This window comes from Carassius carassius, chromosome 11, assembly GCF_963082965.1.
Source record: "Carassius carassius chromosome 11, fCarCar2.1, whole genome shotgun sequence".
Taxonomy (NCBI): Eukaryota; Metazoa; Chordata; class Actinopteri; order Cypriniformes; family Cyprinidae; genus Carassius; species Carassius carassius.
The window spans coordinates 24,437,012-24,509,100 of record NC_081765.1 but is presented as its reverse complement, the minus strand read 5'-3'; the positions used below and the strand labels follow the sequence as shown (position 1 = coordinate 24,509,100).

Here is a 72,089-nt window from a genome sequence, read left to right as displayed (position 1 = left end):
ATGTAACGTGAGACGTCTTGGGAGATGGATGGCCACCAGTACCGTTGAAGGAGGAGCGAGAGGGTATGCCTACTACCTGGATGTCCAGAGCCCAGGGTAGAGTGTGCTGAGTCCAGAAGGCTGGTACGGACTTGAGGTGGTACGAAGATGAGGCCTTCTGGACCTCCCGGCGGAGCAGGTTGAAGATTGTTAGCTTGGGCGATTTGGTCATCATTGTCCCATAAGATGGGGTTGAGGAAGATGGCTGGAGGGAGGATAGGTTCAGGAGGGTTTTCGTCAGAGGATGCTTGATGAATACGAGATAATGCGTCAGCCTTGGAATTCTTGCTACCGGGACGATAGGTGACCCGGAAATCGAATCGGGTGAAGAAGAGTGCCCAACGGGCCTGACGAGGGTTCAACCTTCTAGCTTCTCTCAGATATTCCAGATTTCTATGGTCGGTTATGACTTCGAATTGATGATTAGCTCCCTCCAGCCAGTGTCTCCATTCTTCCAGTGCTAACTTGATAGCCAGAAGTTCCCGGTTACCGACATCATAGTTCCGCTCCGCCGGGGACAGTTTTTGGAGAAGAAGGCACATGGATGGAGTTTAGGAGGCTCACCCTGCCGCTGAGATAATACAGCACCAACTCCAGTGGATGAAGCGTCGACTTCAACGATAAATGGAAGATCGGGGTTGGGATGTACCAGTACAGGGGCTGTGGCGAACGCATCTTTGAGGTCGTGGAATGCTTGGATGGCCTCAGATGACAAGGACAGAGACTTCGGCCGGCCTTTCAGAGAGGAAGTTAATGGATTAGTGATGAGACTGAAACCCTTGATGAATCTCCGGTAGAAATTGGCAAATCCTAAAAACCGCTGAAGTTCTTTTACCGAAGTGGGCTGAGGCCAGTTGTGAAGGGTTTCCACCTTCCTCTGGTCCATTTGTACTCCGTGTTGGTCAATGATGTTGCCCAAGAACTGTACGGATGGAATATGGAACTCACACTTCTCCAGCTTCAGATACAGTTGGTGTTCTCTCAGTTTTTCTAGGACTTGGATGACATGTTTGCGGTGTTCAGAGAGTGAAGAGGAGTAGATTAGAATGTCATCAATATATACTATGACGAACCTGTTGAGGTAGTTCCTGAAGACCTCGTTCATGTATCCCTGGAAGACTGCTGGGGCCTTGGATAGTCCGAAGGGCATGACGAGGTACTCATAATGACCGGAGGGGGTGACGAACGCGGTCTTCCATTCGTCACCCCGCCTAATGCGAATGAGGTTGTAGGCTGAACGAAGGTCTAACTTGGTGAAGATTTGAGCTCCACGCAGCTGTTCCAAGGCTGCTGGAACCAGAGGAAGGGGGTAGCTGTACTTGATGGTTTGAGAATTGAGATGTCTGTAGTCGATGCACGGCCGCAAGCCTCCGTCCTTTTTACCCACGAAGAAAAAGCTTGAAGCGGCAGGGGAGGTTGAGGTCCGAATGAACTGTTGACTGAGGGCTTCCTCCACATACTCCTCCATGGCCTTCTGCTCCGGGATGGACAGAGGGTAAACGCGTCCTTTAGGTAAGGTGGCTCCAGGTAGTAGGTCGATAGCACAGTCCCATGGCCGATGAGGTGGTAGTTTGGTTGCAAGTTGCTTGCTGAATACATCCTGGAACGCCCCATACTCAGAGGGAATCACTACAGACTGTTGAGTTTCGGGACTCTCGACGGTGGTTGAACTAACTCGGAACGAGCGCTCAATCTTAGATGAAGAGGGAGGTGAAGGTTTCATAATTGAAGACAAGCAGTTGGAAAAGCAATATTCACCCCAGCATAAGATCTCTCCGGACCTCCAGTTGATGGTGGGTTGATGTTGAACTATCCAGGGGCGTCCCAGGATGAGCTCAGCAGTTGACTCCTCCAGCACCATAAACGAGATCCTTTCAGTATGAAGACATCCAATCTGAAGAGTGATAGTTGGGGAAAAGTGACGAATCCTTCCTCGACCCAGGGGTTTGCCTTGGATGGTTTTTACTCGGAGATCTTGGTGAGTTTTGAGTTTTCGAAGGTTCAATTTTTCGAGTAGTTGAGAGGAGATGAAGTTCCCTTCGGCACCGGAGTCGAGTAGGGCTTGCGCTGAGACACAAAGACGAAGAGTTAGGAGTAAGACTGAGAGTTTCAATTTTAGGAGGGACTTGAATGGTGCTTACCGCAGTGCGCGGAGGACGCACAGGACAGCCACTGAGGAGATGTTGATCAGAAGCGCAATATAAGCACAGATGATTCTGAATCCTTCTTTGCCGTTCAACGGTGGAGAGATGATAGGAGTCTACTTGCATGGGCTCTGGTGCTGGAGGAGTGAGAGAGGGTGCTGGGAGCAGAGAACTGGCAGCGGCTGATGGTGTATGACCACAGGCTGTGAGACGTTCAGAGACTTGGATAGTTTTTTTGATGAGATTCTCGAGACCCATAGCGTCATCATAAACAACCACTAATTGCCAGATTTTCTCATTTAAGCCGTGTCGAAACACTGTCATTAAAGCGGTCTCATTCCAGCCACTAGAGGCCGCCAGGGTGCGGAATCGGAGAGCATAGTCACATACCGAAGATGATCCTTGTTGAAGATTGAAGAGCTGGTTATGAATGGAGAGTTCTTCAGCAGACACACCGAAAACCCCTTTGAAATGTTGAAGGAAGCTGGAAAGAGACTGGGTTATGGGTGAGTTAGCGTTCCATATAGATTCGGCCCATTGAAGAGCGCGGCCAGATAACAGAGATATAATGAAAGCAATACGGGCAGAGTCATTATGAAACTGATGCGGTTGCATCTCGAAATATAGAGAAACCTGGAGTAGGAAGCCGCTGCAGTTCTCCGCCTTGCCTGAGTATGTCGCTGGTCGGGCCATGGGACTAGCAGAGGCAGCTACCGAAGCAGCGGGTGTTTGCGGAAGTGAAGGTGAGTGAGGATCTTGGCGGTCAGTAGCGATGACAGGAGGATTTTTTAGTATGGCTTGACTGACGGCTTGAAGCAGTTCAGCAAATGTGTCCCGCTGCGGCGGATCCTCAGGTTCTGATGCAGCTTGCATTGTGATCGGTCTGGCCTTCTGTCAGGTAATCACAAGAGGCAGACAGGTGGTGAGTTGAAATGAGATTTATTTTTACAAGTGCAGCAGAACCGGGATGCAAAGGTGAGTAATGAAGTAGATGATAACGTTCACTGTGACTTAACTGAGAGGTAACCCAAGTCTCTGGTTTAGGAGCTGGAGGAAGAGTGCGGGAAGGTTCTCAGAAGGAGGACGGTAGGCTGACAGCTGACGAACGGGAATGAAGGCTTCTGAAGGTAAGTGGTTTTCTCTTGAGGTGAGTAGCGCGGGTGAGTCTGTTGTCAGTGGTATTGACGAGGCCAGACGATGACTGGTGAGTGAGAGTGGTTTATAAAGGGTATGAGATGATGAGATGGCCAGGTGAGGGTGATTAGAATTCAGGGGAGAGTGAACGAGAGGGTGGAGCGAGTGAAGATGATGGCGTGGCTGTGACAACAGCATTTGTTGTGTTATATCTTGCGCATCATTTACATTTAGCATTTGATGTTGATTTGACTGAAAACATTATAGTTGTTACTTATTATTGGCAGCATTGTACAGATTGAGAATTCATTGCACTGATTTTAAACTCAGTTGAGGTATCTGACATAATATGTCATAACACTGATATTTTATATGCAGTCTCTTAAAGGAACACTACACTATTTTCTAAATCCCTTAGAGTTAAACAGTTTCTAATTGCTACTGATACTTTCTGCTCCACTCTTACATCTTGTTTAGACACTGTTTGTCCCTTATCTTCCAGGCCAGCCTGTAACACCCCTTCTGCCCCTTGGTTATTTGATGTTCTACACGAACACCGTTCTAAGCTTAGAGCTGCTGAAAGGGTGTGGCGCAAATCCAAAAATACTACTGACCTTAATGTGTATCAGTCACTCCTATCTTCCTTCTCTGCTAATGTCTCCACTGCTAAAATGACATACTACCATAACAAAATTAACAATTCGTCTAACTCTCGCATGCTTTTAAAAACATTTTCCTCACTTCTTTGTCCTCCTCCTCCACCTCCTGCCTCATCTCTAATAGCTGACGACTTTGCAACGTTTTTCATTAATAAAATTAAACACATTAGTGCACAATTTTCCACACCACAATCAGTCAAGCTCATATCACCAGCAAACATACACTCATTTACATCCTTCTCTTCACTCTCTGAGGCAGAAGTCTCAAAACTCATCCTTTCTAATCACTCTACTACTTGCCCGCTTGATCCTATTCCATCTCATCTCCTTCAAGCCATTTCTCCTGCAGTTGTACCTGCACTCACTCACATCATCAACACATCCCTCCACACTGTTGTTTTCCCCTCATCATTTAGACAGGCACGTATAACTCCACTACTTAAGAAACCCAACCTCAACCCATCTCTTTTAGAGAACTACAGACCAGTTTCCCTTTTTCCTTTCATTGCAAAAACACTTGAACGAGCTGTGTTCAACCAAGTCTCTACATTTCTCACAAACAACAACCTCCTTGACAGCAACCAATCTGGCTTCAGAAGTGGACATTCAACTGAGACGGCCTTGCTCTCAGTTGTTGAAGCTCTAAGACTGGCAAGAGCAGAATCCAAATCTTCAGTACTTATCCTGCTTGATCTGTCCGCTGCTTTTGACACGGTTAACCACCAGATCCTCCTATCAACCTTACTGGCAAAAGGCATCTCAGGGACCACACTTCAATGGTTTGAGTCTTACCTATCAGATAGGTCCTTCAAAGTATCTTGGAGAGGTGAGGTGTCCAAGTCACAACATCTAACTACTGGGGTGCCTCAGGGCTCAGTTCTTGGACCACTTCTCTTTTCTGACTACATGGCATCATTAGGTTCTGTCATTCAGAAACATGGCTTTTCATACCACTGCTATGCTGATGACACTCAACTCTACCTCTCATTCCATCCTGATGATCCCACAGTTGCTATTCGCATCTCAGCTTGTCTAACAGACATTTTTTCCTGGATGATGGACCATCACCTTCAACTCAACCTTGCCAAGACAGAACTGCTTGTGATTCCAGCAAACCCATCGTTTCATCACAATTTCACCATTAAGTTAGGCACATTAACCATAACTCCTTCAAAAACAGCTAGAAGCCTTGGAGTTATGATTGATGATCAGCTGACTTTCTCAGACCACATTGCTAAAACTGTCCGATCCTGCAGATTTGCTTTATTCAACATCAAGAAGATCAAGCCCTTTCTTTCGAAACATGCTGCACAACTCCTTGTTCGAGCTCTTGTTCTGTCCAGGCTGGACTATTGCAATGCCCTCTTGGCAGGTCTTCCAGCCAATTCTATCAAACCTTTACAATTAATTCAGAATGCAGCAGCAAGATTAATTTTTAATGAGCCAAAAAGAATACACGTCACACCTCTGTTTATCAATTTGCACTGGCTTCCAATAGCTGCTCGCATAAAATTCAAGGCATTAATGTTTGCCAACAAAACTACCACTGGCTCTGCACCCATTTACCTAAGTTTGTTACTTCAGAATTATGTGCCCTCTAGAAGCTTGCGTTCTGCAAGTGAACGTCGCTTGATTGTGCCATCCCAAAGAAGCACAAAGCCTCTTTTTTTATTCTATCGGTTTTCTTTTTTTTCTTTTTATTTATTCATTTTTTTTATATTTTTTTAATTTATTTTTTATCATATTATTTAAAATCCCATGCTACGTATACTGTGTTAACCTAACTGAGACTTGTTATAGCACTTATATATCATTGCTCTTTTTGTTGTTTTTGATTGCTTCCACTGTCCTCATCTGTAAGTCGCTTTGGATAAAAGCGTCTGCTAAATGAATAAATGTAAATGTAATCCATTTAGCCGATCTTCGGGTCTGCCAGTAGCACTTTTAGCTTAGCTTCGCATAAATCATTGAATCTGATTAAACCGTAAGTATCTCGCTCAAAAATGACCAGAGAGTTTCGATATTTTTCCTGTTTAAAACTTGACTCTTCTGTAGTGACATCATGTACTGAGACCGATGGAAAATGAAAAGTTGCGATTTTCTAGGCCGGCTGGGAACTCTACTCTCATTCCGATGATATGATATTACACAGCACCTAAAAATAGTCCCCGGCAACTTGGCAACTACACAAACTAGCTGGGGACTATTTTTAGGCGCAGCATAATATCATTGAACCTGCGTAATATCATTCCGCCATGGTATGGCAGCAAAGTTTCTTGATTATTATGCCGGAATGAGAGTATATTGTGGTATACTGAGTAATTGTGGCATCTCTAATATATATATATATATATGAAGAGTTCAGATGCAAAAGCCCCTAAGTGCCATCTGAAATTTTCATCTAAAATTAGGATTTTTTTTCAGGCTCCTATATTTATGTTCAGCTATTTCACTTTAATAGCCTGGAAAAGCATCTGCACATTGCAATTAAAGTAAAATGACTCAACCTAAGCATATGACCTCGATAAAAATCCTAATTTTAGATGAAAATTTCAGATGGCACTTAGAGGCTTTTGCATCTGAACTCTTCATATATATATATATATATATATATATATATATATATATATATATATATATATATATATATATATATATATATATATATATACATACATATTTGGTTTGAATACATTGTTTATTTTATTAATTATTAATATTATATTTTATTAATTAATAAAGCATCTTTAAATGGTTGAAAATAGACATTTCTGTCTATAATAATAGCTATAGAATTTTTCAGGCAAAATCTATGCCTATAACACGACATAAGACTTGGGCAACAGATTTCTTAGCAGCCTGCCAAACAAATTAGAGCTTGCCATTAGAGTTTGTAATTTTTATGCTCAATAAACATGACTGTGGGTGGTGAGCACAAGGTGTAAAGCACAATAAAAACACCTATGATTCAAGTCGATAGGTATTTTCATGGGATTCATGAGAAGAGAATAAATAGGTGTTTAGGTACATTTAGCTCAGCGTTCATCCTGTTGTGTCTCTCTGTTCTTCGGAGCACCCAGGCTTGAGTTCAGGAAAATTCTATGGACTTACAGCAAGAGTGTTCAATTCACACACCCAGCATTCAATTCAAAGACTTTTCTTGAATGCTCAAAGGAACAAGGAAAGAAAGCAGCCTAACTTTTGACATAAACATTCTCTAAAAAATAGAATGAGAATAGCCATTCTTAGCAAATCAACTAGGCTAAATATTAACATGCAATATTCAGACATGTTGCCACTGCTGCACCATATGACAAACTCTCTCCTTGTGCACATTTCATTTCAATTTAATTTGCATAGCTCTACTCATAATATGTTTAATGGTAACTGCAGACAGCGATATATAAGACAACATGAGGGTCACAAAAAAAATTTTTTTTTTAAAGAACAGGAATATAATATCTTCATGAAAGTACCAAAATGTATTACCATTAAATTACCACAAGTTTGACTAAAAGGGTTTGTAGTGGTTTTGACACATGAATTCTTGTCAATCTCAAAAAGAAGAAAAAAAAAGAAAAAAAAAACCTGTAATGAGTCATGATGCTGCATTTGAGAATGCTGTGTGTCTGCCATCAGGCGGCAAGATTGCACTCTGCAAATTTTTTACTATTCAACCTGCCTCTGAATGCAATTATACTCCTGCATTAACTCACAGCTGCCTCCAATGCAGGCAAAAAAAATACAATTTTACAGTAGATGCTGATTCTGACACACACACACATATACATATACACACAAAGTATTATAATATTTTACTACTGTTTATACTGCACATCCATGTGCATATTTTAGATTTAGTAACTTTTATAATTTACTAACCGTTATGACCCAAAACTTTTGAACGGTGTATACAGATTAGCTGTCAATAAAATATAATTATCAAAATAATCTTATGATTTCTGATCAGTCATGATTCATGAGTAATATTCCAATTTGAACTGATTTTAAAAAAAAAAGAAAAAAAAAGGAGTGAATAGAATTCATTTATGGTACTTTTGCTTGTTGTTAAAGATTTTTTCATATTTTTTGTAATTTTCTTTTCAGAGCCGGTTTCACATGGATGAACATCCCATGTTCAGGGGTTTACTAATGTCTTAAAGGAGGATAAAATGTCTATTTCCCACATATTAGTGCCTTTTTGCATTTTGCTCTTTCCTGGCTGGGGAAATGCTGACCTAGCACTCCTCTAGCCGGAGTAGTTATCAATGCACTCCTCTTTCTTCTACTCACCTTTGATCATTTTCTTAAGCATCCTTTTCATAAAAAATGCTTGCATGAGCAAAACACACAAGCCTTGGTCATTTAAAGTGCCTGTAGTTTAATTAAAATCACCTAGCAATTAGCAGCAGTGGCATCACTTTAAGTGTATCTCCGTCATATTCAATTAATTAACTGGTCTTAATAATTTTAACTGTGTCGAGCATTGATCAGGAGATCCATCGTGCACCTCATTCAAGGAAACAAAGACAACAACAGAGTTATGGATATTGTGTGATTAATAGGGCATGTCCATTTAAATGAGGTACTTATTAAATTGACATTTTCCTGAAAATAATGATCAGCTATCGGATCAGCATTAATTTGGTCCACAGACCATGCTTGACTGCTGATGAGTTGGCGTCTCCAAAGGGTTTCATCTGTCATAAAAGCATGAATTACATGATGAATGATTACCGGGTACAATGTGTCCGAGCAGAGAGAAAGAACAGACACAAAGAGAACAAAATCTTCTATCCACTTGTTATGACTCAATGGAGTTTTAAAGAGAAAACGCACTAACGCAAACACACAATCTTTCAGCCTTGGCAGACGAACAATGAAGCTTTTAACACTAGCTACTTACCTGACTGGAGAGAAAAGTCATTTGTGACATTATGAAATACCATTTCTCTGGTATACTGTGCACTGTAAGACTGTGGCTTATTTCCAGTACTAAAAATATTGGAAAATGTTTTACAATTTTTCTTCCACTGCAAAATACTATTAGTGATCACCCTATAGTTCCCTATAGTAAAACAAGCTTCCATTAAGACAAGATAAATGTTTTAAAAGACATATATTTTTTCATAGAATATAACATTATGTATATGGTCGGAACGGACCAGGAAGAGCACAGCTAAGTTAACTAGGATATGTTTATTTATACAGCAGAAGCAAACTGAAGCAGGTACATTCAGACCGGACATTAATAATAACATAGATAGCTAAACACAGTACTTGCTGCTTTTGCAGGGTAGTTAAACAGAAAACTCCAGTGGGGAATTCTCAGGGAAGTGTCCAGTTTTCATAAAGAGTTCAAATGACTTTTCATGATAATAGGTTTCTTTTGTCCTTGCAGGTATAAGGATATCATGACAAATATACTGCAGAAGGGCAGGTAGGGGAATCCAGGTAAATACTTCAGATGAGTAGACCGGTTGCTGTTCACCGAAACTCCAGAATATATCAAACTTCATGCACAATGTCTCCTTCAGTTGGTAGGTAGGTAGACTGGAGAAGTGAAAATACACAAGATTGGAGAAACTGCAACCAGACCAGCCACTTGTAACGTGACTGGTGACATTTTATATAGCGTGGGGGAATGAGGTGATCGGTAATGGGTGTGCTGATTGGGGACAGGGTGCAGGTGTAAACCCGACGGGCTGCCGGGAAAAGTAGTTCTGGGCTGGTGACTGAAAATGTGACATATATTAAGTCTTGTTTTTATTAGACAAATAGTTAAGCAAAAACCTAGATTTTTTTTTATTATTTTCTAACACTGATTTAAAAACATATTTGGCCATTTTCGCACACTAATGTCACAACTCATGTTAAAGTTATTGCATTACATGAAATATCAAACCAAGTGGCATCTGCAAACAAATCATGCTAGACCTTTACACAGAACTGACATCATTAATGTTTGAAACCAGAAACTGTCCATATATTATTTTATGACTTGCAACCAAATTTCTTGTACAGTGTTTTCCTTCGAAACAAATAATTATATTCTGTTTTATATTTTGTTATCAAATGCAATGACATTCATTATGTTTTTATTATTAGAGAGACTACCTCTAATAGGGGTGGTGTTGGCGCAGTGGATAAGACACATGCCTTTGGTGTGAGAGACCTGGGTTCGAATCCACTGTGAGACACCAATGTATCCCTGAGCAAGACACTTAACCTCTAGTTGCTCCAGAGGTGTGCGACCTCTGACATATATAGCAATTGTAAGTCGCTTTGGATAAAAGCGTCAGCTAAATGAATTAATGTAATGTAACTACCCTTAGACCATCCAAGATGTAGATTCATTTGTTTCTTCAACAGATTTGGAGGAAGTGTTATTATGGACTCATATTTTGGATAGAAGCAATGGTTTAAAGTTAGAATGCCATAATGACTGATATGTTTATTAAAAACATACAGCTTTTCACTTCACAAGACATTATTTGGTGGACTGGAGTCATGTGGATTTCTAACGGGTTATTGTGATGTTTTTATCAGCTGTTTGGACTCTCATTCTGACAGCACTCATTCGCTGCATAGGATCCGTTGTTGTGCAAGTGATGTAATGCTATTTCAACAACTCATCTACATCTCAGAAGGCCTGAGGGTGAGTACAATTTCAGCAAATTTTCATTTTTCAAATGAACCATTCCACTAAGATTACTGGTTGCCTCTTAAATACCTTGTGTGTATATATATATATATATATATATATATGTCAACTTTGACATAATTTCACACTACCATACATATGCATACACTGAAACGCAGACCAGAATCAATCATGCATTATAATATCTTCAATAAATCTTGAGTAAATGATCTGCCATTAGAGCTCTGACCTCTGTTTAAATGATCCTAATATTAAAGTCACTTGCAGGCCAGCCTTTCTAACCAATACATGTCATGCATTTAATAGATTTCTTGCTTTAAAAAGCAGCGTGTTTCTAAAGAATAAGCCTCCTCATTGTCTCACAGCAATTACTGAAATCCACAATGGCACGTTTGTCTGCTTTTATATGTGCTTTTCCTCTAGCGTGCTGTTCAGTTCTCCTTTTCAATCACATTCATCCCACAAAGCCTCCAGGTTTCCAGATGAGCCCTATTCCCATTCCACCACTTAAACATAATCAAAGGCATTACGCAAATCCACGAAAGACCTCTAATTCACAGCAAGGCCATAATCTCGGTCTACCCACTTTTTTTGCATGACACTTTTCGTGAAAGCCTGCCCCTTGTAATCATGGGGGTTCTGATTTTGACACAATTCATTTCTCTGTCCCCATTGAAGGAGGCAGAGCTAAAGAGAATTTCTTGTTCACCTGACAGCCGACAGCCTGACAGGTTTTGTGTTCTTCGAGATCTCTAAAACAGCTTTGTGCTTCTGAATATGTGCTAATGGATTAGGCCTTAATTGAAAAAAGTAAAACTTGTTGAGGCTGGCTTACTGGCTCTCCTCTCTCTTTAGTGGAAAGGATTTTTGGTGGGTTCACAGTTGCCATGTTTTATTGCATTCATTCTATTTGGTTCAGTCACTCTGTCTCCTGGCAGTGTAAAGGAGACCAATCAAAGCTTGTTGTGAGGGTGCAGAACTGCCTTTGGCTCATTTTGCTCATCAAATGCATCCTATTACACATAATGTGTCCCCTATTTTATTGCCACACTCTCTGCTTCTCCTCTCATTACACTCAACCCTAACAAACTAGCTCTTTTTCATCTCAGAAAAAATAGAAAAAAATGTATCTACTTACTAATGTCTGATATTGATGGATTGTAGTTAATATTAGCAGCAGATCACTCCTGTACTTCCATATGCCACGTTCTTGAATATGCTGGATGTTGGACTGAACTTTTCAATTATTATAAATTGTGTTCCAGGAAGATGAGAACTGTAGCCTTCCTCACCCATTTGTCTGCATGATATATGAGTTTTATAAAGCAATCAAATTGTCAGTGCTATCATTAGCTTTCACCAGAAGAGGGTGCAACAAATAAGCAACTGATTATTTTTATTATTTTTTTTATTTAAACTACAGTAGGGCTGTATACATTTTATTTCATTCAATTTCCGTTTCATTTTTTATTGTCAGGAAAACCTAGGCAATATCATAAATTGAAAATTACAATACAGCAGTATGGTTAGTAGCCTCAGGTTGTCATAATAACCTTCTTCACATCTGCTGAGTTTTCCATATGCATAATGGACACTACAGACGTAACTTGATTAAACTATGTGTGATTTTATACAGCTCATGGTAGGCAATCACATATAACAGTAATGGCTTCATGCTGCATCAGCCCATCAGTTCAAGGGATATAGATAATATACAATAACAGTAAATCTTTTCTTGGTGGAATTTCTATTGCAGTTATACTGTTAAATGTAAATTCATAATGAAATTGTTGTAAAATCTGTGGACAGATAATCAATCAAATCAAATAATGTTTATCAAATATAGACTAAGTAGCTATATCCCTGTTCAACATACATTTGTATAAATATAAGGCAGCCAAGTATCACAATTTAAAATCCTTTTATCCAACTAATACTGTAAACTTAAGAGACCACCCAACATTTCTCAATCTTTTTGTTTAATTGTGAATTTCCCTTCAGCTACTTCCACAGATAAATGAAATTAAATAAATGAACAGAAATGTGCTAGCAATGTTCATTCTGTTCAGTCTGTCGGGAACTCTTTCATATAGCAGCAGTTCTCTAAACATGATATATAATATTTAACTTGTTTATATCATGGTCATTACAGTTGAGCATCTGTGTGCATTACATTAGGTCATATACTGTATAAAAATGTCAAATATATAATATAAAAGTGGCACAGCCAGAAAATGAAATGTGCCCTTTATATATAGGCTATATATATTAAAAAATTGCCTTTATTTACACATTATGTTTTGAGGGTGCAACTTGGACTGCAAAAAGGGCATAGTCACGTTTGAAAAATTACCTGCTGTGAAAAAATATATCACTTTTATTTGAATAAAACAGTGAGCTTTCGGAATTTTAGCATTTTTAGCAGTTAGAAGATTAAGCATTTCGGTGGTGTTTACTATGGGCAGCTCTAGTTTATGATAATTATCTGCTCTGCTAACAAGCACATGTTAATGCCTGACAGGTTAATGACTGTGTGTTTAGGTGATAAGTGTTTGTTTACAGTTTGACATCCACCAGCAATTCCTTAGCGTCTGTTCTCTAACAAACAGGAAATGACTTCTCTGGAAGTATCATTTCAGAACATAACTACGTTGCAGATGTGTCAGGCTCTTCAACTCACGCCGGGGGTGTGAAACTCAACGTAATTGGGATCTGAAGGATTCTGATACCTCCTTCTGTCCCTGAGAGTTTATTCAAGGAGGGTGTCGATGATTCATAGCGTCTACTGACACATTAAAATATATATTTGTGAACTGCAAACCATTCAAATATCTGTGAAATTGAAAGCTATGAAAAAGCAAGCGTATGTTAAACTGGAAGGTGAATGTGTGAATGAAAACAGTGTCTGCATTAGATGTCACCCAGACATGATCTACGTTTTATTTTATGAACTGGGAATAAATAATATACCATCGTCAGCAGAGGGCGACAGAGTGTAAAAAAAAAAAAAAAAAAAAAAAAAAGCCTGAATAAGGCAGGGATTTATTTTTTTTTTTTTTTCACAAACTAATAATGAACATGAAATAAAATGAACATGTATGACCTCTTAATGGTAAATAACCCAATATTATTATTTTTTTTTATTATTATTAAGAATTCAATCCAACATTTTCACATATAGTGCAACTTTACAGGAAGATCAAAAATTCAAGGATTGAACTGTAGAAATTAAGTTTTGTATTCCATTGTCATTCATCATATGGGTAAAAACAATTTTCCACTTCAAAATATCTTCTTTTGTGTTTCAGGAAAAAAAAAGTGTGAAGGGCTTGGATGGAATGACGAGAGTGAGTAAATGATGACAGAATTTACAGAATTTACATTTTTGTGTCAACTAATGCTTTAACAGCAGGATTTATTTCTGAAAACAACAGGTCCAAAGCAAATACTGTGTCCATCTCTTATCTCTTACGTAACTTAGTGAAAACTTAATGTGCCCATTCAAATTATATTATAATAAGAGGACAGTGTGTAATAGTAAAGTTTGACCTCTGCTGAACAAACAGTACATAACACAAATTCCATGAACACAATGAACAATCATTGAAGAAGAGACACAATTTCATTTTTCTTACACCCTTCCTTTAAGAATTCACCTTTGCACCTTCACAAGAATAAATTACATTTAAAAAAAATAATATTAAAATAGAAAACAGTTGCTGTAACATAATTTCATAATTTACTGTATTTGTAATCAAATAAAATCAGCCGGTGTGAAGAAAGAGACTTCTTTCAAGAATACAAAAAAATTCTTATGCTCAATACCAATATGATCAATACGCATAATACCAGAACTGCTCACTGTTCAAAATGTATCCTGCCCACGAAACCTGTTGCAGTCTGTACTGCTTAGACATTTCCATTGCCTCATCCTACACTGCGAACCATTCAGCAGACCATATTTTCACATTTGTAAGTCAAAAGGCAATATAAATAATGAAAAAAACAAATATACTGCCAAGAACCCTATTGCATAGAAGCACAACATTTAAATCTTCAATTAACTCTCCAGTGGCAATCTTTCAAAGCATAAGCAGCATTATTAATAATATAGTACTATCAATATGTCAATTATTGATTACAGGAACGTCATGAGTTTTCCTGTCCCCTGATTATGTGCTTGTCTGAGAGCGAAGAAAATAAATGAGAATTTCACCACTGAGCTTTTTGCTGAGAGCTGCACTTCATTCTTGTCAAGGAGCGATGGGCCTCTGAATCAAGTGCCATTTTCAATCCAACAAAAGCTCTATTCTCTCTAGGCTAGTGGAGTGATGCTGTTACCGCCAAGTCACATTTAGTGGGAAACAATATACAACATTCTGATTAAGAAAAAAGCTAGAGCTTAAACTCAGTGCTTTGGGTTAATAAAGGTATTGACCCACACAATGGGAAAAAAAAGCTCTTGAGGCCTTCTAGGCCTTGACTGCACTGTCCTTCTCAAATTTAAAGTAACACAAAAGAAGAATGTTTATCATCATGCAGCTACACCAACAGTTCAGCGTGACCACAGCTGTTAAGTTTTTAAAAAAAGACCAAAAATACCATACCAGCAGTACATATTAATCATGTGCTATACAGGCCTGTCTAATTATTAATAATATTCAATTAATATAAATTGCAAATTTTGTGCAAGAAAAAAAAACTATATACTATGCATAACCTCAATATCAGTAATTTGCTACTTCAGTTTCTCTCAGATGACCTCTCTGCCAGTAGGACTACTTTATTTGCTGTAAAAATATACACAATAAAACACTTTAATAAAAAAAAAAATGGGAAGGAACAGTTCCTTCTAAATACCTAAATGTTCTCACCACTATATGTTGCTCAAAATATGTCGTTTTCAGCCGTGAAACACAAGGTTAAGTGATGAGAGGAAGGTGATTGTCCCAAAAGTAAAAGTAGTCCATAAGATTCGCATGCTATATTTTATGTTGTCTGAAGGCATTTTAAAAGCTTTGTATCAAAAACCGACTGATAGTTAAGTAAGCTAGTTGTTCACTCAAAATCCAGCCCCTTTTAATCTAGTGTGCACGAAAGCATTTGATTGTTTACATTCTAAACTTTAAACTAAAACTCTAAGGATTTTGGTTCTGGTGTGTATTGTTATCGCTGTATATAGCCTACTTGAGGGAGATCTGAGAACAAGGAGCTCAACACTTCTGAGAAGTAATTGGTTGGTTATCATTATGGATTAGGGTTAGGGTCGCCTACCTCAAGTTCCCTATACCTCAGTCACTCTTTCGATTGCAAATTGAATTCTACATATAATTTGTATTTACTAATGTCCTACATTTCCACAGTAAATAAATCAATATTCAGATCATTTCATTTACATCACACAATATGTTTCACAATCTTTGTAAGGAAAGAACGCTGTAAATGTTGCATCCATGCCTGTCACTCACATGCCTCGTATCTCTGCAGGACTCTTCTAATGCTTTGAGAATGCAACATAAGATTTTAACCCAAGTGCAGCATTTAAGACTATTTAAAATCCAAAATATTTAATAGGAAATCAGGAAAACAATTACAAAATATAAGGAAATGCCTACAGTATATGGTAAACATTGACTAAAAAAGGGACAAACTGCAGGTGTATAAAACACTCAATGGGTTAACTAGGCACAGGTGTGGAACAAGAAGGTTGACAAGGAGATACATGCAAATAAAAAAAGACAATTAAACAAGACAGAACTGACATGAATGAGAGTAATACTGACCGTGGACCCATCTGGCTGTGTCAGGATCTGGATCAGCCAGATTAGGGTCAGGTGCTGGGTTTGGCATAAACATATGAGGAGCCTTAATTAAATAAAGTGGAAATAAATAAAAAAAACACTTTCTCTTTCCTTAATCCCTGTCTAGTAATCTGAAAAAAGTCTAAAACGTTTTATTACGAGCACTTCCTGTGTTGATTTACTTGTTGTAGTCCTCATTTTTTTAGTCGGTTTGGATAAATTGTGCCAAACAGTCACACACACATTGGGTTTCTGTGTTTTATGGGGTTGGTTCATAAATGTAATGCTTTTTAACCTGTACGAACTGTATTTTCTATCCTATTACCCTAGTATTATCCCCAAAACTAACCCTCACACAAAACTTTCAGCATTTTAAGATTTTTTTAAAAAGACTGTTCTGTATGTTTTATAAGCTTGTTTCCTCATGGGGACCAAAAAATGTCATGCAGTGACATGACCTTGATTCCTATGTTATTCCTGAATAATATTTAAGCTTAACAGTATATATTCAACTACTGACTCACTTTGCCAAAATTAATGTTGTTACCCACATTCACAACCAAGTTGGCTGAGATAAACGTTTAGCATTTTATTTGACTGCAAAAAATAAATACATAAATAAATAAAATTGCATGCACTAATAGACTGAATAAATTATGACAAAGTATTTATCAAGAAGTGGAAAGGGGACATGTATCACTGCCCTTTCATGCTGCTCATGATCAAAACTAATCATACAGTAGACAATATAGTCACAATTTGGAATATAAAAAGTGGTTGAATTACTGTGCATCTTACGTGGGAAAATGAGTGGTTCGTTTCAGTTTTGGTGTGTGTGTTAAGCCAAATCAGTGGGAACACCACTGCAGAAGATAACAAAAAGAAGAGTGGCTTAACATTCCAATGGGCTCTAAATGAATAAGGACGGAGAGGAAAACACAGGCACATTCTGTTCCTTTAACTGAATGAAATAGTTTAGGGCTACTGCTGTGTATCCATGCCAACATGATTCTATTCTTCTGGGTTACTAGGCTCTAAGCCATCTCGAAATCCAGTGAGCAAATTATAACACACACACGCACACATTCTAGTACAAACTATATAACAAGCAACCTTACCTATCCTTGTCATGTCTCTCTTGTTTTACACCACTGCTGTCAAGTATATTCTATGTGTTTCTTAAAAACATTTATAAATTTTAAGAATACATTTATACGCAAGTATAAGTTAACTTTCTTATGTGAATTACACTTGGAAATGTAGTCAACACTGAAGTAAAAAACATCACTGGCACATTTAAAGGTCCATAAGTCGTTCCATACTAACAAGATAACTGACATGTAAGTATAAAAATCTAGTTATTAAATGAGACCACATTTTTGTGAAGTTGACAGTTTATTCAGATTCCACAATTAAAAACTTTTTTCAAGACTATATTTAGCATGTCAGCAGAATCTTAGTACTACAATCATTCTATATAAAAATATTTTAAAATGTGTATGTTAAATTCAGAACAGCAAAACTACTGTTACATCACAAAGATAACACAGTGAAGTAGTGCTAACATGATGGTCTAGTAGTACGTCTCTCTTTCCACCCAACCTGCAATGAAATAAAAACTTATTTTTACTTTTACAGTTGAAAAATATAAAACTATGTACTCATACAGTACTTAAACATACATTAGTATACTATTTTTTTGAATCCTACAATACAGTACAAATTGGTTAAAACAAGGTTGCAATTTCCTGATTACCTCCAGGGTTCCGTCTAAGGACGAGCTTTCTGATTTCATCATAAATAAAGATGAGAAGAGAGTACGGGAGGGCACAGAACCACCAATTGAGCCTGTAGATAGAGCACAGAATATAAACCAAAGAAGCAGCCAAGAAAAAAACTGCATATTTATTTTCTACAAATATATTTTAGCCTACTTGAGTGGGTACATTCTGAGAGCCACATCCATGCCAGGGCAATAAGACAAGAAAGCCGCCAGTGCTGTTTCCTCAAACAATCCAAAGATCAAGATTTTGTTCCTTGTAGGACAAAAATGCAGTAAACAGACAGTGAATAAAAGAAAATCTCCTCAAGTACATGGTTTACGCTTATTCGGAGCTCATCTGTTCTTCCAGACTCACTTCATTCCCTGCTGGAAGACAGAATTACGCCTGGTCTTGCAGATAATCAGATCGGCCCACTGCACGATCACAATGCTGGCGAAGAATGCTGTGTGGCAAGTGAACTCCACAATCTTTCTCTGTTCATATGTCTGAAAAAACATAACATTATTTTGTATAACTAAATGCTAATGCACACCTTAATTGACTAACTGTTGACTACATTCGATTTTAGCTGATATACAGTAGTACTGGTCAATAGTCGGTAAGATTGTTTTTAAAGAAATTAATACATTTATTCAGCAAGAATTGATAAAAAGTGACAGTAAAGACATTTATAATGTTCCAGAAGATTTCCATTTGAAATAAATGCTGTTCTCGAAAGAATTCTGAAAAAAAATGTTTCTTTAGCATCAAATCAGCATATTAGAATGATTTCTGATGGATCATGTGACAGTGAAGACTGGAGTAATGGCTGCTGAAAATTCAGCTTTGGCATCACAGGAATAAATTTCATAAAAATAAATACAGCCTTGGTGAACATGAGAAGAGACTTCTTTAAAATAACATAAAAAAAATTACCCATCCCAAACAGTTTCGTATGTGTTAAAAAATGACTTCCTCTTTCTGGAATACATAGTAGTTGCACTTGCACTAAACATATTTGTTAATCAAAACAATGCTCTTTAGAATAAAAATCCCCCTGACTAACATGTAGCAAATTTATGGTTCACACTTCACAGCTGTGAAGTAATTCATAGTACCTACCCATTGTTGCCCATAACTGTCCTCCAGATCATTTATATGCTTGTCATCCCAATATACACGAATTCCTAATAGTCTTGATGGCAAAAAGCCATTCTCAGCAAGAATGACAAAGTATGTGAAAAATCCAGCCAGAGCCTGAATCATACCTGCACAACAAGATAAAATCTTGCATTAAAGCTATTTTCAAAATGTGGAGCCATTTTCACATTTTGACATGAAAAGCTTTTATATGATACCATGTTAGTCAGGAAAAACTTGGATCAACATACTAATTTAGCACCTGATCAAATTTAATTAAAAATGAATGAATTGATTCTGGAAAATTCTTCTTGGATGTGTTCTCTAGGAAATTTACTCATAACTTTTTTTTTTTTTTTTTTAACTTTTAGAGCGATGCTCTACCATTTTGGATCCTGAAACAAAGCCACAAAATAGCACCTACCTATCTGTCCATATGCAATGCTAATAAGTCTTTCATTCACCAATTTGTCTGTTTTAGGGTTTCTGGGCTGTCTCTTCATGATATCACTCTCAGCAGCCTCGTATGCCAGAGAAATAGCAGGAGCCTTGAAAACAAAACAAAATGATTAACTGTCATCGCTTGTAGAGATAAAGTACCAAATGCAAGTGTGAAAAAGAAAATAACCCAGTGAGTTCTGCACTGACCATATCTGTTCCCAGGTCAATACATAGAATGGTAACAGTTCCTAGAGGTAAGGGGATGTTGGCGATAATGAAGAACAGGAAGGGTGTGATCTCAGGGATGTTACTGGTCAGGGTGTAAGCAATGGACTTCTTCAAATTGTCAAAGATCAGCCGGCCTAGAGTGGAGAGAAAGCGCTAATTAAGGAGCCAACAACATTGAGAAGATGTGAAAAAAAGGTCCCCCGTACCTTCCTCTACACCAGTGACAATTGATGCAAAGTTGTCATCCAGGAGGATCATGTCAGCAGCCTGTTTGGACACATCTGAGCCAGCAATGCCCATAGCAACACCAATATCAGCCTTCTTCAGTGCTGGAGAATCATTCACACCATCCCCTGTTACAGCCACAATGGCTCCCTTTGGAACAGAAATGGTTATTTATTTATGTATGTATACATGTATGTTTAACATTAACCCCAAATTGCTATTTTCTAAACATTTCCTAACAGTTTTGCTGCTTAATATTTTTATGAAAACTGTGATACTTTTTTTAAAGGAACACTCCACTATTTTTGAAAATACGCTCATTTTCCAACTCTACCTTCAAACCCTAGAGTTAAACAGTTGAGTTTTACTGTTTTCGAATCCCTTCTGGCGTTCTCCGGGTCTAGCGGTAGCACTTTAGCTCTAGCTTAGCATATATCATTGAATCGGTTTAGACCGTTAGCATCTCACTCAATTAATTACCAATGAGATACTTTTCCTATTTAAAACTCGACTCTTCTGTAGTTACATTGTGTACTAAGACTGACGGAAAATTAAAAGTTGCAATTTTCTATGCTGATATGCCAGAATGATAGTATAGTTCCTAGCCATATCAGCCTAAAAAAAATTCAACTTTTCATTTTCTCTCAGTAAGTTCATGATGTAACTACAGAAGAGTCAAGTTTTAAATATGAAAAATATAAAAACTCTTTGGTCATTTTTGAGCGAGATGCTAACAGTCTAATCAGATTCGATGATCTATGCTAAGCTACAGCTAAAGTGCTACCTCCAGACCCAGATATTGGCTGAAAGTATTCAAAAACAGTAAATCTCAACTGTTTAACTCTAGGGGAGTTGGAAAATGAGCCTATATTCAAAAAAATAGTGGAGTGTTCCTTTAAGAATTGAATAAAAGTATTAATCTACTTCTGTAAAGTACATACAAATACTTAAGTTGCCTCTTTATTTTAGAAAGGGGATTCCTCACAAGAGGGATCCTATTTGGTGATCTTTGGCATCAAAAAGTTAGGAAACCACTGTTCTGAAATCTCTAATTTAAGTATTTAGAACACAACAGTCCATTATTTAGATTTATTCAGAAGTTTAATGATTACCTGACGTTGACATCCCTCAACAATAATAAGTTTCTGCTGTGGGGACGTTCTGGCGAACACAATTTCTGTGTGGTACTTCAGAATGTCATCTAACTGTTCAGCTGTGAGGTCCTTCAGGTCTCCACCATGAACCACACAGGCCTTTGCATCTCTGAAAAGAGAGCATTTTATTGACTTATTAGCTTCATGTAAGGGAAAATTAAAATTTTTTAGTAAAACTAACACGATACCTGGGATTGACCTCATTGACAGGGATATTCAAGCGAGCAGCAATGTCTTCCACAGTCTCATTACCCTCAGAAATAATACCAACACCCTTTGCTATGGCTTTGGCAGTGATAGGATGGTCACCAGTTACCATGATAACCTAACAGTTGAGAAATATATGTAAACAAATGTAAATATATGTAAACTATAATTATATAATCATTTCAGCACATTGTAATGGATTTGCATCTCTGCTTTACCTTGATTCCTGCACTTCTGCATTTGCCCACAGCATCAGGCACAGCAGCACGTGGAGGGTCGATCATTGACATGAGACCCACAAAGCACAGATTCTCAGTAGGGAAATTCACATCTTCAGTATCAAACTGGAAGCCGTCTGGAAACTGTTCATCAGGGAGGTAGAAATGGCAGAATCCTGTTGGACAAGAATGTGAATGATCAGTTCACAGTGTTCTCATGTGAACTCACAACGTTTCTTTGAAGAAGCAGCTTTTTCTATTTTACCTAAAACTCTTTCCCCAAGGCCCCCAAGCTCCAGATAAGCATTCTGAAAGGCTTCTTTCATTTCATCATCCAAAGGTTGCTCCTTCCCTTGGAACAATATAGTAGCACAGCGGTCCAGGATTCTCTCTGGGGCTCCTTTCATCACCAGCAGGTGTTTAGATTCTGTGCAACCATTTGGGTTCTTGTGCACTGACAGCTGCCAATGCAAGCAAAGCATCATATAATATCAGATAAAGATAAGATAAAACCCTTTTTTTTTGTACTATAAGTAGAGATGCAAGATCCTAATTCCAGTACCTGATATTTGTTTGTAGAGTTGAAAGGGATTTCTGCCACTTTGGTGTACTTGTCTCTTATTTCTTTCACTGATCCACAGCAAAGCTCAATGCATTTCAGAAGAGCAGATTCAGACGCATCACCAGCAACATCTCTCTAAACATTTAACCACACAAGTGAGAAGTATATATATATATAAAAATATATATAAACAATATCTACAATGAAGAGATGACATATGTGACATTATTGGATGGGATAAATGTATATAATGTATATAACAATTGAACCATCATATATACGTTCTTTTAGAAAGAAATTAATTAAGAAATAATTTACAAACACAAACTGCACTGCTTCTTTAAAAAAGCAGATACCCACCAAAAGTCATGTAAATCGTGCAGTGACCTACACCCTGTGACACATGTTAGTCATATAATTGCTGTGCATCAAATCAAAAACTAACCTTCAGAATTGGCACATCTGTCTGTTCTGCCAGAAACACAGCCCTGTTGCAGAGCCCAGCAATACGAGCCAATGATTCCCAGGTGGCTGAGCTGCGGTCAAAGGAGGCCCCGCTCTGATTCTCTGTGGTGTCAGCCTCATGGATCTGGTTATCAAACCACATGTGGGCTACGGTCATGCGATTCTGCGTTAATGTGCCAGTTTTATCAGAACAGATGGTTGAGGTTGAGCCCAGCGTTTCAACAGCCTCAAGGTTCTTAACCAAACAGTTTTTCTTAGCCATGCGTTTAGCTGTGAGGGTGAGACAAACCTAAAGAACAAAAAACAGAGAGTAGGTGTCATGCAAATATAAGGGCCTTATCTTCAAACAAAGTAAGTTTAAACAAATTACCGGTTGCTGTGAGAGAAAGCCCGACTTTGCCCAGTTTTAAGAACCAACTTAAACAATGGCTTAAAACAAATCAATTATGTGCCCACTAATGATAATTGTTGTAATTTAGATAAATGGGTACGGTTCATTGTATTACTTTATAAGTGTATGTATGTATACCAAACAAGCACTTGGCAGCATCTAATAGCACTTTAAGAAATTGATAATGCACTTAATGCACTTTGAGTAGCACTTTACTGTGTATGTGTATATGTGTGTGTCCGTCATGTATGAGTATGCCATATTAGATGCCCTGTTTGCTAATTGCGGCTTTTCTTATATGTTATTGTTAACTGTAGTGTCTTTTAAATGAAGTCGAATCATGTTTAAATTAAATGTTTAGCTGTGTTACTAGGTATTGTTGAGGGCCTCACATGGGACTACAAATGTAAAATAGCCTGGGGGCTAACTTTGGCATATGTACATTACTGAAAAGCTATGTTCATTCATATGCATTGTCCCTTTGAAATAAATAAAATAAAACCAAACTAACTAACCGTGACTGTAGCGAGAAGACCTTCAGGCACATTGGCCACAATGATGCCAATAAGAAAGATGACAGCCTCCAGCCAGGAGTAACCAAGAACGAGAGACAGAATAAAGAAAGAAACGCCCAGAAAGACGGCCACGCCTGTGATGATATGGATGAAGTGCTCAATCTCAATGGAGATGGGGGTGCGCCCAACCTCTAGTCCAGACGCAAGTGTGGCAATTCGTCCCATTACAGTACGGTCTCCGGTGCTAATGACGATGCCACGTGCAGTACCTGTGGTACCAGTAATAACAAATGTGAAGTGTAAGATGAGAAATAGAGGACACCAAAGCATCGGGCTGTTATTCAAAAATGTCAAATGTAAAATAGACACATATATGACACATATATGAATGAGTGTCCTATATTTGGAATTTCTGCTCTGCATTTAATCTATTCAAGCAAACACACACACACACACCGTGAACACACACTGTGACTCATTAAAGACTCATTAAACTGATCAAAATTGACGGTAAAAACGCTTATTACAAAAGATTTAATATTGAATAATTTTCATTTTAGATACATCTCAAGTTACTTTGTCTATTTTTGTTTTGTCAACAAACGTAGCTGAAAATAGCTAGAACTATAGAAATACAGTAGAAATAGCAACACCATAGAATTAATCATTGGCATTACATTGTTTCATTTCTGAGCAAATCAGTGTTTTTTATTGAATAGGTTGAGTCATTGACTCACTGATTGACTCCTTAAAGGGAGAGTTCACCCAAAAAATTGTATTTTATGTTCATCTGCTTACCACCAGGGCATCTAAGATGTAGGTGACTTTGTTTCTTCAGTAGAACACAAACCAAGATTTCTAGCTCAAACTGTTGCAGTCTATCAGTTTTACAATGTAAGTAGATGGGAATTATGGCTAAAACATACAATAAATATATATATATATATATATATATATATATATATATATATATATATATATATATATATATATATATATATATATATATATATATATATATATCATACACAAACAAAACCAAATTAAACCCTGCAGCTTGTGACGATACATTGATGTGTAAAGAAACAAAACGATCGGTCTGTGCAAGAATCCGATTAGGTATTAATTACATTTTTTACCTCTGATTCATGCAATGTCCAAACTGTTAGAACTCTTCTGAGTGTGTCCTGTTGTGCGCGACCTCAGCAGCAGGCGCTTGAGGTGTCTTCTTCTTCTTCTTGCTTTATGGCGGATCGCAGACTTATATGTGCATTACTGCCACCTATCTCTCAAGTGGACCATTGACACTCCTAATTCAGATTGTAGATAGAGTGTCAATGGTTCACGCGCTTAGAAGAGTTCTAACAGTTCGGACATTGCATGAATCAGAGGTAAAAAATATATATATATTGTTTTGTGTCTTTACACATCAATGTATTGTCACGAGCCGCAGGGTTTAATTTGGTTTTGTTTTTGTATGTTTTTTTTGTTGTTGTTGTTTTATTGTATGTTTTAGCCGTGATTCCCATCCACTTACATTTTAAGTCTGATAGACTGCAACGGTTTGAGCTAAAAATCTGTGTTCTACAGAAGAAACAAAGTCACCTACATCTTGGATGCCCTGGAGGTAAGCAGATAAACATCAAATTTTCATTTTGGGGTGAACTATCCCTTCAGGACAATCATTTGTCACCGCTTAATGTCAAAGTGAGCAATAATTAAATAAAAGTATAAATATAAAAATATGAATTAATATGAAATAAATGTAATTATAATGAAGTCTACTAGATTTTTAAGAATAGGTGTAAAAACACTTTATTCAACATCTGTAGTAGGGGTGTCGCGATATACCGGTATTGACGATAACCGTGATATTCAAAGCAACAATTATCGATATCGTGTTAATTTCGTGTGTGACGATATACCGCAATATTTAAAATGAACAGTTCTCTTATGATAACACCACATTTAAATACTCAAGCGCCAGTACCTGGTTGAGTGCCCAGGTGGCAGTATTGTGCCTTAACGCTGACACTGTCACACAAGAAGAAGACGCAGCGCTCACAGCTGCTCCGAGGAGAGCCGTGTTCATCAGAGTAAGTTGACATTATTTTACAAGTCATAGACTGGGAAATATTATATAACCTATTAACAGCGGTTTTCTGTGTTCATATACTTAAAGGGTGACTATCTTAATAAGTACCGCGTTTTCTTTACTTGTCTTTGTTTTTTTTATTTGCAATAAATCGCCTGTGTGGAGTAACACTTTATTTCTTCGTTCAAATCTATTAACAGTCAGTTACATGATTAAAACTGATCTTGAAAAACTGAGCGACCACATTTCTACATTAAACTCTGTAAAATGTTAAGTTGGTTTCAGTGCCATGCACTTAATGCCTCATCTGCGGTCATTCTTCAATAAGGTTCATTAGTTAATTACATAAGTTAACACATATAAATGACATAAATAATAATGAACAATATTTTCACAGCATTTATTAATCTTAGTTCATGTTAATTTCAGCATTTACTTATGCATTATTTAAATCTCAAGTTGTGTTTGTAAACATTAATGTACTATGAACTAACATGAACAATGAACGACTATTTTTATTAACATTAAAATTAATAAATTGTGTAATAAATGTATTGTTCACTAACTGTTCATTCATGTTAGTTAATAAATGACATCTTATTGTAAAGTGTTACCATTAATATTTATTCATCATACCGTTGAACTTGATAGTATCCCCCCCCCCCCAAGGTTTCTATAGATATCACGATATATCGATATTGTGAATTCTTATGGCCACAATAACCGTGATATGAAAAATCTAATATCGTGACAGCCTTAATCTGTAGTGAATGAGAATATAAAATACCTTCTACACAGTTGGTGGAGAAGAAAGCAATATTCCTTGTCTCTAGAGGATTATCATTTGAGAAATCCGGGGAACGTGTCTGAGGCTCTGATTCTCCAGTCAGAGAGGAGTTATCCACCTTAAAACACCCAATTTAAGAGCTATTTTTATATAATGTCACTGCCACAGCAAGGAAATGTGATGTTCACACTACACTGATCAGGCCAGATATAGCGGCTCATAATAACCTTGCAGCCATGCGAGGCTATGATTCTCAGGTCAGCAGGGATCCTGTCACCACCTTTTACTTCCACCAGATCACCAACCACCACCTCTTCAGCATTGATATGATTCTTCTCACCATCACGGACAACCAATGCTTGCTAGAAAGAAAAAAAGATTAATCTAAACAAAACATTCATAAGGATACAAAACTACAATTTATTTATACATTATTATACATTAGTTTATTCGATTTCAAGAAAAATTCAATAGCAAAAATAACTAAACTGAAAAAAAAAAAATACCTGGGGAACCAAATTCTTGAAAGAGTCCATAATTTTTGAGCTTTTAGCTTCTTGATAGTATGAGAAACAGCCAGTGACAATCACCACAGCTGACAGCACAACTCCCAAATACAGCTGCATTGCAAAAAGGGATAAACAATACTAGGTAAAACATATCTAGGAAGCAGAACACACATTTAAATATTTTTTTTTCAGCATCCCCTCACATTGTCATTGGCTGGCTCATCTTCCATTGCTGCCTGAATACCATATGCAAGAAAGCAGAGAAGGGCACCAGTCCACAACAGCATAGAGAAGCCTCCAAACATCTGCTTACAGAATTTCACCCACTCTGGGGTGGTTGGAGGTGGAGTGAGGGCATTAGGACCATCACGGGCCAGAATCTCTGCTACACGAGCGCTTGTGAGACCCTGGTTAAGTCAAAGACAGGACTATGTATTTTGTTTAAAGCGCTATATAAATAAAGGTGACTATGTTAGTTATTAATCACTAGAGATTTATTAAGAGTCATTTCATAAAAGAGAACTTGGAGACGTTTCGTGAACTTACTCTGCTCAAGTCTGTGCCATATTTACGGTGGAGCTCTTCCAAAGTCAGTTTGTGATCATCCTGAAATAGATTGTATACAGAAAGACTCAGTTTTGGAAAAATTATCAGTGTACCATATTGACCAAAGCTAAGTAAAGTCTTACCAAATTCACTTCTTTTTTTAGCTCATCCATATCTTTCTCCTTTTTCTTGTTTTTGTTCTTTTTCTTTCCTCCTTGCTCTGACGTTGCCGCCAGCTCGTACTGGTCCCGTCCATCCTGAAATAGATGTTCGAAACATCAAATAACAACCTTGTAAGATCTTGTTACTGAGTCAATGGTTTAAATATTGTGGAAAAAAGGTAAAGAAATAATTCACCTAAAAACAAATAAAATAAAATAACCCCAAAACAAAACAAAATAAAATGAAACAAAATATTTAAATTAAATTAAATTAAATTAAATTAAATTAAATTAAATTAAATTAAATTAAATTAAATTAAATTAAATTAAATTAAATTAAATTAAATTAAATTAAATTAAATTAAATTAAATTCTGTCATTGCTTATTTATTATTGTTTCAAACCCATTTTACTTTCTTCTATGGTACATAAAATTAGAAATTCTAAAGACTACAGTCTGCTAACAATTTTTCATGCAGTTACTAAGCTTTAAATTCTAAGCTTTCAAGTTTTCAAGCTTCTAAAAAGGTTCAAAATCAAAATTGAATTGATTTGTGCACTAAACTTTTCAAGTTATCACTTTTCTGATCCCTTTATTGTGCTTTTACATACTTTCTGAATCTTGAACTTATTACATTGTACCTCCTGTGGTGAAGATGAGAGCAAGCCCAACTATCTGATTACCAAAACATATTCAAACTGCTGCCAAGCTCCTGAGTTGTCAAGGGTCTTTTATGTATTTCGAAGTGATCAGTTTTTTCTTGACATGATCTTCTACATGGCATGCACAAATCTAATAATGTTCTGTGGCAGAGGGCCAATCTCAGCTAGTGACATGGAAGCAACCATGTCACATTGGCTTCTATCCAATCAAAAGAAATAAGCAGAAGCAACAAAGCCTTTTCCCTCAGTATATTTAATTTCCCAAAGAGAACATGAGTAAGCAAAGCTGGGAGTATCATTCGTTTTTCTCAGAATATCTGTTTAGTTTCACATATCCGCAAACATGCAACAGATAAACACCCACACAAAGTGTTCATGTTTTATTCACCTGTTCAGTTCAGAGTACAAATGTTGCCTTAGGCAAACACGTTAAGCCACCTTAGTGGCAACACACACAGGAGTGTGATAGGATCAACTGTTTGTGAGAATGAAAAATGAATTAGAGGATTGTTTAGATCTGATTTCATTGTATGACCTCAAAACAAATTCTCAGCATTTGTAAACAGTCCCAATTAACACAGCGGTTTGGTTGTACTGTAAAAGAACCTTTGAGTCTACATTATGAAAACAGCTGCAGCACATTAGGAGTCATAAAGTAACTGCATCTTGACCTTTTTCTTCTATTCTTATTACAAAGGATTAGTAAAGTTTTGTGGTAATTCAGGTGCACTGACCTAGATAAATCACACCATGTTCTTAAGGGAAGGAGAGAAAACCTCACTCTAAAACAACAACATGGGGCTCTAGAACTAGTGTTAGGAAGTAAGGAAAAGGCCTAAATACTACACTACACAAGAACATATACATACATATATATATATATATATATATATATATATATATATATATATATATATATATATATATATATATATATATATATATATATAATGTTGAAAGTTATTAGCAAAACTAAATCCTGATTCCACACTAAGTATGCAAATAAAGCTATAAATAGTGATGAATAATGATGAGAACTGCAAGTACTGCACAGGTCATACTGCAGCCTACTACACTATACTTTCAGTCAGCAATCATAGCATTAGAAACAATAAAGTACTCCAACAGCACAGTTACACAAAATTGAATCTGAAACACACATAAAACATTTTTTGGTCTTGTTTAAAATATATATGTAAAGATTAGGCTACTTACCACATATATCACAGACTTATATATATATATTCAATTTGGTTTCAGACTTTTGGGTCTCATGTACATAAATTACATATACACCTATGCATATTTGGTGTGTGTATAATTTTATAACAGCCATACATTTAAGATAAAATATAGCCTAATACATTAATAATATTTTCGTTTAAGTTATACAAAATTCGTGGAAACGCCTAGTTATTTATTACAGAGCTGGTATTTGTCACCAGCGATCTTCGCATACTCAATATAATACTTATATTTCTGAAAATATCCGTCATAAGTGCATCTCCCTAAATATATGCTTCAAATTAACCACGTACAATTATTGAAACATATTTAACTTACCCCAACTCCCATTTTCGCTTGTGAACGGCGGCTGTGCTACTTCACGTTCACTTTCAAAGCCCCTTTCAAGTGTAGAGCAGAGCATGAGATCATCAGGGGGTCTGCTGCAGCTCAACTCATATATGCGAGTCTCAATCACACGTTTGTGTAGAAACGGAACAACCAATAGGAAAATAGCAGCACATTCTTTGTGTTGCCTGTGTGTCTCTATGGTCTCTGTGTGTGCGCGCACGAGAAGGGAAGTGTAATTCTAAGGTCTGAATCCATTGAGAGACAACGTTTTTTTTTTACCAATGCATATTACTCTTAATAGTTAACAATAAAGTGAAATTCACAGTAGTAGCTTGCCTGTCTGGAATAAGAAAATAATAATAATTATTATTATTATTATTTTATTATTATTATTATTATTATTACATGACTTTTGAGCAATACGGTGTCATAATTTTATAAGAATAATAAAATTATGTAGGCTATTTTATGATGCACAAAAATAACTAAATGATTAAAGAGGTATAAGGAATGATAACCATAAAACATTTATAAAAATACAGTAATGAACAAAAAATACTGGAAAAAAAGATAACACACACAGACACACAGGCGCGGAATAATGTATATTTAATAGGTGTGCAAAAATTGCAGATCTTATTTTTTTAAACATAAATCTTTCCCTATGTTTAAACGATTAATTAAACAAAACGAAAACAAAAATCTAATGCTTTTTTTCATTATTGTTTGGTTTTTCCTCCCTTGCATGTTTTACACTGATTGTGAGGAAACCATGACGATGTGGGAAACCAAGAAACGCGTCAGGAAACCTCAAGTGGCTAAAAGATAATACAGTCCTGCTGTTGATCTGTATACTGTGGAGCCAAAGAGGGGCTGTCCTGCAGTCCTGGACTCGTCCTATAACATTCTAAGTATTATGCAACGTCAGAATTGTTAGCTTATGTCTAAATACTATTGCATGTTAAAGCCGTTGCTCTGTAAATCTGAAAGCTTAACATGAGGTCTTAGAACCTATTATGCAAGAGCTTTGGCAGTAATCTGTGTATATAGCTAAGCTGCGCTTTTCTGACACCAAACATTCTTAAATGCCTGAGAAAAATCAGTTCCACACAAGAGAATGAGCTGCGGATGATTTGAAGTGAGGCCATTTTGACGAGTTTTCCAATTTCATTTAATGCATTGCTTTTATTTTGTGTGTAAGCCTGTGATTACAAATGGTTCTCTGTGTTGTTTTATCTGTTTATGCCAGAAGGACACAGATGCTACCTTAGACAAATGCATTGTAATTCCCCCCTTTCAGTCCCTTTGATCTAATACAAATCCATTAAATGTATTTCTCTTGTTGGGCCATATCAAAGACCTGCTGTTCTTTCTTGATCTCCGTCTAGGTCGCATTCACCCTCTCCCCATTTCAGATGTCTTTAGAAATCCAAATTTAGACCACACACACACACACCTTTTTAAATGGATCCTATACAGTAAAAAAACACAAATGTCTCATGCTATGGACAAGGTGTCAGATAACACCATCCACCTGCACTAAGATACAATGGCCACTGTTACGTTCTGTCATTTGATGGACAAGCCATTTCTTCTTTCCTAGAAGAGCACCAGTGCTACTGGGCATTATGTCTGAGATCGAATGACCTCCCTTTACTGATGCCGTTTTGTAATGATGTGTCAAATCCTGTCAGACAATAAGAAAATGAATTACTGGGGATGTGACCTGACCCATGACAGCAAAGAGAATGACACTTCATATTAACATGGCATATCAAACATCTGGTTTGACAAAATGCATCTTTATAAATGCAAAACAGATGCTTAAATCTGCATATAGTGGAAATACTATTTATTTTTAATTTAATATACAATGGGAAAGAGACAACGTTGCATCAAAGGCATAAATATGTTGAGTGGCTTTATGATTTTGGATACAAAATGTCAGTATTGAATTTTATTGCTAGTTTCATTGTAAAAGTATCCTATTAAATTTACAGTGGATAACTGGCTGTATTGAAAAAAATAATACTGTACGAAATAAAGAAATATGGTGACAATGTTTAAGATTTTACAGGATACCTGTATATATTACAGCTATAAATTTGTAATTTATGCTTTTAATAAAAAAATAAAAAAAAACTGTATTTTACATAATTAGATTTTACATTCAATTTATAATTTAATAATGACAGAATATTAATTTTGGGTAAACTACACTTTTTTTATTAACTAATAAGTTCAGTATTAACTTTATATCAGATGTTTCACCAAACATACTGAGGTAATAATAGAAATAAGAGAGTTGTTGACATAGTAAGTATATATAGAGCTACACAATTGTTACAATTTTCTCTTGGAAGAATCTGATGAGAAATGACTTTTTTTTTTTCTTTTTTACAGACTTTGACATCTTTGCATCTAAAATTCAGGAAAATAAATCTTCATCTCAAAAACAAAGCATAAACAAAAAAAATCTCTTCCCATATTCATCTCTTTCAACATTGGTTGCGTTTCCCAAAGCACTCACTTTAATGTCATACTCTAGTTATCATACTCCTTGCTTACTCCCTTAGTTTCTGTCTGTCTTTGTGTATTTGTAACTGTCAGTCTATATCTGTGTCAACGGCAGACACTTCATCTTTACGTCAGTCCCATTGTCACGCCAGCCCTTCTACTTTCCTCTGCACACAACCAAACTCCATGCATTTCTCTCTATCAGAGCACCTGTCACAGATGTCTCTCTGTCTCTTAGACTGTGCCACTCAATCTTGTCTTGATGCCGAACATCTTCGATTTAAGCCATTTGATGTAAGCTTTGTCTCCTGCTCTGAATGATGCAACAGATGTGGAAGTACAAACTCTGACTACAACAGACAGTCACATTATTTCCATTAAAGGAATATTTCCCCAAAACTGAGAATTCTGTCCTGATTTACTCACTCTCACATTTTTCCAAACCCGTAAGCTGTTATCATATATATATATATATATATATATATATATATATATATATATATATATATACTTTTATGGTGCTTTTATAGTATGTCCCAATTTTTATTAAAAACAGTCCATGTGAATCATGCACTACATTTCAAGTCCACCACATATGGCAAATATATATTTTCAGATATACTTTTAAATATATTTCAGTATACTTAAAATATACAAAAAAGTTTAAAGATATTTATAAATATTTATTATAAATGTTATAATTGTATAACCAAATTAAAGTTATTTCCTAAATATTATATTATATATATTTTAATTAACTTTGTTTTAGCATTTCCACACAAATATTTTTTCTTGCCCAATTATATATAATTTCAATATAAACAACATAAGTTAACCAAAACATATATATATAATATATATACAAAATGTATTTTAAGATCTGAAATGTCTTTTTTTCACCTTGCAGTACATTTTGTAATATATTTTGGCATTTGAAGTATAAATAAAAAAAAAAAATAATAATATATATACATATTAATATATATAAAATTCTGTCATTATTTAATCACCTTTGTGTCATTTAAAACCTGTATGCTGCATTTTTCATCTATAAACATCCATTCAAAGAAAAATGTATAATGATGTTGGATGTTAAGCTATTAAAAGCTCCAAAAAAGCAGAAATGCCATAAAATTTGTCTATACAATTTGTATGTTATATTCCATGCCTTTTGAAAACATCATTATACATTTTTATTTGAATGGATGTTTATAGATGAAAAATGCAGCATACAGGTTTTAAATGACACAAAGGTGATTAAATAATGACAGAATTTTAATTTTGGGCAAAAATATTATTTTGTTTTGTAGCTTAGTTATATATCTTGCTCTCAGTGGTAATGTTTATACTACATGTGGTTGAGAAGAACCAGAGAATATGTTTGCATTTGACATTTTTTATGGGAAACAGGGTTATTCCTCAAGCCTTAACATAATAACTCTTGTCACTAAGATGACAGAATGTCCAGGGAAAGTTGTCTCACACTGAAACCATTATGCCATCATCCCAGCAGGATGTTTCGCACAATAGCCCCTTTTCAAAGTGAGCGTGAAAGAAAGCGTGTAACAAAGAGTGAAAGAGAGGGTCACTATGTCGCCATCCAAGGGAATGTTCCCTCAGTCATTTACTGAGGCAGTTGCAGTGCTCTCCTCTACTTAAGTGCCCTCACTGAGCTCAACCTACCTCAAGGGCAATTCATGTTTAATAGCACATAATGCAAAATGTGACTGATTTTTATTGGATACCAGTCTTGTCACAGTAATCAGACTATCAGAATTAGGAGAGTAAAGGAGATGGAGAGAACAAGAAAATGTGAAAGAAGGACAGAGGGAAGATGAGTGTCTCCCAATCTATTGCAATGCATGAGAGGGTGCCTGGCACACAAGACAAAGAGCCGCTTGTTTCTTGAAATTCACTGCTAGTGAAAAAGACTGCATTAAAACACAGGGCACAACAAATAAACACAACTGGAGCTATATGCACAAAACAGGCCTAAAGGGCAGAACTTTCCAATATGGTTGAAAGAGAAGAGTGAGGAAGTTCAGTCTTTCCAGAAGTGTTAGGAAGACACTTGTTAAATGAATCCTGCATAAAGTTAATCCTAATTGAAACTAAAAATAAGATATTGCAATGATGACATCTCAAAAGTAAAAAGTCTCTGGCATGTAGACAGTACATACAATAAACACAATGTTTAGAAGTTTGGCATCATTAAAAATGTTTAATGTTTATTTATTTATTTAAAACAGCTATTTACAGTATATGTTTTCTGATGGACTTACTGATGCTCAGTTCTGCCGATGAAGGCGAATGAAGAGAAACATGCTGTTAGCTGGCATAATTGTGTAGTTATGGCATCTAGCAAAAGGAGCTAATTGCTGAAGCTAACAGGCTAAACACTGACCACTTAAGTAAAACACACAGCAGCTGAGTGAACTGTATCATGTATTTTTGCCAGGGGGTCAAAGTTTGTCTGATTAGCATTGGAAGCCCCTACTTCTAACTATTTATATTTTTTTAGTCAGTAGCTAAAACAAGTCCATTTGCAACGCACTTACTCACAGCTTGCACTGTTTTCTCTGTTTTCTATTGTCCTCTTGCATTTTCAGCGCACGTTTTTCCTGTTTGACACTGTGAAGCTGCTTTGACTCAATCATATCGTATAAAGCGCTATATAAATAAAGGTGACTTGACTTGACAAGCTGATCCCGCAGCTGAATCCTCCTTAGGAGACGATCCTGGGACTTTCTTGGATGCCCTGAAGCCTTCTTTACAAGAATTGAACCTCTTTCCTTGAAGTTCTTGATGATCCTATAAATTGATGATTTAGGTGCAATCTTAGTAGCCACAATATCCTTGCCTGTGAAGCCATTTTTTTGCAACGCAATGATGGCTGCACGCGTTTCTTTGCAGGTCACCATGGTTAACAATGGAAGAACAATGATTTCAAGCATCACCCTCCTTTTAACATGTCAAGTCTGCCATTCTAACCCAGTCAGCCTGACATAATGATCTCCAGCCTTGTGCTCGTCAGCATTATCACCTGAGTTAACAAGACGATTATGAAATGATCTCAGCAGGTCCTTGAATGACAGCAATGAAATGCAATGGAAAGGTTTATTTGGGATTAAGTTAATTTTCATGGCAAACAAGGACTATGCAATTCATCTGATCCCTCATCATAACATTCTGGAGTATATGCAAATTGCTATTATAAAAACTTAAGCAGCAACTTTTCCAATTTCCAATATTTATGTGATTCTCAAAACTTTTTGCCACGACTGTACAGTCGCCACGCCTATTAAAAACGAAGCATACAAATGAGGGGGGTCATAACAGGACAAAAAATAGCCTATTACTTCTAAATAATGATGTTATTTGATGTAAAAATCTTGATAAAATTATGGACCTCAGAGAACAGTACAAAGTAATATAAAAGGTAGTTCATGACACCTTTAAAATGTTTAAGATGTTTAATAGGTTGCCAGTGCATTATTGACAGAGCTGGACTAATATGGTCATAATTCATGGTTCTCGTAAGAACTCTAGCTGCTGCATTTTGGACCAGATGGATTTTGTTTATTAAGCACACAGAGCAACCAAATAAAGAATAGGTCATGAATGCATGGATTAAAGGGGACATATGATGCAATTTCAGTTTTTTCCTTTCTCTTTGGAGTGTTAAAAGCTCTTGGTGCATAAAGAAGTACATAGTATAAGTCGTTATAATCAGTAACTATGTTCCCACTGGATGCAACAACTGCCTCGTTTGTAATGGGTTTTATTGTTTTTGTCCTGTCATGCAGGTGTTCTGACTGGGACACACCATAACAGTATATGTTGAGGGGCATAACATTTCCCTCAGATGCTTGAAACATTTGGCCAATCACAATGAACTGGATAGCTGGCCAATCAAAGCACACCTTGCTTTTCAGAATTAATAATTAACACCTCTGTTTTTTCTTCAGAATTTAGCAGTAAGAAATTACAAGTCATCTAGTTTTTATATCAACTATGTATATGTTGGTTTTGTGAAGTACTATGTTTTGTCAGGCCATGAAGAAATAAATGAAAGCTAACACCATGTTTCCTGATGATATCTCCCAAGGGTAGCACGTAAAGCATGAAAAGCAATGGTCCTAGTGCTGAGCCTTGTGGTACTCCATACTTCACTTGCGAACAATATACATTTTTTTCTTCAGTGCTACGATTGCATGTCGGTCAGATAAGTATGATTTGAATTTGCAGCTTTAGCTATATGGAGTATGCACAAGACTATATAATTATCTGAGATATCATTGCTCTGCTGCAGAATTTCACTGCCATCAACATCAATTCCATGTGAGAGTATTAAATCTAAAGTATGGTTATTATGACAATGAGTAGGTCTTGAAATGTGTTGTATTACCCCAACAGAGTTTACAGCTGAATACCTATAAAAGCTGATCCCAATGCATCCTGTTAATTATCTACATGGATATTATGAAATGTCCTTCTGAATGAAAGATTTCAGCTACAACTAAAGAAGATTACAACTAAAGAAGAGACATATGAAAAATACGAAGTAAAAGACAGATGATTGAACTGATTGATTTAGGAATATGATATGAAGAAAAACTTTATGTTTAGAAGATGCAAAGCTCACAAATCTGACACACAACTATTATGTCACCTCAGGGAGATAAAACTTATTCAATTTGTGCTGAGAAAAGCTAGTCTATAGTTTCACAAAGGCTCCCGGCCTCAGTTTTCCATATACTTGCCCTGCATTTTCACTTCAATCATGGATTTCTGCTATGAAGAGACACAGAAAACAATGCTTCAAGCTGGATGTTGTATAACACTCAGTACTTCATGAAATGTTCTGGGTTGCTGTTGGATATATTAATGGATATGTTGGAATCGTATTGTCAGTTTGCAGTAGTAGTTCCTAAAGGGAGTTTGGCTCTTCAAACTGTAAATATAAACGTGTGTAGACAATGTCAGATGAAAAAACTCAAGACTTGTCATGAACATGCAAATTTTATGATTAATAAAAAAAAGCCAAACAAATGAAGAAGATTATTCTAGTCTAGACTCTCCAGTGTAAATGTACCTCATCCTTTTTCAGCATCAAGTTGATTTCATCATGTCATATCAGTCTTGGTTATGTATTACTAGTCAACTGACTATGTGCAGATTTCACTCACTAGTAACCCCATAAAACCTGGTTTAGGAAGTGAGTAGGCATAATGATTTTTGTGTAGTTAATTTATCTGAATCTTGCATTGGTGATCTGTTTGAATAGATCCCAGAACTTTATGGAACTTGGTCTATTTTAGTTATAATATCGGTTATTGTTTTGGTGAATGTCTGTTTTACTTGTGGCCCCCCATGACGTAATGCTTCCTCCCCCACACAATTCTATACAGTATGTTGTGGAGGGGGCCAGCTTCACGTGTTTGCCTGGGGCTCCTCAGCGACAGGCTTAGACCATGTCTACAGTATGAGTGCACTAGCACCTCACCATAGGGTGTGCACATGTAAATCGGTTGCCAGTCTGTGCCAGTAACCGGATGCTGCTTCATGACACAACTGAAGCAGCAGACACCTCAAGTCCTTTGTGGGAACTGCATTTTGAATACGCAAACCCACAAAGTCGAATGAAGCTGCACAAATACATTTCGGTCAACTGTTGGTACCAAACTTACCTTTGTGCTCTGCATTTTACCCATCCAAAGTGCACACACACAGCAGTGAATACACATGCCATAAAGACACACTGGGAACAGTGAACAGCCATTTATGCTGCACCACCCAGGGAGCAGTTGGGGGTTAGGTGCCTTGCTCAAGGACACCTCAGTTGTATTACTGACTACGTCACTATGTGGAAATATATGCGTAATGCCACCCAAATGTTCACGCAAAGAAAGAAGCCGTGGTTTAAGCAGTTAAGTGTTGAAGCAGCCATGTCAGGGAGATGCTGTTTGTATATCTATGCAAAAGCGCTTTATTTGGTATTCTGAAAGTAGATGCATTTAGGAATCTTTAAGACACTGGTCTCAAACTCAATTCCTGGAGGGCCACAGGTCTGCACAGTTTAGCTCCAACCCTAATCAAACACACCTGATCCAGCTAATCAAACTCTTCCGGATTACTAGAAACTTCCAAGCAGGTGTGATTTGGAGCTGGTTGAAGCTAAACTCTGCAGAGCTGTGGCCCCCCAGGAATTGAGTTTGAGATCAGTGCTTTAAAATTACTTAAAACAGAACAGCAATGCATTTTATATACGACCATTTCGTGAACCTAGGAGAGAAGGTAATTCTGACTTTGCTATGACAATCTTGTGCTTCTGAATCAGCTACTGTTAAGTATGTTTTATTAGTTTAAGTAAAAGTGTTTCTCAAAAAAATAGAATGTTAGAATGAAAGTTAATTTATTTCAGTATTTCAACTCAATTTGTGAGACTCATGTATTAAATAAATTCAATGCACACAGACTAAAGTAGTTTAAGTCTTTGGTACTTTTAATTGTGATGATTTTGGCTCACATTTAACAAAAACCTACCAATCTCAACAAATTAGAATACTTCTTAAAACCAATAAAAAAAACATTTAGTGAATTCCAGAATACTTCTGGAAAGTATATTAATGTACTGTACATGCACTCAATACTTGGTAGGGGCTCCTTTTGCTTAAATTACTGCCTCAATTCGGCATGGCATGGAGGTGATCAGTTTGTGGCACTGCTGAGGTGGTATGGAAGCCCAGGTTTCTTTGACAGTGGCTTTCAGCTCATCTGCATTTTTTGGTCTCTTGTTTCTCATTTTCCTCTTGACCATACCTCATAGATTCTCTATGGGGTTCAGGTCTGGTGAGTTTGCTGGCCAGTCAAGCACACCAACACCATGGTCATTTAACCAACTTTTGGTGCTTTTGGCAGTGTGGGCAGGTGACAAATCCTGCTGGAAAATGAAATCAGCGTCTTCAAAAAGCTGGTCAGCAGAAGGAAGCATGAAGTACTCAAAATTTATTGGTAAATGGTTGCAGTGACTTTGGTTTTCAAAAAACACAATGGCCCGACACCAGCAGATGACATTGCACCTCAAATCATCACAGACTGTGGAAACTTAACACTGGACTTAAAGCAACTTGAGCTATGAGCTTCTCCACCCTTCCTCCAGACTCTAGGACCTTGGTTTCCAAATGAAATACAAAACTTGCTCTCATCTGAAAAGAGGACTTTGGACCACTGGGCAACAGTCCAGTTCTTCTTCTCCTTAGCCCAGGTAAGATGCCTCTTATGTTGTATGTGGTTAAGGAGTGGCTTAACAAGAGGAATATGACTGTAGCCAAATTCCTTGACACGTCTGTATCCCTTGACCCCAGCTTCAGTCCATTCCTTGTGAAGTTCACACAAATTCTTGAATCGAGTTTGCTTGACAATCCTCATAAGGCTGCGGTTCTCTCGGTTGGTTGTGCATCTTTTTCTTCCACACTTTTTCCTTCCACTCAACTTTGTTAACATGCTTGGATACAGCACTCTTTGAACAGCCAGCTTCTTTGGCAATGAATGTTTGTGTCTTACCCTCCTTGTGAAGGGTGTCAATGATTGTCTTCTGGACAATCGAACTGGTTAGTGAACCAAACTGAGACACCATTTTGACGGCTCAGGAAACCTTTGCAGGTGTTTTGAGTTGATTAGCTGATTGGCATGTCACAATATTCTAATTTGTTGAGATTGAATTGGTGGGTTTTGTTAAATATGAGCCAAAATAACTTTCAGAACTTATGATAACTATATGCTATTTTTGTACAGGAAAAAAGAGCAGTGTGAACATAACTCTTTTTATGTTTAATGGGAAAAATTTCATATGGGTTTGGAATGACATAAGGGTGAGTAAATAATGACAGAATTCATTTTTGGATGAACTACTCCCTGATTGTCTCCTCAGATTCACTTACTATTATGACATCTTACTCAGTGAATATAGCTTGTTTTTTTTTTTTTTTTTTTTTTCAACAAAACATATCATTAGCTGAAAATGCAAATAATAGTGCTTTATTACTGACTTGTGCTATTACATCGTCATGTTTAATATGGATATTTGTAACACGTGTTGCTGTAATCACAGTGCCCTCTGCTGGAATACAATATAATTAAGGGTTCCTGTAGTATGTTATGAGAAATCAGCATTTTAAGTGCTCAAATATCTTATTTGAGCAGACCATGCGTGTCCAAAAAAAAAAAGGAAATTGATCATTTGAAAATAAAATACAAATATAAAATAAAAATGGTGGATTTCGGATGAGAAAATATTTAATTATTTGATTCAGCAATTGTCAAGTCGATCATTCAACAAAGTTTACGGCCTACTGTATATTAAAAAAGGAAAAAAAAAGAAAAAAACAACTGACCAAATAATTCTGGTGAAAATTTCAGGATGAGACAGACATAAGGAAATCCATGCATACTTACTTAAGCCAACCACAGCCTATTTCCATGATCATCTCATCAATATGATGCAGTCAGTACAGAGCACAGCTAACATAGATCTATGCCATCTAACCCACAAGTTTCTAATGAACGTATTTTCCTGGGTTGTCCATGACATTATTGATCTTCTTTGCCACATCATCAAGCTCATTAGTATTGCTATAATTCAGTAGGTTGTGGGATCGTACAAAGTAATGCCGGAGATAATGCTGGCTAACACACTTATGTAGCTTTTTCACCAGCCGTAATACGCATCCTCTGAAGTCTCTCCAGTCCCTGGTGCAGGGGTACTTCTCACATGTCCAGAAAAGCAGCATCTAAATGATGTAAGGACAGTGCGAAAGCGTGTAAACTTGAATTTGTGTACAAGCAGTATGATATTTAAAAAGCCATATTAACAGAAATCACAAAAAATAAGTGACAGAAAAGGAGTAGAAGGCTGTTTTGCTTGGGCTGGTACCTGTAGGTGGTAGGCAGTGATGACAGGTTTGCTTCCAGGACACCAAATGCCCTCCTTGAGCTGTCTGACCACCCGATAACACTTCCTGCGGCAGCCCCCATCCTCATCTATATTACTCATCAGCACTTGCTCCTCCTGTGAGTATGACAGCAGCCAGTGGTAGTTTGATGCAGCCATTAGATTGAATCCAAATGACTGTAGGGGATTTATTCGATTAAACATCATTGCATTTTATGCAAACAGTACTCAGACTTTTTCTGTTTATTTAAATATAGCTAATAATAAAATAATATAAAAAATTTATTTTTTTCCTGTGGTGGTAAAAGCCACTACTCTAGTCGTCAGGATCACATGATCCTTCAGAAATCATTCTAATATGTAATTTAGTTCTCATTTGTTGTCATTTATTATTGGTGCTCAATTAAAATTAATGGATATTATTATTATCAGTGTTGAAAACAGTTTTTGCTGCTTATTATTTATGTTTTCAGGATTTTCAGGATTATTCGATGACTAGAAAATTCAGAAGAGCATGTAGCCTGTTTGAATTAGAAATTGATTTATTTGAAATATACATCTTTTATTCATTATTTTATTCATCATTATTGTTACGTTTGATCAAATTAATGTTTTTACTGAAAAAAAGTATTTCTTTCTTTTATTTTTTTAATCTTACACCAAACTAGTAGTGTATCATGGTTTCCACAAAACTATTAAGAAGCACAACTGTTTTCAACAGTGATAATAATATGAAATATTTCCTAAAAACCAAATCAGCATATTAGAATGATCTATGAAGGATCATGTGACACTGAAGACAATTAATAAAATAATACAAAGTATTATACTCGCAAACAAATAAACACACACACAATGGCTGCTGAAAATTCAGCTTTGCCATTGCTGGAATAAATTGCATTTGAAAATGTATTAAAACAGACCACAATTCTTTTAAATTTAATAATATTTCAGTTTTTACTGTATTAAAACATTTTATATATATATATATATATATATATATATATATATATATATATAGTACAGACCAAAAGTTTGGACACACCTTCTCATTCAAAGAGTTTTCTTTATTTTCATGACTATGAAAATTGTAGAGTCACACTGAAGGCATCAAGTGCTATTTGACCAAGAAGGAGAGTGATGGGGTGCTGCGCCAAATGACCTGGCCTCCACAGTCATCGGACCTGAACCCAATCGAGATGGTTTAGGGGTGAGCTGGACCGCAGACTGAAGGCAAAAGGGGCAACAAGTGCTAAGCATCTCTCGGGGAACTCCTTCAAGACTGTTGGGAAACCATTTCAGGTGACTACCTCTTGAAGCTCATCAAGAGAATGCCAAGAGTGTGCAAAGCAGTAATCAAAGCAAAGGTGGCTACTTTGAAGAACCTAGAATATGACATATTTTCAGTTGTTTCACACTTTTTTGTTATGTATATAATTCCATATATAATTCCACATGTGTTAATTCATAGTTTTGATGCCTTCAGTGTGAATCTACAATTTTCATAAAAAAATATTCATAAAAAACTCTTTGAATGAGGTGTGTCCAAACTTTTGGTCTGTACTGTACTGTATATATATATATATATATATACAACCCGAATTCCGGAAAAGTTGGGACGTTTTTTAAATTTTAATAAAATGAAAACTAAAGGAATTTCAAATCACATGAGCCAATATTTTATTCACAATAGAACATAGATAACGTAGCAAATGTTTAAACTGAGAAATTTTACACTTTTATCCACTTAATTAGCTCATTTAAAATTTAATGCCTGCTACAGGTCTCAAAAAAGTTGGCACGGGGCAACAAATGGCTAAAAAAGCAAGCAGTTTTGAAAAGATTCAGCTGGGAGAACATCTAGTGATTAATTAAGTTAATTGATATCAGGTCTGTAACATGATTAGCTATAAAAGCTTTGTCTTAGAGAAGCAGAGTCTCTCAGAAGTAAAGATGGGCAGAGGCTCTCCAATCTGTGAAAGACTGCGTAAAAAAATTGTGGAAAACTTTAAAAACAATGTTCCTCAACGTCAAATTGCAAAGGCTTTGCAAATCTCATCATCTACAGGGCATAACATCATCAAAAGATTCAGAGAAACTGGAGAAATCTCTGTGCGTAAGGGACAAGGCCGGAGACCTTTATTGGATGCCCGTGGTCTTCGGGCTCTCAGACGACACTGCATCACTCATCGGCATGATTGTGTCAATGACATTACTAAATGGGCCCAGGAATACTTTCAGAAACCACTGTCAGTAAACACAATCCGCCGTGCCATCAGCAGATGCCAACTAAAGCTCTATCATGCAAAAAGGAAGCCATATGTGAACATGGTCCAGAAGCGCCGTCGTGTCCTGTGGGCCAAGGCTCATTTAAAATGGACTATTTCAAAGTGGAATAGTGTTTTATGGTCAGACGAGTCCAAATTTGACATTCTTGTTGGAAATCACGGACGCCGTGTCCTCCGGGCTAAAGAGGAGGGAGACCTTCCAGCATGTTATCAGCGTTCAGTTCAAAAGCCAGCATCTCTGATGGTATGGGGGTGCATAAGTGCATACGGTATGGGCAGCTTGCATGTTTTGGAAGGCTCTGTGAATGCTGAAAGGTATATAAAGGTTTTAGAGCAACATATGCTTCCCTCCAAACAACGTCTATTTCAGGGAAGGCCTTGTTTATTTCAGCAGGACAATGCAAAACCACATACTGCAGCTATAACAACAGCATGGCTTCGTCGTAGAAGAGTCCGGGTGCTAACCTGGCCTGCCTGCAGTCCAGATCTTTCACCTATAGAGAACATTTGGCACATCATTAAACGAAAAATACGTCAAAGACGACCACGAACTCTTCAGCAGCTGGAAATCTATATAAGGCAAGAATGGGACCAAATTCCAACAGCAAAACTCCAGCAACTCATAGCCTCAATGCCCAGACGTCTTCAAACTGTTTTGAAAAGAAAAGGAGATGCTACACCATGGTAAACATGCCCCGTCCCAACTATTTTGAGACCTGTAGCAGAAATCAAAATTGAAATGAGCTCATTTTGTGCATAAAATTGTAAACTTTCTCAGTTTAAACATTTGCTATGTTATCTATGTTCTATTGTGAATAAAATATTGGCTCATGTGATTTGAAAGTCTTTTAGTTTTCATTTTATTAAAATTTAAAAAAACGTCCCAACTTTTCCGGAATTCGGGATGTATATATATATATATATATATATATATATATATATATATGTGTGTGTGTGTGTGTGTGTGTGTGTGTAAATTCCTATGTATATAGATCCACTCTGTGGAGGGCCATCTCTGAAAAAGCCGGGGCCACTGAGCTCTCTTTGGCCAGTAGTTCATTAGCTCCACTGTAGGAATCAATTCCATCTCAGTTTGTGCCTCTGATGTTTCCACAGCAATACGCACCACTGAACCAACTGATTCCAGCATACTCACCTTACCTGTCAAAGAAAGGGGAGAAGAAACTTCAAACAAATGAAATGATGCATGAATATACAGTCCCTGACAAAAGTCTTGTCGCTTGTGTACAAATTGACCTGAAGTGCCGCTGAAATATATTTCTAATCAAAATTTTTTTTACAAGAAATGGCTCATTTGAATCCCAACAGCTTTTGTAATAATGTTTCAGTTCAAAACGAAACTGTCAAAAAGTATTCTAATATTCATAGCTTGGTAAAGCCCATTGAGTCAATTTTTGCAAAGACATAAGTGTTGTCGCCTTGTCATATGAGCTTCACCTGTGACTAATAGTGGATCAATTAGGTCTCAGGTGTGTATAAAAACAACCCCAGTACACTAGACATTCACATCAACTGCAACTAGACCTCTGCAAACATGCCTAAGAGTCACCCTGAGACTAAAGTTTTGATTATCAAGAGGCTGGAGACCAGATCCACTGCTGATGTGGCAGACACCTTCAATGTGTCTCAGCGTCAAGTACAGAGGATAAAAAAAACATTTGAAGACACTGGAGATGTTTTTGACAAGCCCAGTTCAGGCAGACCCTGCAAGACAACTGCTCAAGAGGACCGTTTGTTGGCTCGAAAATCCAAGGCCAGCCCATTTTCCACTGCAGCAGAGCTCCACAAGACCTGGTCACCTGAAGTCCCTGTGTCAACAAGAACGGTTTGTCGGATTCTGTCTCGGAATGGCCTCCATGGTTGAATCAGTGCGCAGAAGCCAGCACTAAACAAAAGACAATGGAAAAACTGTGTGGCATTTGTCAAGGCCCACAGCCTGCTAAAAGGATGGACCCTGGAAAAGTGGCAGAAGGTGGATTTACTACTGGAGATCTACTGGAGCCCGCATGGATCCTAGATTCACCCAGAAAACAGTGAAGTTTGGTGGCGGAAAAATCATGGTCTGGGGTTACATCCAGTATGGGGGTGTGCGAGAGATCTGCAGGGTGGAAGGCAACATCAATAGTCTAAAATACCAAGAAATCTTAACTACCTCTTATATTCCCAACCATAAAAGAGGCCAAATTCTGCAGCAGGATGGTGCTCCATCACATACTTCCATCTCCTCATCAAAGTTCCTCAAGGCGAAGAAGATCAAGATGCTTCAGGATTGGCCAGCCCAGTCACCAGACATGAACATCATTGAGCATATGTGGGGTAGGATGAAAGAGGAAGCATGGAAGACGAAACCAAAGAATATTGATGAACTCTGGGAGGAATGCAAGACTGCTTTCTTTGATATTCCTGATGACTTCATCAATAAATTGTATGAATCCTTGCCAAACCACATGGATGAAGTCCTTCAAGCTCATGGAAGTCATAGAAGATATTAAATTTGGATCTCACAGCACCACTACTTAATTTTCTGACATATTTTTGTATTTGCAGTAAATTTGTTCAATTTCTCTATAGGCGACAAAACTTTTGTCTTGCCAAAATGTAAAAAAAAAAAAAATCTTATTTCAGTGAAACTAAATTATTTCAGTGCATTAAACATAATTTGGGAGGCTTTTAGCTTTTCATATGAGCTATTTCTAACACCAATTGATTAATTAAAAGTCAGGTTAATAGCAGGTGTTTCTACAAAATAGATAAGCGACAAGACTTTTGTCAGGGAATGTACTGTTACACTTTATGTGCAATACACATTTATGCTTGTCCATTTACCTAAATAAGATTTATTCCTGGATCAACATCATTGTCAACCAGTCAGATTTTAGGGTTAGAACTAGGGATACTTATAGAGGCTTGAACAATTTATCAATCTATCATTTCATGAGATTTTGGCTTATTTTTTTTTTAAAGGAATGTTGATCCAAATTTTAGCATCACATTGTGTCATATGTTGTTAATGTGTGTGCAGAACTGTGTTTACCTTCAATGCATGGAGCCTGTGGGTCAAATAAGAAACCAGTGACTTCAAAAGCCTCATCATACTATTTCATTCTAAAGATTGTCTTTGGTACGGCTCATCTGTCATGGAATCTCCTCTAATAGCTGCAAACAAGCTTTTACTGATTTTCATTCAGATTATTCAATTATATATTATAAAAATAAAAAGTTTCATTAAAAATTGCAGTTAATGTGGCCAGTGTCACTAATTAACGTAAATATATAATTATTAAGTAATGCTGTATATTACATAGAATATATTACATTAAAATACATAACATACTTCTCATAAATTATGTTTTTGATTTAGATTGTCAATGTGAACTTAAGCAATACTCTATATAAATCATTATAAATTAGGGAGACACCGGCAAGTATTGTACCACTGTCTGCGAACACTCTTAATACTTTGTTTGTGGTTTTCATGCAAATTCAGTTACAGTTGCTAGTTATGGAAATCAATCAATCAATCTGTTATCACAGAAGAGTTGTATATCAGTAGAGTGTGATTGATGGAGATTTTTGAAAATTCATCAGACAACTTGTGAAAAATTGATTCGAAAATAGATTTAAAAAAAAAGATTTTTTTCTGTTTGAGTAAACAAGTGGACACTGTAAAAACTCTTAACTTGTTAGTCCGCAGGTCTTTATGGATGCCTCCAGATGCTCTTTGAAGACATTCACTACCTTGGATGGCACAATGTCACCCTCAATGATCATGCGGGCATCATGCCACTCCTGACTCAGACTGACAAAACTCTCCAGCTCCAGCCACTGGTGGAGCTTCTCTGGCTCACGGACTGGTGAGAGTAGACGAGACCCGCTCTGTGTGTAGTACCGCCACTGACGTGTTCGCCTCTCTTTGTAGCCCATCAGGCCCTGTAGGGGCACCAAGATCAGGAACAGAGTTGGTGTGAGCACCTGCAAAAATAAGCCAAAAATCTATTAGCATATACACAGAGCAATGAAAATCAGCTGTACAGTTTTACCATTAAAACATTTACTTCTACATGTTACAGTACAACAGTTAAAACAATGCCACCCTTACATTAAGAAAATAGAATAAATTACATATTAACAGTCAATATATTAAATGATTTAATATACATGAAGAGAGAACTGTACATGCACTCCCCCCACCCACAATTCCTGCCGGCCCGGGACTCGAACTCACAACCTTTCGATTGGGAGTCCGACTCTCTAACCATTAGGCCACGACTTCCCTTACATGAAAATATACAGATTAATATTTTGTGTTAATATATTACAATAGGTTGATTCTTACTTGGGCAATTGTAGCTTTTTATATATTGACAAATATGAGACAATATCTTTATGTAATTTAATATTAATCAAAACACTTCATAATATATAGATGTACTGTATATATGTCTGTATAAACACATGTATATATATATATATAAAAATCACATTCAAATTTATATTATGTTCCATGACTTGCTAGCAAGACATCCAACTATGCCAATAATGAAGATATAAGTTTATGAATATGTGTTCAGCTTTATTCAAACTCATACGTTGACTCATGAAAGGAAAATGAATTAAATAAGTGTTTAAATAAAGCTATTAAAAGTACAAATGTAGTGCAGTTTTGTTTTCATTGCTATATATATATATATATGTGTGTGTGTGTCTGTGTGTGTGTGTGTGTGTATAAATATATAGCCATACATGGTCAATGCATATATTGTAGTGTATTGAAAAATCTGTTCATTTCGTAAAGATTATAGCTGACAGTTTTGTGGCTTACTTGGATGGCGGGGTTGTATGCACATCTTGCCCGGAGTAATGCAGACCATTTTGACACTAAATCTGGCTGGTCCTAAATAGGATTGTGGACACCAGAGGAGTTACGATGTTACAACTGAAGCCATAATTAAACTGCAGTTATTCATTGTATAATAGACAAGATGCCTACATGAAGTATTACTTTGAGGCTGGCATTATGAACTCAAGAGTTCGCAGTGGACTGGAAACGAGCATCCTTTGAGCTGACCACAGCTGTAAGATCTTTGATGATTTTCTGCACATTTTCTACAGACTTTGAAACCTGACAATGCCTGAGATCCACCTGACAATAACACATTCGACCACCATTAACATAGCAGAACTAAACATCTTGTAAACAAGCCAAACAAATCACTCTTGTCTTTGACCTTTCTGAATAAAAAAAATAAATAAATAAATACTTCAAGCTATATAATTATATATATATATATATATATATATATATATATATATATATATATATATATATATATATATATATATATATATATATATAATAGAATAATAAAATAAACACCATAAATCAGTTAAAGTACTTTAGTCCAGTTTAGGTTTCAATACCCATGGCAACATAAATAGGTCACCTGATTTTGCAAATAGTTGTCCAGATCTTCATCTGTGAAGTTGATCATTTTGCAGTCTATCCTTAGAATCAGTTCTTTTTTGAATGCTATTTTTAAGCCTGCTTTTCACCTGCACAGCTAGATGTAAGGATTTTTGTGGCCTTTTTGTGGTTCTTTTGTGTCCCCGTGTACGAGTGACACAGATTGTGCCAGGGAAAAGCACTTCAGCGGCGACCCATAGATCTCACAACATTGATTTCTAAGATGCTAAAAAGCTCTCATGGTCCTCTGGGCAAACGAGTTCACCAATTGCTTACTCACATGGCAGATCACATTCATAGAGAAATTTAAATGTAAACATCTGTTTAATGTTAATAGTGGAATATACAAACATGCATTTGGATCTCACTTCTTTCTAAATTATACCTTTATGTCAGTCTGAATATATCCAATTAATATAAACTAATTTCAGAAACAACATCAAATAGAGGCCATTTTATATATGAGATTATATATAATTATATCCAGCCCTGAGGTCTGAAATTGGGGATGCACATTGGAGTCCAAAAATGTAAGATCAATTTGAAACCTGGATTTATTATATAAAAAATAAATAAATAAAATAAACAAATTCAAAAGCCTGGGAATTAGAAATTAATTCTGAAAATAAAGGTTTTAAAAAAAAGTAAAAAGCATACAAATAAATAAATAATTCTAGAGTTCATGGACTGACATACCGCAAAAGATGGATGAACAAAAGACCTCTGAGCATGTCATAAATTCATTCACCAAAATTCACTACATGTGCATATAAATTGGTTGGGTTCTAAAACAGTCAAATTTAGGAAAGCTCATGTGAACGCAAAATGGAATAAGACTTGCAATCACTTTCAGGCCACACATTAACACACATTAACCTTGTCAAAGATGGAGAAAAAGTGAGCGTCTTTTGGGTCTGGCTAATTAATTGTAATACCAATTCATTAACATTATATATATCACTTATGCAATTAGGTAGAGACAATTATAAACTCTCCTGTGCGCGCGCACACACACACACCAACCTGAATGGTTTGCTGATCTTGCAAGTCTCACAGAACAGGCAGACTTTCACCTTACTGTGCAAAGAGAATAGCAGCAGTTATATATTGCACAGTGGATGTAACAGTGAATTTTCAAATTGAATGTTTTAAGGTGAAAGAAGCCAAAGCTATGAACGTTCCTGCATTGTGGCTGTTAAGATTTGTCGCCACCTAAAGGACAAATTCTATAACGCGCTTTGCACTGAAAACAGTGACCACCACATTTCCCCGCATTAATATGTAACAACAAACCCCAGTGCACATATTCAAAACAGTGTTATTCATAACACAAAGACATGCTTACATAGCTCACTCTGCAGTGGAGAAATCCTAGCTAAATCAGTGAGGAATTGTTTGCTATATATTGTTTGTGTTGTATTTATTCCGCATTATCGAAAGTGTTCATGTTTGATATGCAGGCTAGTTTGGAACATTAGCTTTTATGCTACTACACACTTAACACACTGGAGTATTTTGTGGGTAAATCATCATCAAACATGTCTATTATAATCATTTAGAGACACTACAGCCCACGAGATATTAACTGATAAAGCTGTGTAAGATCTGACGTAGCAAGAAACGAATATGATCGAAGTCATAAACAAAATGGAAATACAAATGAGCCCTTATTCGATTGGCATTTTTTCCCGCCAAAATAAAAGCGCGATCTTTTGAAACTGCAAAGAAAGCCATATTAGTGGTGTAATTTTACAGTTGTATTTTAATTTGTAATTTTACAATTTTACATCTTTCTTTCTTGAAAGTATTAGTAAAATTAGCACTTTAATACTTTACAGGTAAAATATTTCACAAAAATAATTTTGAAAAGCTTCAATTTCTAAAGCTTAAAAAATTCTAAATATCTATAGTATTTTGACACTTTCTGGTGTTTGGTTTGATAATTTATTTCTAAAGAAGTGAAGAGTTACTCAAATGTAATTGTAATTCAACTCAGTTTAGCTTTATTTTGTAATTTCCTTAAATTTGATTTGCTCTTTGCATATTTAGGCACAATGAGCCGCTGGATGTTGTTACGGTTGCACAACGGGGACCTCCACAGATATCTCTCTGCCTCTGTGCTGCTGTTCCCTCAGCCTGTGAGCTCTCAGTCCTCCATGGAGCTATTTGCTTGAGAGTTACTGTATACTGCAGCTGTCTGATGATGGAGCCAGCGACCCCGCAGAGGATAAGGAAGCTTACCTACGCATGGCCAAGCTCTACCACCCAGATTCCGGTGCTCCCCCGGCAGACGCAACTCTGTTTTCCCGGATAGAAGAGGCCTATCGGCTGTTATTGCCCACCTTGCCCGGCAGAAGTCAGCTTCACAGTGTACCCAATCGATGGAGGAAGAAGAGGAAGATAAAGTTAAAGGTAATGCCCCTCAACACAGACATTACCTCAGTTTTGAAGGCATTGGTTTTGGCACTCCAAGCCAAAGAGAACAACAGTACCGACAGTTTCGTGTGGATCAAACACACCGACCAGGTCCTGGAGTATCGACAGAAGGAGATGGAGAAGGCAGCAGCAGATGAAGGAGCCATGGTGACCCGAGATGCATGTTTATGCAGCAAGCAGATCAAAATCACTCAGTTTGGCAGTGGAAAGGTTTGTTGAGGACCTCATTATATGGACCCCATGATGCACAACCTCAACAGAATCCGCACTGACAATGGTTACCAGCCTGAATGGATCATGGCACAGAAAGAGATCAGGGAAACCATTGCCAGAATGAGGGAGAGGTTACAGGAGGTCAGGGCAAGGCTGGGATATCCCATGAGACATCCAGAAACCCTTCAGTGATAGGAGCACTGCGCTGCGTTTGCAGATGAACTGGGGAAACTCAACAAGAAAGTGGACAATTTCAACCTGATTGTGCCTCTCATGAGCAGGCAAATGGTGTATTACAGCCTGAAGAGAGAGCTGGAAATAATACTGAAAACTGATCAGCTCCTCAGGCAGGAGGGCAGAGTAATTATTGTTTCTGTGGAGCTGGAGGAAAACTTGCCTCATTGTCATTCATGATCAAGCATGTGAGGTATTCTTGGAAAACCTTATTAGACTTCTTAAACATTCCATGACCTTATAAATGCCAATTGAACATGATTATTTCATGGCAACAGATAAAACACTGATCCAACAAAATCCCACAACTGCTCAAGGTTTGTGTTTGTTGGGACATTGTGAACTAGCCTTAAAACTGCAGCTGAGATGAACCTGTGGCATTTATAAAACAAAACCGACTGCAGAATTCAACTGTTTGATTTATTTTTGACATAATTGAACAATGGTGAATCATATATATATATATATATATATATAATTCAATAAAGCAGAAAATCAAACACAGAAATGACAGAAGTTACTGACAGTAATCTAGGCCTGCTCCTGCTCTCTTCCACTGTAGGCCGGAATGTGTCCGAGAGCAGCTGGGTTGCTGATGACCACAGGAGATGCTATACTAGGCCAGTCTTTAGCTATATACTGATGATATGGATCCTGTGAGTTCTCCACCTTCTTTGAGCGAATATAGCTGAACATGATGCCAAAGGTAAAGAAACTAAAGAGTCCCACCATCAGACAGATGTAGATCATGCCTTGACCTTTATCTTGGACTGGAGCTCCACTCAGATGGACAGGTGGATGATGTGGCGGCGCGTACGGAGCAGCTCCCACCAGCCATGTCTCATTAATGTAGTGCTGCAACCAGGATAGCAGCAGAGCATGTATATCTGTGAAGTTCTGTTCTAGCATTCTTTCCACTGTTGATATAGAGAGTGAACTCAGTGTTCTGCATAAAAAAAAAAACATTATAAAAAAAAAAATCTGTAACTTGGTTAATTTTTTTGAAAGAACACTATATAGCCAGATATATTCAACCAATCAAATGTTTGAAGACTCTTGACTGATTTTTGTTCTCATATTCGTAATACTTTGATCTACATTATAATGACTAAATGTTTTAAAGACTGTTGTAAAGTTTGGGATCTGTACTGTAGCACAGCGGTTATTCAGTATTGATAATAAATGTTTTGTGAGTTACCAAATTAGATTATTAAAATGATTTCTGAAGGATCATGTAACACTGAAGACTGGTGTAATGGCTTCATAACTTTAAAAAACTTTAAAAAGTTATTTTAAATTGTAATATTTCACAATAAATGTAACAAATTATTATTGTATTTTTTTATACAAATAAATGCAGCATTGGTGAACAGTAGGCAAATTATATTATATTATATATATACACACATATACATATATATATATATATATTATTGTGAAGTTTAACATCAAGGGTAAAGCAAAGCTGCCAACAGGTTTCGAGTATACAATATAAATCTACAAACTGATATTTAAGCAAATTAAAAAATAAATATTATAAAATCAATGTAACAGACATACCTTTTAGTTTTTGGTGCTAATAGGAAGTTTAATGCAGAAGAAGCAAAAATAAATTTGTCGAGGATCTTTCCCACTAGTCCCCTTGTTGCTCTGCTAGTAAAAAATCACTAAGGAAGACAGGATAGTATCTGAGATTATGGTTCCACCCAATTATGAACAGAGACTTATTCACAATGATCCAACCCTCTCAAGATGTCAACAGCTTTAATGAATCTAAAACAAGTCAAGGTCATCAGCTGCTTCATGGGGAAAAGTCTGGGTCTGAATAGAAGACCAGCTGACCAATGACGTGGTCAGATCCTACGCTGTTCAGCCCCAGGCCTAATTAACAGTCCACATGGGAGAGAATGGTATTTTTCAATGTATCATTTTGACTTTAACAAGCTAGTTAAAAGATATATTGGTGGAGATGGCCATGAGTCACTGGGGACTGTAGATATTTCTATCAGCTCTGCCAGCTGGAACTTGATGCTGAATAACTCCACATGCAAGTGGGAACAATGGTTTACATTGAGACAGGCAGGCATGAGACTCACAGATTCTATTTCAAGGCAAAAAAAAAAAAAAAAAAAGGAGGCATCCCCTTGAAAAGTCCTTGACTTGCGTCAGTACTGCAATTCCAGCATACTGGATGAATGCTGAGTCATCTTTTGAAAATGGCTAAATGCATAAAACTCGAGAGGCATGTGGGCTGAAAATCAGAACACTCACAATTTCACAGACTAAAATACTCTTTCACTAAAAAAAAGGTCAAATGGACAGCACGACTGAAGAAAAAAAATTGTTTTAATGACATGTTGTGGCTGATATTTATGTATGACAGGACAAACACCCCAGCCTTTGTCAAACCAGTGACAGTTTCAAAATCAAGTTAAAAAAACTGCATATACTATTATATACAGACATAACAAACAGTAAAAGGCATCAGAAATACATTATTAAGCTCAATGTAATAAAATCAATTGGTGTTCAACCTGGTAAAGAGGGTAACAGTCCTCCATCAAAACTAATTACAGTGTTATGGTCCTTCAGACAACTCAAGCAGATGAAATTGAGGACCTTACCTTTCAGTACATCCTTAGAATTTTAAAACAATGTTTAAACAATGGACTCTTGTATAACTCTCCTTCCCCCAGAAAAAAAAAACAAATCTTAAGCTGTAGATATATAGTCAAATTAATTTTAATTTTATACGAGAACACTTAATCGTGATTCTTTAATTTAGGAGCATGCTGAGGCACATGGTGGAACAAAATTTACAACTGCCATATGAATGGGAAAAATAGCCCCCCAAATTTTGTGACAAAATATTTACTTCATAGTCAGTATTTATTCTACATCGAGTTCCAGTAATCTTCATTCAATAAGAGCCTGAAAATATCAAGCTAAAACTAAAAAGAAATATAAACTAATCATATCACACTCACTGACTAGGATTCAACATGCTTCCCAAGATACAAAAAAAAAAACACTACACAATAGGAGACTCATGTTCTCCATGTCCACAGTTACCAATGAAGCACTCTTGAAAACCCCCAATCTGCAAAAAAATGAGTCACTCTACCACTGAATGCATGCAATGACCCCTTTGCCCTGAAGGTGGAAATTTACATTATGCCTCCCTCCACAGGGCTGAGGTTCTGTCTTAAGGTGTCCTCTGGTGGTCTGGAGGACCAACTGCATGCTACAGCAGATCCCCCAGAGGGTCCTGTGATAGTAAAGCAAAGATTATGGCACAATGAAAGGTTCCCTAGGATCACTGCATGACAGAGGGAGTGAATTCTGGTCGACGGGTCTGGATGATTTTTGGACGTGGACGTCTGCCTTCATCCATATCCTCCTTATTTCCTGAGCTTTCTTGATTGTTTTCGCAAACATGCACAACCACGCTGGGAGTGGTGGGAGTTCCTGGTTGAAGTTCATACTTTTCACCTGTTATTATTAGAAGTTGAAAGCAGGTCAAATTAAATGAATAATTTATGCAATGACCTATTTTTTTTAATGGTACATTCAGAAAAAAGGATTAAATTTAGAAACATGTTTCGTACCTGGCCCTAGTCTGGCGATGGCACACAGTAGGTCATAGTTAATGACAGGTGTGGCGTCCTTTGACTGCTCCCAGCCAACAGGAGGTGATGGAGGAGGGGACAGGAGGAACTGCTTATCTGGTTTAGGAGGCTCCAGGTGTGGACTTCCAATGTGCACAGACTAGAAAAAAGGCAAGGTGGAAAAAGAAAGGATTAGATTTTTTTTGTTTTTGTTATAATCAGTACATTGTAGGCCTAACTAGGCGTGATAAAATAAACAGTAACAATTAAAGAATAATGTACAGTCACAATTGGTCATTATTGCAAAATAAAGCCTACAAAACGAAAAAGTGAAAAGACATGTTATGCAAGAAATAATATTTGTAAACACACACACACACACACACATATATACACACACACACACACACACACACACACACACTTACTAATATATATATATATATACACACACACACACACACACATATATATATATATATATATAGACCATTTTAAACAAAATATGAAACAATATTAATGTATTAGACTATTTTTAAGGTGACATACCTGGGCAAAATAGAGTCGCACCTCCCTGCCATTAAAATCACTTTTGTGCAACTTTGCTCTTGCCTCTGCAGCGGCCAGAGCATTGGTGAAATTAATTCTCACCCGACGAAAACTCTTAAAGTACTGGAAGGTGACGTTTTGGTCAAAGGCATGGAACAGATCCTCAAAACTTGCCTGTGGATGAGAGGAAAAAAAATCTCTAATGAATATACCTGACTTTATATATCTTCATGGAAACAGAAATTAGGAAATGAACATTACATTACGTGGTACTCAGGAGTATACAAATAAACATTTCCTGTGGAGCAATCTGAGGTCAAGTGTTAAGTGTGCCCCCATTTAGGCTCGGAGTCAGACTGGCAACCTTTCTAAGCAGCCTTAAGTCTAAACCACTAGATCAACTACCATCCATGGTGGTGGTGAGCCTGCGCTCGTAAGACATTACAGTGCTGAATCCAATTATCTTGTTTTTGGGGATGCTGCCAGATTGATATTCAGTAAACGCTTCTATATTAAACCGTACTGACGCACATAGTCCTTATCTACTACACATCCTAAAAATGACCACTTCTGTCAGTGCTCGGCAAGATATTGGTTTCCAAGGTAACAGAGATTTCCTGCATGCTGTGAACATGCAGACGGACCTGAAAGAAAGAGTCCTGATTTACCATTTCAAACTATGCAGAGATTTATTAGAGTATGATCCACAAATCCAGTTATTGTGCATTGGTGTTGAGTGCGTAAGAGCTTACGTCAGATACAAAAAACCCAAACTGTCCAGCCAAACACTCATTAAATGTTCCTACAGCACATTATTCCATGACCTAACCACTACTACCACAACCAACCAACTAGATCATTAGCTAAATACATAAATCATACATAAGTAGGTAATTAAATACACAAACCACCCAGAAAGCACAAATCAAGTCATCAATAAAATACAAGAGACTGCATGGGAATTCAGAGAGCTGTTGGATGGCTTTCTATCATCCGTTCTTTCATTCTTAATGGCTGAAACACATACATTCCAGCAGTTTGACTTAATCAGTACTTAATCAGACTTTCCAGTATTTAATTAAAGCATAAAGCTATTTTGATACTGTAAGGCACCATGTCAGTGAAGCCTTACCCTCTGCTCAGGTCTGTTAAACATATCTGGATCCTCTAAGGAAGCGATAAGGCAGAAAGGGTTACACTTCAAGGTTTTCAGATGCATGACTGAAGCCCGCTGACGGATCCTCCGGAGGACTTGAGAGGTTAGAGAAGGGCAGGAGGGGCTGAGACGTGTCCGTTTTGCCTTCCCCAGCGTGAGGACACGAATGAAGCCTGCTTCAGGAAACAAATGCTTCGAAATTGCCCTCTTCGTTTCTGCTTTTCTTCCTGTCCTTCTCAGACGGTCTCAGTACAGCAGAGAGCCTAGAGCATTTTCACAAAGGAAATAGGTCAAACTGAGCAATGCACAGAAAATAACCCCCCCTTGTGTCCTAGTACTGTGGTTACGTAACGCTATTTTATTGAGACAGAATCTTCTGGAATAGTTGGTGCTCCTGCACCACCGACCAAGCTTTCTAAGACTGCATCTCACTCATCCGTCTCCTTTATATAAAGGCCCCTCTCAGCCGCACGACAACATGCTCCACCCACTGCATGGGAGGGGTGACTCAGCTAACAGGCTCCGCCCCATTTTACCATTCTGTACCGAAATGAATGGATCTACTGATTAATCACAGACTCTCTCTCTCTCACACACACACACACACACACACACACACACACACACACACCCTGAAAGTGCAAGTCTTGGAAACTATGTGCCACTGCTTTCCATGCAGCTCAGATCCAGTTCAGCCAATCTCTGCTCATATCAGTCATACCATATCAGGATATGCAGTGTGGTATAACAATGATCTGTATCGCTCATCACACAGTACTGTAGGTCTCTTTCATGCTGCCCCTCCCATTGTGATGGAAAATCTAAATCAGCTGAGCTGGGCAGAAGGGCAGCTGTGTTATCAAAAGCTCCCCACAGCATACTTTCCATTGTTGTTCGTTTTCTCCTGTCTGACTCCAGGGGCAGCGGATTTGTACTGTTGTTATTGACGAGCAGCTTTTCATTTTCTATCCGTTTAAGCAGCATTCAGTTTTCACTTCAGGTTTATTTGTAACATGTCTGCATGATGTTATTATCTCAGAATCTTGCAAGCAATACGAACACAATCCATATTCTTTCACTCTCCTGTACTACACACTGCTATCACCAAATATTGAAACTGATGAAAGTGCAGCTGATGCAAAGAGATGAACTGTTATTCTCTATTAAAATAAACATCATCTGTGTGGCCTTTCAAACTAACTGGAAACATTTACAGGCTTCTTTTATTTATTTTTATTTTATTTTATTATTTATTTATTATTACTCTTTATTTAAGAGACATTTACAGGCTTGATAACACTATTAAACAGATGCTGTCAATCCAAAAATAGGTCACAGGTCTGTGGCTAGTGGCCAGCAGATGGAAAAAATAATGCTATATGCAAATAGTAACACTTTGACAAATTGAGCAAACTGTAGACTTTTTCAGATTTTGTAATGATTGACATTTTAAACATCTAGGCTAAATGTAAACACATTTTGGTACGGTGTTGGGTCATCACAATTTGCTATATATTTTTGCAATTACAATATATATATATATATATATATATATGTATATATTATTCATAAAATATAATAGAAAATAAATGCTGCTCTTTTGAACTTTCTATTCATCAAAGAATCATGAAAAAAAAGATCAGTAATGTAATGGCTGCAGACTGCAGACATTTCTACTATAACATTTATATATAGTATATTCATATTCAAAATCTGTCAGTAGGTTAGTTGTGAATAGGTTCAGTGTTTATGTGTAGCAGTTGTATAGTTTGTTCTTTGTTTGTTTATATATAAAGTCAAAATCTGTCTGGAGGCTAGCTGTTTATAGGTATAGTATTATGTGAAAGCATTCATATAGTCTGTATTTTTAGCTTATATATAAGTAAACATTTATATATAGTATATTTACAGTCAAAATCTGTCATTAGGTTAGTTGTGCATAGGTTTATACCGTTTTACTTCATTGTTATATGTCTGTATTTATGTAGCACCGTGGTCCTGTGAGGCACAAAATTTTGATCACGACAACTTGACTTGACTTGAAAATTCAGCTTTATCATCACAGGAATGAATTACATTTAAAAATATAATAAAAAAAGAAGACAATCATTGTCAATTTTAATAATATTTCACAATATTACTGTTTTAACTGCATTTCTGATCCAATAATTGCAGCCGTGGGGAGTATAAAAGACTACTTTCCAAAAACAAAAACCACTGACCTGGACGGCACTAACTCTGAAAATCATATTTCTTTTATCTATTTTCTCTTTCACTCAAATTTTCCCATCTATCTGGTAAAAGCTTTCCTGTCTGAGATAAGCACAGAGATGTCTACACTAGCTATAAGCATCTGCAAGACATATGTGCAGATGTTTTAGTCCAAAAGCTGGGAATCCAGTTCCAGTGGAACAAGGCTTCTCATAGGGTATGGAAAAGCAAAAACCTGAAACCAAATTATGACAAAGAGGAAGGAATACAAGGAGGAAAATGGAGAACAGAACAGCATTAAGTTGTGTTGCTGTATCTTGTGTATGCTTTTACACGAGTGGAAAGCAATGGTATTATTATGCATACAAAAACATTCAGTTCCGTTTAGAAGCACACAACACAAACAGCTGAATTCATCATCTTTAAATAGCTAGAAGCCAAAAATATAGTTTATGTCTGTCAAAGCAATGACAAATCATGTTATCATCACTGTAATGACAAATTTAGAATCTTATTTATTTTGCCGTCCAAGTAACAACAAATAAAAAGACAAAATACGATTAAAATATAATCTATGCAAATATTTATTATAATTATATATATATATATATATATATATATATATATATATATATATATATATATATATATATTAGTACAGACCAAAAGTTTGGACACACCTTCTCATTCAAAGAGTTTTCTTTATTTTCATGACTATGGAAATTGTAGATTCACACTGAAGGCATCAAAACTATGAATTAACACATGTGGAATTATATACATAACAAATAAGTGTGAAACAACTGAAAATATGTCATATTGTAGGTTCTTCAAAGTAGCCACCTTTTGCTTTGATTACTGCTTTGCACACTCTTGGCATTCTCTTGATGAGCTTCAAGAGGTAGTCACCTGAAATGGTCTTCCAACAGTCTTGAAGGAGTTCCCCGAGAGATGCTTAGCACTTGTTGGCCCTTTTGCCTTCTGTCTGCGGTCCAGCTCACCCCTAAACCATCTCGATTGGGTTCAGGTCCGGTGACTGTGGAGGCCAGGTCATCTGGCGCAGCACCCCATCACTCCCCTTCTTGGTCAAATAGCCCTTGATGCCTTCTGTGTGACTCTACAATTTTCATAGTCATGAAAATAAAGAAAACTCTTTGAATGAGAAGGTGTGTCCAAACTTTTGGTCTGTACTATATACATACATACATACATATACATACATATAAAACAAATCTATAATAATTATTATAAATATAATAATAGTTTAACTTAATTTGCATTAATTTGATTTACTCTTACTGGTAAGTATAAAGTCAATTAAATTCATATATTTATCATCTACGTATTCATAACTGAAATACTTGAAAATGACATTTTCTGCTGTCATGTCACTATAGATCAAATTAATATGTAAAAGATCAGAAAACTGAATTATTTAGACAAAATGGCAAACTACAAACTTATCTACCCCAACGTAAGGGTAAATGAAGTAATTATTTTCTGTCAGAGTAATGGCAAATGAAGTGATCATCTGTCATCAATGTAATGGAAAATAAAAGAATCTGCTTTCAATTTAATGGCAAATGAGGTCATCATAGGAATATGTGCAAAGTTGGGAAATGGGTCATGGGACAAGGTTAAGGTCAGGACTTGGCTCAATGTCAAGTTTTCAGTAACTATGACCATGACTTTCTACAGGCTGATATCACAGACTTGTCCACTTAAAATGCACACTTCATGTTTTAAAGCACCAATTCAGGAAGTGGGTTGCATGTTTCTAAATGGGTCAGTGTTTTGTTTATAAGACCCTGGCTGTGGTTATGATATCAGAATGCTGAGGGAATGTCAATTCATCTGATACTTAAGAGAACAGCTTACATTTTCCACTGACTAGACACCCATCTGAGTTTATGATGGCTCGAGGGCCCAAGTCGCATATAGCAAGTGTCAAAACTCCTTCCAGACTTTCCACAAAAAGTAGCAACCAAAGTAGATTCTTTCATCATGAGACAATTAGAGGACTATGAATAACTACACAATAAATAAATAAATAAATAAGAACAACAACAAAAAAGAAAAAAACCTTGACATTTATTGCCTTCAGAAAAATTTGACTGTGAAACCAGTAGAAAATACTCCAGACAAAGACTACTAGTAAAACTAAATCAACTATTAAAGCAGGGCTCCAGAGAGCTCCAGAGAGCAGTGGCACCAGCGCCACTAAGTTCTACAGATGGTGGTGCCAGGAGCAGATTTGGTAGCACTGGATAGTCTCGCGTAGCCAGACCTTCATAAGGCCTGCCCATGAGGCCATTTGACTGACACCTCAAACAACCAATCACAGTTCATTTCGTTCAGCGGCATGTTTCAGGGCGTGCAAATATCGCCACAATAACAGACCGGTGTGTAAAACTCTCGGACATATTTTAAAGATTCTATGACGCAACATTTAAATATTTTGCATACTTTTGAAAACCCAACGTTTAGTTGATCCTGATAAGCGCTCATCGTCACAGTTGTAAACACTACGTTCTTTTTCTTTCGTGAGGGGGTTTGGCGGCATGTCATCTTTGTTTTCAGGCTGAACGTTAAAGAACGCGACACACACGTCTCCTGTAAATCCTGTATAATTCAACCAATCCTATGACGACTTCGACACTCCTGAAGTGTTTCCACTTTTGTGTCCCATATGCATCAGATGTTTAACCAAAGGTCCGTGGGCCTGACGTCTGAGGCTGAGACTAAGCACTGGGGGTGGTGTGTGGGGGTATTCAAAATGAAGATAATTTAATTTAATCATAAATTTACTATTGTTTTACTTATTAGCCAATAAGTGCTCCTCTGCTGCGGTCTATTTGTTATAATTGTGATTTGATTTAATTTTTACATTTTGCACAAATGTTTGTTTACCACAAAGTATATTTACTTTGTTTATATTTACTAACCACTAAGTATAAAGTTGTGGCTTAGTGGTGAGAGAGTCTGACTCCTAACCCTAGGGTTGAGGGTTCGAGTCTCGGGCCGGCAATTGCACGTTTTGCAACGGCCCTTGAGCAAGGCAGCGAACCCCCAACTGCTCCCCGGGCACCGCAGAATAAATGGCTGCCCACTGCTCCGGGTGTGTGTTCACAGTGTGTGTGTGCACTTTGGATGGGTTAAATGCAGAGCACGAGTTCGGAGTACGGATCACCATACTTGGCTGTATGTCACGTCACTTTCACTTTCATTTTGTACATCCCATTAAAAATAACATTCAAACTGGATTATCTTTGAGCTTTAAAGTGCTGGAAATTGTTGTGTGAAATGCTTGAAAGGTTGTACAAACCCCGAAATGAATGATATAATGCATTCGCCTATTTCTACCTCAACACCATGGTTACAGTTAGCATTACACTTCTGGTTTCCTGACGTATTTCAGCACTGTTTATAACAGAGATTTCTGTGCAGAGTTTGAATGATTCTCATTAGATCTCGGAGTAACCAATCATTGTGCGGCAAATTCAATCGCTTCTCACTGGATTTCGCAGCACTGTTGCATCTGTGCCGTAACAGTGTTGTGAAATCAACTTTGGCTCCCGAATAAAGCGGTCCTTAGTTTGGACAAGTTTGTTTACATCTCGGTTCAAGCTGATAAACGGTCCGCACTGTGCAGCTGAAACGTAGCGCAGTTTAGTTTCACTTTCGTTTTATTTGCCGTTTGATGTTTCTCAAATGCAACTATAATGGCAGAGCTTAAGAGTTGGGCAACACGGTGGTTGCGCAGTCCAATCGCTTACAAAAATTAGTCGCATCGGCAGAAAAAAATGGCAGCAGAATGTGACCATTTGGTTGCAGTCTGGACCCCTCTGTTAAAGCACCAAATAATATTTCCAATGCTTGAATTACTACATTCAATAAAGCCTTGAATTTTAGGCTTGAATAAATGCTAATTATGTAAAAAAAAAAAATTGTTTTTCTAACCACCAGGCATAAGAGCATGTTCCAGTACACCCCCAAAACAAATTCAAGACACTGTAAAAGAGCATAATAGCACCACTTTAAACTTCCATTGTGTAGACGAAACAACAACAGACATTTAACCAAATGTGTTAAGGAAGTCAATGGGGACCAGAAACGGTTTTATTACCATTCTTGAAAATATATTTTGTGTTCAACAGAAGAAAGAATCTCATAGAGGTCTGGAACAACATGAGGGTGAATAAATAACACAATTTGCACTTTTGGGTGAACTATACCACAAATGTAATTGATATGCAGCCACAAGTGTATATTTATTGCATTTTTACATCGGTTTCATACACGAGTCCTTCACAATAATGTAGCTAACTGTTCAAGAATAGAGAGAACCAATATGTTAAAGAATCTACTATTGGAGAACTGAGTATTAAAGAAATATTTGGGAGGCTGACCCACACTCTGGTCTGGTCTGTCTGGTGGTGATTATATGACCTTCTTCTCTAACCATATATTTGTATCCACATAATACATTTCCTAGAACTTGCTTCCTGTTTCCACACTGCATAACACAATGGAATAGATTTTTAATTTTCTCCATTCTCAGCAGCAGACTATTTTGCTATCACTTTTATTTTGCTCATCCCATTTCCATTTAACTCATGATTTCCATCCTGTTTGGAAACCTGCACACGCCAGAAACCTGTTGCCTAAGCTCAGAATTAACCTAGCTGTACTATAGACAACTTTTAGTCTTTGGATATACAGTAAGTGCTTGCTTTATTGTGTATTACATACCAAAATCTCATTAACAAATACTCCTTTACTATGAGACAAACTAACAAAACCTGTTGTGCATCACCGTGGTAAATCAATATCTTGAGTTGAACTATATAAAAAGGGCAGCAAGAAACAGCAGGTCATTGCTCTACATTATAATAACAATGTCTACAACTTGACTTAAGGATGTCTGACGGCCAGGGTTTGTGTAAAAGCTCAACAAAGGTGATGTCAAGTGGAAAATTTCTTCAGCCAAGACAAACACACCTATTCACCACTGGAATTTCACAATCATCTTGTAGAAAAATGCCAAACAAATGAGTACAATATGCTTTCAAGCTTTACTTAGCTACTTGATTGTAAAGTACTCCAATATTTCAGACCTAAACTCAAGGGACACTGCGGGTATATAATAAGTTTCCATTTCTTGAAAGCACGGCTACTGCAATACATCATAAACTGGTGTTAAACAAATTATGGAGGAAGTATGTAAGGTTATACTTTCAAGACAAATAGCTAAATATTTAAAATGCTTCATTTGGAAGAATAAGAAACAAAACCACACAAAACTTCTGAACTGACACAAAAACTTTTCAAATGAGAATGTTATTTGATTAGGAACAAATAAATTCAAGTCACACCACTGATGTCCATATCTGCATAAATTTTCCAAAACTCCATTAGCCTAATTTATTTTATACCAATGAAAAAAGCCAGTCTTTTCACAGTTACAGTCATTAAAGTTCAACCATCTCATGAATGTATAATCATCAAATCTGATGCTTGCATCATATCATTAGGAAAAAGATTATATCTACTTATGGCTCATTAAATAAGATTACTGTGAAGATTATGCAGTATAAAGTATATCCCATGTCACAAAGCAAGTTATCTCTGGTTCCATGAGCTCACTGTCAACTGGGTCTGGTTGCATAAAAGGCTTAGACTAGTCTTAAAAGTTAGTCATCTATTTTCTTTTTTCTTTAAGACTGGTCAAAACTTTTTTTAAACGTTTACATTAAAAAGTTGCTTGGTCTGACTTGAATCTGAAAAATAAGACTTAATACCCCTTACCGAAGTGCTAGTTGGTCAAACTTGTTCTTAAAGGCATAGTTCACCCAAAAATGAAAATTTGATGTTTATTTGCCTACCCCCAGGGCATCCAAGATTTAGGTGACTTTTTTCTTCAGTAGAACACAAACCAAGACTTTTAGCGCAAACCGTTGCAGTCTATCAGTCTTATAATGTTAGTGGATGGGAATCAAGGCTGAAACATTCAATAAAACTGAAAAAAAGATACACAAACAAAACCAAATTAAACCCTGCAGCTTGTGATGATACATTGATGTGTAAAGACAGAAAATTATCAGTCTGTAGAAGAAAATTAAAAGTATTTACAGTACAGACCAAAAGTTTGGACACACCTTCTCATTCAAAGAGATTTCTTTATTTTCATGACTATGAAAATTGTAGATTCACACTGAAGGCATCAAAACTATGAATTAACATATGTGGAATTATATATGGAATTATATACATAACAAAAAAGTGTGAAAAAACTGAAAATATGTCATATTGTAGGTTCTTCAGAGTAGCCACCTTTTGCTTTGATTACTGCTTTGCACACTCTTGGCATTCTCTTGATGAGCTTCAAGAAGTAGTCACCTGAAATGGTCTTCCAACAGTCTTGAAGGAGTTCCCCGAGAGATGCTTAGCACTTGTTGGCCCTTTTGCCTTCTGTCTGCGGTCCAGCTCACCCCTAAACCATCTCGATTGGGTTCAGGTCCGGTGACTGTGGAGGCCAGGTCATCTGGCGCAGCACCCCATTACTCTCCTTCTTGGTCAAATAGCACTTGATGCCTTCAGTGTGACTCTACAATTTTCATAGTCATGAAAATAAAGAAAGCACTTTGAATGAGAAGGTGTGTCCAAACTTTTGGTCTGTACTGTATATAATTTTTTACCTCTTATGCACTGCAATGTCTGAACTGAGCGCCTTCTCAAAACATAGACTGCTTGTGAGGCATTTGCTTTATGGCAGATCGCAGACTTTTAAGTGCATTACCAACACCTATCTCTTAAATGGACCATTGCCACTCTATCTACAATCTCAATTATGAATGTCAATGGTCCACTTGAGCGAAAGGTGGCGTTAATGCGCTTAAAAGTCTGCAATCCGCCATAATCTGCCGATCTTTTTCTGTCTTTACACATCAATGTATCGTCACAAGCTGCAGGGTTTAATTTGGTTTAGTGTGTGTTTTTTTTTTATTTATTGAATGTTTTAGCCGTGAATCTCATCCACTTACATTATAAGACTGATAGACTGCAATGGTTCGAGCTAAAAATGTTGGTTTATGTTCTACTGAAGAAACAAAGTCACCTACATCTTGGATGCCCTGTGGGTAAGCAGATAAACTTTATTTTTTTTATTTATTTTGTGAACTATCCCTTTAAGACACTGTCTTTAACATAGTGGCTACATAAGGTTTATGCAACTAGCCCCAGATCTCAGATCTCAATCCAACAGAGCATCTTTTGAATAAAGTGGAATGACACATTTGCAGCATGAATATACAGCCATCAAATCTACAACTGATATATGCATACAATATGCATGTTTTTATTTTTTGCATTCGATAACACAATATTAAACCAAGAAAACAAAAGCCAATTTATGTGCAGTTCATCACATTAAATATGGATCTGTCCGTTATGTTTGACAAGAAAGAGTCCAAATAGTTTTTTTTCAAAATTAGAAACTGATTATGTTTGACAAGTGTCCAAGTTGATCTATTGGTTTACAACATAAAACACATCATTCTTTTTTTTGTGAGAAGTTTTGTTTAAAAAGTGTGCTGGTGCTCTCTCTTTAACATATATTCTACTTGGTTTGATTATTTGATATTCAATGCAACGACATATTAAAATGGTTTTGATAATATATGAACATATGCAGTAATTAAATGCATCTTTAATCTATATATCCTAGTTATTCATGCATTTCAGGCCTAAATAAGATTCTCGAGAGGAATACAGGAGTGTGAATTCATTATTACTCACTCTTAAAGGGTTTTCAATGGCAAAAACATCCACAGGAACTTTCCAGGCCACCAGCGAATCAGTCAAGTTGGTAAAATGCACGTCCACTGTGGCCTCACGGTCCTCATTATTCGACTGCTGCATCATGTATTATGGGAACAGATAGGAAACTACTCCCAGGTCGTAAAAAATTTTTAATTCCTCCTGTAACGTTACTGGTATTAAGCATATGGCGTGACAAGCTAAGCTATCTGTCCATACTGTATGAAAATGTCACTAGCCTCACGCTCACTTTGGGAACCGATTGAAATATGACGTGTTCAGTTATTCTTTTAACTGTAAACTATATATTTGTCCTTTAGCCTGAGTATTATAAGAATAAGTAACCTCAATTACCCTTCTTTTACTGAAAGCAGCAATCGACGTTTGCATTCGACTACTTCCCGTTTCCTTTAATTTCGACATATTCAATGATTCCAGCAGGGGGCGGTAAGATATCCTTGAACATTACTGTATTTATAAACAGGTTGCATAAAAATTATGATTAAAATCACTGAGCTGTTAATTTATTAACTAATTATTGCTTGACCGTTTACTTCAAAGACTGAACGGCTAATGCTGGAATTGGAAAGACGATTAGTCCTTTGAGATAAATTACACTATCAGGATGTTTTTGTTTTATTGAAGGCATTTTTTCACTTGTAATGTTTTAAACTTAGTAAATTCTAGAAAAAGGACTAGTATGGAAGAACATGCTACAGATACTACCACTCAAACAGATAGATATTCCATTTTTTGATATTGTAGATATAGGAATTATTAATTGTTGAGATGTTTTATGTGATCTTTTTTTTAACATAAGTAGATTTTTTAAGTCTTAACACTACTTTTTGTTGGAATCACAATCTGACAGGTGTGGATTGTCAAGCTATAAATTATCTCCAGCTTCTTAAAAAAAAATAAAAAATGAACAATGAAAACTTCAAAATTTGATACGTTTCGACGTCAATTGTACTTTACATTTTTTTTTCTCAAATGAAAACAGATGAAATCAGTGATTTTTCTAAAGATTTAATAAGTGACAACTATTTTCCAATATAACTGGTTAAAAAAGAAAACACATTTTCAAAAGTTATGTAGATTGTTTCCTTTAATATTTGAAGTTGCATTATATACAAAGTGTGCCATTATTTTTCATAATGTGATGGAAAGGATAAAATGCTTCATCAAAACTGAGGATGCTTCACATTTTATGCAAGGAATGTGGGCTTGTACCTTTTTCATACTATCCTTAAGAAAACTTCAGCATGGCTGTCCTATTTTTTTAATGAGAGATTTCTAATTAAAGGGATAGTCCAGGAATGGAAATTGTCATCATGTACTCATCCTCATGTTAATACAAACCTTCAAAATCTTATTTTGTGTTCTGCAGAAAGTCAGTCACACAGGTTTGGAACAACATGAGGGTGAATAAATGGTGACAATATTTTCACTGTTGGGTGAAATGTCCCTTAAAATAAACAATACTGGCAAAACGAAATAATTATAATTCCCAATGCTTGTTAATTAATCTAATGACGTGTAAAGAAATTCTGTACAGAAGTTTGGATCATTTCTTAAATGTGGACAACAATACTGTGACAAATCTATCATCTATTTAGTGTGGAAAATTCCATCTTGTTGAACATACTCTAACAATGAATCTTCATGTATCGACCTTAAGAGTTAAATATTTAAGTTAATTAGTAGGAGCTGTGCCATCATCATGTTTTTTTTAGATGAATTGGTAAAGTGGTCTCCACCATAGAACACACTGTGGAGAGGTAAAAAAAAAAAAAATATTTCAGACAAAACACACACCTACACAACATACAGTACATGTGTCTAAACAATCTTATGCATTTTAATCACCCCTTATCTAGAATAGTGATGGGGGACGTTTTCACTCCTGAAAATACAGCATCCCACCCTGCAGCTATGCTGGGTCAAATATTTCAGTCACAAAGATAAAACAGCATTGTATACCACACAACAGCAACGTGGTCTGTCATATACAAGGATGCACTATATGAGAAGACTAAAAATGAGACTAGAAACCTTTAATCTCATCAATGAGTCATTCTCTGTGAATTTTTTTTTTTTTTTTTAGATAAAGCCAGACCGCAATGCCAGTTACCATCAAGCAGGACAGCAAGGTTTAACCAATGTTACTAAAAGTATGTGGTCAGAACCCTTACAATGCACACATCATCTGTTAAGTATAGCAGTCAAGTACATCCACAACTCTGAACCTCAACATTTAATTTGCTTTAAAAATTCACAAAAGTCTTAATGAACAAAAACAATTCTCTTCAATGTATTTAAACAAGTGACTAACACTTAATTTTAAAATGACAGGGGGAAAAAAAACCCTTCTAAAATGATCATGTCTCTGTATGTTATCAGAAAGCTCTGAAAGTGTGTACCAACAGACCTTACCTGTGATCTAAACTACACCACAAAATCAGTTTTTTATTTTAAGTACACCTATAAATCTGAATTAAATCTACACGAGGTCCTTCTTCATGGCATCAAGAGGCACCATATGTAGTGAAGGTAAAAACAAGCCTGAAAGCAAAACATTTCACTGTCAGTCTGGGCAGGTAGTATGTCTGTTCAACACTTCACCCCCTTTGTTCTACTTTTAGACATACTGAATGGTCCAATGTGGTAGTTTGTAGTCTAAGGTAAAAAAAAAAAAGGTTCCTGTAGCTTGCAGCTGTTCCAACAACTGACAATTTAAAGATGACTGAAAACAATGTAGCTTCAAGTGTCCAGATGCTCTAATGTCCTTCTCCTGTGAGCAAACAAAAGCTTAATTTACATGACGAATGCAATCCTCTGGCAGAATCCATCCTAAATACAAGCCGCAGGTGTCCATCATCAGGACTATATACGAGATGCAGCAGAAGGACAGTGGGTTACTGCAAAAGAGTTAAAAAATAAAAAACATTAACAAGAAGTAAATACAGGCAACCGATAGAAAATATTTAAATTAGTTCAATGATAGAGCATGATTAAATCTAGGAGACCAAAAACTGCAATTAAAAGTTTTGGCCAAAAGCAGTATTTCACCAATCATTTTCTCTCAAAACGTGTACATACTTGGTTTAAAATGAAGATGTTTTGTGGCTCTAAATTTAAGCATGAATGCTCACCCGTCTCTCATCATCATCATCATCTGAAACATGTGGCCGTGCAATGCTCATCTCCTCCTTACTCTCAGCAATCTGTTTACATTTCTAAAATAAAAAAAAATTGGAAAAATAAATGAGTACTAACAATATAAGTATTGGTTTTAAATGGATATATCAGGTCTTGGTAAGATTTTTTTTTTTTTTTATGTTTTAAGAAGAAGCCTATTATGCTCCCCAAGGCTGCATTTATTTGATCTAAGTAACAGTGAAAAGGTAATATTGTGAAAAAAATAAATAAATTGTTTTCTTTTTGAATATATTTTTAAAATATAATTCCTGAGGTGGTCAAGCTGAATTTTCAGCAGCCATTACTCCAGTCTTCTGTCTCTGATAATCCTTCAGAAGTCATTCTAATATGCTGATTTGGTGCTCAAACACATTTTGTTTTTATATTTATATATTTTCCAACACTGTAAAAGCCTTTACTTGTCACTTTTGATCAAATTAAAGTATCTGTGTTAAAGTATTGATTTCTTAAAAAAAAAAAAATCATATATATATATATATTAGTGCTGAGCATCATAAAAAAACATCATGAGTACAAGCATCATGAGTACATAAAAAAAAACAAAAAAAAACAAACAAACATCACAATCACATTATTGTCATTGATTAATCGCAGTTAATCACATTGTTATGCACAAAACTAATATTGAATTCAAAAGTAGTGTATTGTGCACTTAATTTAAAAGTAGGCCTACTGCTATAAGCCTGGTTCGTTTGACTAGTGTGATCATTCCGATTAGCAGTCCCTGGCTATAGATCAGTGAGTGTGAGCGCTAACCGCGCCGGAGTGCAGATCATCTGATACGGGGTGCATGATTGTGTGAATATTTCTGAGCGGCAAAAGTGATAGACCTGTAAAACAATATATTGTGAGAGGGATGCTATCGGAGGCTTCCTATTTCTAACTTATAAATTCATGATTACATGATCATTGCATAAAAATAACATTGGAGAGTGGTTTGTGAATTTTGATGCTTAGCCTAAATAATCTGATCCGGAGCATCCCCTCCTGTGACCCATGATTTGTCTGTATGTGTTTTCAGAGACAGTGAGCAACGGACTTTCATAATAATATTAAACTGCGATAATGCGCAATAAAAAAAAATTGTCTGCGTTAATTAATGCGTTAACATAATAACATTAACTTGCCCAGCCCTAATATATATATATATATACACACACACATATACACACACACACAGTACTGTGCAAAAGTCTTAGGCCACTAGTATTTTCACCAACAAAAAATGGTTTTAAGGAAATGTCAGTTTACATTTCCAGACATTATTTTTTGCCATTAAATGTAATAATCCATTGAGATTTTTGCTAAGACCC

General features: G+C 36.6%; 3 protein-coding genes and 2 pseudogenes across 5 annotated transcripts in view; 1 reads left to right on the top strand and 4 right to left on the bottom strand.

Moving 5' to 3' along the window:
- Positions 1–17,826: 17,826 nt before the first annotated feature.
- Positions 17,827–30,229, bottom strand: atp1a1b (ATPase Na+/K+ transporting subunit alpha 1b). Its single transcript, XM_059562256.1, has 22 exons — positions 30,075–30,229; positions 27,831–27,944; positions 27,688–27,747; positions 27,345–27,548; positions 27,139–27,252; positions 26,860–26,994; positions 26,633–26,750; positions 23,751–24,019; positions 22,825–23,133; positions 22,380–22,514; positions 22,083–22,278; positions 21,818–21,993; positions 21,581–21,717; positions 21,351–21,501; positions 20,220–20,388; positions 19,993–20,147; positions 19,769–19,892; positions 19,327–19,472; positions 18,580–18,710; positions 18,376–18,477; positions 18,198–18,289; positions 17,827–18,043 (listed from the first exon to the last, which is right to left on the bottom strand). Exons 1-22 carry the CDS (start codon positions 30,084–30,086, stop codon positions 18,015–18,017), a joined length of 3,078 nt encoding a protein of 1,025 aa, XP_059418239.1. The 5' UTR covers positions 30,087–30,229; the 3' UTR covers positions 17,827–18,014.
- A 10,932-nt stretch (positions 30,230–41,161) lies between these two features.
- LOC132152502 (protein mab-21-like 3) lies at positions 41,162–49,357 on the bottom strand (annotated as a pseudogene).
- A 480-nt stretch (positions 49,358–49,837) lies between these two features.
- LOC132153279 (dnaJ homolog subfamily C member 28-like) lies at positions 49,838–52,392 on the top strand (annotated as a pseudogene).
- Positions 52,393–54,540: 2,148 nt separating this feature from the next.
- LOC132153076 (calcipressin-1-like) lies at positions 54,541–67,974 on the bottom strand. Of its 3 annotated transcripts, XM_059562255.1 has the most exons (5): positions 67,534–67,671; positions 57,502–57,788; positions 56,370–56,543; positions 55,821–55,980; positions 54,541–55,704 (listed from the first exon to the last, which is right to left on the bottom strand). In XM_059562255.1, exons 2-5 carry the CDS (start codon positions 57,586–57,588, stop codon positions 55,529–55,531), a joined length of 597 nt encoding a protein of 198 aa, XP_059418238.1. In that variant the 5' UTR covers positions 57,589–57,788; positions 67,534–67,671; the 3' UTR covers positions 54,541–55,528. The 3 variants fall into 3 exon arrangements, with proteins under 3 accessions (XP_059418238.1, XP_059418236.1, XP_059418237.1); XM_059562253.1 differs by lacking the exon at positions 57,502–57,788 and having other exon boundaries at positions 67,534–67,974; XM_059562254.1 differs by lacking the exon at positions 67,534–67,671 and having other exon boundaries at positions 57,502–57,959.
- A 1,819-nt stretch (positions 67,975–69,793) lies between these two features.
- Positions 69,794–72,089, bottom strand: part of LOC132153075 (serine/arginine repetitive matrix protein 2-like) — an 8,276-nt gene continuing 5,980 nt past the window's right edge. Inside the window, exons 7-8 of the mRNA XM_059562252.1 lie at positions 70,710–70,793; positions 69,794–70,475 (exon numbers count right to left, since the gene is read on the bottom strand). Coding sequence (XP_059418235.1) covers positions 70,473–70,475; positions 70,710–70,793 — 87 coding nt within the window. The 3' untranslated portion in view covers positions 69,794–70,472. The remainder of the gene's footprint in view (positions 70,476–70,709; positions 70,794–72,089) is intronic.

Excerpts from the sequence above, each read along its gene's own strand:
- atp1a1b (XM_059562256.1), bottom strand. Across the intron at positions 20,389-21,350 it reads TTGAGGGATGTCAACGTCAG|GGAGCCATTGTGGCTGTAAC; the intron begins GTAATCATTAAA and ends TCTGTTCCAAAG. Across the intron at positions 18,044-18,197 it reads CCTTAGACGGAACCCTGGAG|GTTGGGTGGAAAGAGAGACG; the intron begins GTAATCAGGAAA and ends ATTTCATTGCAG.
- LOC132153076 (XM_059562253.1), bottom strand. The coding sequence starts at position 67,659 with ATGATGCAGCAGTCGAATAATGAGGACCGTGAGGCCACAGTGGACGTG. Across the intron at positions 56,544-67,533 it reads CCATTGAAAACCCTTTAAGA|GCAAGTTTTGAGGATCTGTT; the intron begins GTGAGTAATAAT and ends TCTCATCCACAG. Across the intron at positions 55,705-55,820 it reads CATCGCCAGACTAGGGCCAG|GTGAAAAGTATGAACTTCAA; the intron begins GTACGAAACATG and ends TAATAATAACAG.